At 39.7% G+C, this 61,262-nt stretch overlaps 2 protein-coding genes and 1 long non-coding RNA gene across 4 annotated transcripts; 1 reads left to right on the top strand and 2 right to left on the bottom strand.

Moving 5' to 3' along the window:
• Positions 1–6,052: 6,052 nt before the first annotated feature.
• LOC145459398 (uncharacterized) lies at positions 6,053–7,243 on the bottom strand. 2 transcript variants are annotated; one of them, XR_013921389.1, is made up of 4 exons: positions 6,759–7,240; positions 6,627–6,696; positions 6,164–6,335; positions 6,053–6,071 (listed from the first exon to the last, which is right to left on the bottom strand). It is a non-coding gene; the product is annotated as an uncharacterized LOC145459398 (long non-coding RNA). The 2 variants fall into 2 exon arrangements; XR_013921388.1 differs by lacking the exon at positions 6,053–6,071 and having other exon boundaries at positions 6,078–6,335; positions 6,759–7,243.
• Positions 7,244–7,653: 410 nt separating this feature from the next.
• On the top strand, positions 7,654–10,594 carry LOC145459387 (UPF0728 protein-like). Its single transcript, XM_080338046.1, has 2 exons — positions 7,654–7,822; positions 10,237–10,594. Exons 1-2 carry the CDS (start codon positions 7,729–7,731, stop codon positions 10,419–10,421), a joined length of 279 nt encoding a protein of 92 aa, XP_080194172.1. The 5' UTR covers positions 7,654–7,728; the 3' UTR covers positions 10,422–10,594.
• A 471-nt stretch (positions 10,595–11,065) lies between these two features.
• Positions 11,066–42,389, bottom strand: LOC145459353 (vinculin-like). The gene is made up of 26 exons (XM_080338004.1): positions 42,231–42,389; positions 42,058–42,165; positions 40,063–40,133; positions 36,315–36,492; positions 35,442–35,550; positions 35,263–35,385; positions 34,550–34,664; positions 33,835–33,971; positions 33,273–33,420; positions 32,879–33,032; positions 31,531–31,709; positions 30,334–30,469; positions 28,056–28,141; positions 26,421–26,544; positions 25,431–25,591; positions 24,147–24,306; positions 22,822–22,897; positions 20,163–20,324; positions 19,411–19,496; positions 18,808–18,916; positions 18,113–18,207; positions 17,626–17,778; positions 15,548–15,648; positions 15,070–15,172; positions 14,311–14,475; positions 11,066–12,744 (listed from the first exon to the last, which is right to left on the bottom strand). The coding sequence occupies exons 1-26, from the start codon at positions 42,285–42,287 to the stop codon at positions 12,667–12,669; spliced, it is 3,174 nt and encodes a 1,057-aa protein (XP_080194130.1). The 5' UTR covers positions 42,288–42,389; the 3' UTR covers positions 11,066–12,666.
• Positions 42,390–61,262: the final 18,873 nt, after the last annotated feature.

Genomic DNA, 61,262 nt, shown 5'->3' with positions numbered 1-61,262 from the left:
ACAATCACAGTGGCACCTATATTCGTACACTACATTACTTGGTTGAAGTGCAGGAAGCACGTCTTTGCGTGTTGAAGGGAGAAGTTGTGTTGTTGTAAAAATCACATTGGTTTTGACTGTGTCGTAACACTTACGGACAGCAGAAATCAATTGTTTTTCAAAGCGGGTGGAAATGGGGCTAATCAGTGGCGGCTCGTCCTATAGGGCAACTGGGGCATTGCCCCACCTAAAATTCTGTTCAATAACAATTCTTTACCATTTATAGACGCACCGAAATCACAGCGAAAATCGTATTCTTCTTGTCCTTTCGCTTGTAAATGCCCATATATAGCGAAGTCTCTGCGAAAATCGAATTCTCTTCCGTGTTTTCTATTTGCGAATGCCTAGCCGGGGCATGCCCCGGTAGCTCTAATAACAAGCTTTCACTGTCTATTCTCTCAAAGCCGCGCACAATAAAGAAACGGTGATTTACTCTCTCCTATTCATAAAATTACCGAGCAACCGGGGCAACATAGCCTAGTTGCCCTTAAGGTGTGATGTAACAATCGTATCTATATCTGAACCCGGTTACCGTCATATGCTTTGTGTCGATCTTTGCTGGTATAGGTCGATTTTGATGGTGTTTCACCCCATGATAATTCTTGAAACTTGGTATGTCATGTCGTGATGGTCATCATCATCATTGGTTTATTAGCAATTTTATCAGTTCAATACACCACAAAAATGCGATACAATGAAAAGACAGGAAGATGTCGAAGCGACAAGGAGTAGTCTATGGAATCTGACACCCACCTTGGCCTAGGCGATGTAAAGAGGAGGCATGCACACTGAATGAAAGTAAAGAAGATAGTATAGAAAAAGAATGCGACAAGAAATAGGGCGGCATGTCATGGGAAGCGAGATCGATAGGTCAGTCGTGGTATTTAACACTGTCCTAAGTTTCAGGGTTTCTACTCAAAGTTTAGGGTAGTGATAGGCCTTTTGCAGGACTTCGATCACGTGACTAGATACGCATAGCAACAACAAATTGGTTAGCAAGCTACTTTCTCGCGCACCTGCTTCAGTGCTAAATATCGCATAGTGTACTGTTGATTTCTGGTTGTAAACGTTTCGGAAATTTGTTGTAGAAGTCATCAGAGAATCACCTATGCTAGATGTCAATCATGTACAAAGCATTTCGACTGATATCGTCAGAATTACGCAGAAATCCATCGGTAACGTAGTCGTATTACGGTACTCAACTCTGATCATATGTACTTAAATTTATGCATTTGAAGTAAAGCGATTGGCTTATATTCTGGTAAGAGTATTTGTTAGTTCAAGCAGTACTACTTGTCTGTTGTGGAGCCTGATTTTGGATGGAAGATATGGCTGAAGCAGCCGGGACCCGCAAGGATCAGGATATACTGTCTGCTGGTTTGGGTGCTGGGGTGCTGCTATAAAACAAATGTTGCTGAACACATCGGAAGTATCTTTTGGGAGAACCTGCCGTCAAGACTAAGCAAATCAGTGCACTTTATTGTTGCCTTATACAATGCCAATTTTATTACCACTACTTCGCAACTGCGATTGAAGTGGATTTGGCAAATCACACTCGATTTTGAATAATAGTTGATGTCACATATGTGCGATATTTAGCGAACTAAGGGAAGTAACTATCATATAACTCTTAGAGCAGCTCAAACGCAGTGACAAGATCGGTCATCCTATAGCCTACCCAGACGTGGTCAACGTGGTCATTGTTGGGAACCGAGTAGAAGCAATGCCTTAATTTATACTCCAGTACAAGTAGCACTAATTACTTCCAGGACAGTACTTCAAGTGGAAGTAGAAATGAATTTCTGAAAAGCGGTCAAGAAATTCGTTACATGAAGTAGATTTGGTTGAGGGTCACATAGTTTTAGAAATTGATGCCTTGTGACAACTGTAAACATTGCATGTTGCATCTTCTTGATCAACGCAAAAGGGTGATGACACCACAAATAAGTGCAATTTTCAAAAATTAATTTAGTTACTGTGGTACTGGGGCTATTTTACCCAGTTGTTATGACAACCTCACGCTTGAAGGGGATGCAATCATGCGCCAAAGCTACTTTCTAGTTGACAAAATCCCAAACCTGACAAAAAGTACTACCTAAAAAGTGTCAAGTAGAAGTGGAAGTAGCCTAAACTCATAATGACGCTAGTACTCAGGTAAAATAGTACTTCGTTGCTGACCCCCTCTGTGTATTGGCTTATCCAACTAAGAAACATCCTCTAAAGACGACTAACATTGTTTCTTTCGCATTGACTCCGTAATATTCTGAACTTATGATATTCTTTGATTCATTGAATTGACAAATAAACTTGCAAAGAAGATGGATTTATCAATTTTTGTGCATTCGATACTCAGAGCATAAGAAATAGTTGAAGAAAAATGGATGTTAACCTTATCAAGTTAAATAACTGCCGAGACTGTTATGCCTATGTATTTTCCTCTACCTCCATAGCCACTTGTCTAGACATATTCATAGCATCCACGGAAGAGCGCTTGTCTTGCTGTACACAAATGAAATATCATTTTCAAAGCAGACATCAACATCGGGAAAGAAGTTCAGGACAGTTAGTCAGTGGTCAGATCATCTGCTGACATTTTCTGTTGGCATGAAACCACGCTGCCTTCCACCGCATAACCAAATTTTATGTGGTGATAATAATTGGCTCCAGGTTGAATTCTTGACGAGGGCATCATCAATTTCTTAGTTGCCTATGTTCGGCTCTCTTGGCATAATCCATCAGATCATTATTCCGTATGCATGTGGTATAGCCATATGTCTTGAAACTCAAGATATTTGCACTGTGCCATAGAGTGAAGTAATCCAATCCAGGCAATCAATCAAGTAATCCAGGCCCCGGGACAGTTTGTTTCACCCTCAATTGGAGCTGATGATCATTTTCCTTCGGGTAGTGGCACTTGGCAGCATGACAGAATGATCAATAACTTGTAATATAGGTGTAGAGGTCTAAACATTTTGAATTGTTCAACCGAGAAGTCATACAATAGCTTAGGATATTTAATATATATATGGTATGTAGCACATTGCATGAATTCATAACACATCAACGTACTGGCACTGGCAGTCATTGTCTCTTAGGCTTAAAAATAGCAGTATCCTATATTGCAATCGATATCAATCATCAAAATGCTGCAATGATTACCAACTACCGCTACAATACAACTATAGTATACTATCCACACCTAACTTAATGCTGCAATTAATATCACGCAGTCAATGTCCTGCAATGTCGAATTTTGTGTCATAAAATCATAGTTGACTACCAAATAACGGCTACAATGTCGATCATTTTGACGCAAGGAGTTTACATAGTTCATGAATCAAAGACATCCAACATATTTGAATCCTTGCGCATCTCCATGACGCTTGCGAACGTTTACAGCCCGAAAACAATAATATACTGTATCCGAAATACGGCTACGTTAACGACGGATTTCTGCGTAATTCTGACGATATCATTCTATGTGCTTTGTACAGGATTGACATCTAGCATCGGTAAATCTCTGATGACTTCTACAACAAATTTCCGAAACGTTTACAACCAGAAATCAACAGTACACTATGCGATATTTAGCACTGAAGCAGGTGCGCGAGAAAGTAGCTTGCTAACCAATTTGTTGTCGCTATGCGTATCTAGTCACGTGATCGAAGTCCTGCAAAAGGCCTATTCCGTTTCCGAAGTTGAGTGTGTGCTGATCCGTCATGTATCGCAAACAGATTTTACTCAAAAGTCGGTATTGGTGTCCATTGATATTGACGATGTTCCATACCGAGATCGGTCATGACATTTGGTACGGTGAGTCTTAATGTTAGTATCGAACGCTGTACCAAGTTTCAAGTTTGTCACTGAACTATGTTAGTGGTAATTTCGTTTCCTAAGTCGAGTGAGAGCTGACTCGTCATTTATCGCAAACATATTTTACGCAAAGCCGGTATTGGTCTCCATTGATTTTAACGATGCTCCTTAGCTAGATCCGTCATGAGCTTTTGCATGGTATGTCTTGATTTTAGTATCGAACGCTGTGCCAAGTCTCAAGGTTGGTACTCAATGATTCGGGCAGCAATTTCGTTATCAAGGTCGAGTATGGTAGAGATGTGCGCTGATCTGACACTTAGCCTACCTAGCGCATTGCGGATTTCACGCAAAAGCCGGTGTATCTGTGTTAACGCTAACTGTGCTCCATACCGAGATAGTTGATGAGATGATGATATCATGAAACGGTTTACTAACATCCTCGGTTTGCATTCAAATATTTAGGTTTATTTTATATTCTTCAATGTCAATTTCACCGTGTAATTGTGGCCTTCAGGCTTACAATTACAACCCCTGTCAAGCGCGATAGCTGTTTCGTTTTCGATGGCGGCTAACAGCTGATCGCTTGATCAGCCTATTCCTCAGTAAATTTTACGCAAAATTCGGTGTTGGTCTGTTCGTATTAATTTTGACAGTGTACCATACCGAAAACGGTCATGAGGCTACTTCTCGATGATTTCATGTAACAGTGTACCAAGTTTTCGGCTTTCAATCACGTATTTATTCGGTAATATATTTTCCAAAGGCGATTTTGCAGCAGACATATAGACACTACAGACCGTAAGCCGTATGTGTCGTGTGACAGTCTCCAACCTCAAAGCCAAAATCTCCTATGCTGTACCGGGACCGAATTTCCGAGGCTGCTATCCGTAGTTCTTCAGAATGATGTTTTGGATTCAATATGACATGTTCAATCTATGAGATGACAATTGCGTATGTGTCCGAACTCGTTGATCTTTCCAGTTAGGCTTACGCAATCTCTCGAGTTATAGTCATTACCATTTCTGCAGATAATTACTCAGGTGTAGTGCGAACATGAACCGTGTCGAATCTTTGTTCCGCACGCCGTTTACGCAGTTACCACACTTCAAGTCACAGCTCACCAGCAGACCTCTCGCGGCACATACGTTAAAATCATTGTTGTCGTTCGTGTTATCGTACCACCAAGTTACTTGTTTACGTTGGAAAACGCCATTGTGACGTCATATTGATGTCGCTTGCAGCCCTTGCCCCACCACCCGATATTGTCACGAGCCGCCACTGGGGCCAATCCAAGGTAGATGGATATAAACATCCTTTATTGTTCGTGCGGTGGGCTCTGTTCGTTTTTCTGCGTTGAATTGCGTTAATTTCCTCTCCATGCCGCGGCTGATGACGTGTTCAGGGTAACCGTTATCAAGTAAGATTTTTCGGATGTACCCGAACATATCATCAACGCTCTATGCACGAGTGTGCCTATGAGGTTAATTTTTCTGCGTCGAGGACTAAATGAATTCCAGCGAAGGTATTGGCCTGTGAATGTCGGTTTCCTGAAGACAGACGTTTCAAATTTGTTGGTATTGCACTTTTCAACTAATACGTCCAGAAATGATAACCGACATTCACAGGCCAATACCTTCGCTGGAATTCATTTAGTCCTCGACGCAGAAAAATTAACCTCATAGGCACACTCGTGCATAGAGCGTTGATGATATGTTCGGGTAACAAACTGAGTTTAGAACTTGACTACATCCGAAAAATCTTACTTGTAACGGTTACCCTGAACACGTCATCAGCCGCGGCATGGAGACGAAATTAACGCAATTCAACGCAGAAAAACGAACAGAGCCCACCGCACGAACAATAAAAGATGTTTATATCCATCTACCTTGGATTGGCCCCATTTCCACCCGCTTTGAAAAACAATTGATTTCTGCTGTCAGTAAGTGTTACGACACAGTCAAAACCAATGTGATTTTTACAACAACACAACTTCTCCCTTCAACACGCAAAGACGTGCTTCCTGCACTTCAACAAAGTAATGTAGTGTACGAATATAGGTGCCACTGTGATTGTGGCTACGTGGGAAGAATACGTCAAGACGTCTGCAGGACCGCATAAACCAACATGTCCCCAGATTTATCGGAACACGTGCTTCACGTTCAGTGAAAAGCTCACCCTTAACTCATCCACTTAAAATTGCCAGCATTGCCAACTGCATCCTACAAAATATGCATAATTGATGAGGCTATTAATTATGCCAAAATCTGATATAGGTTAGCTTTGAATAGCCAAGACACTGCAAGGTACCTACCAGGCTTTTATGACTGAAATATGGTTGTAGTGATATAACTTTGGGCAGAAATGATTGAGGGCATTGAATGATTCACTTCCAGCAGTGTTTCCATTCGGCGATAGATGGCGGATGTCATTTTCCATTCGCGTGGAGTAGAGAACATAGCAAATCCTTTCATATGCCAATGAATCTGAAAATGGATTGCCATAATGGTAAACAACAGAATCAAAGATGCTATTCATTGTAACTTAAATTTAGGCCTATATCTATCATGTATATATGCTGAATGAAGCAGTTTGTTTCTTTTTGATACAGTCAAGTAGGCTTTAAAGGATGTAACGCCATCTACACTACCCATAAATCAAAATCTGGAGTATGAGCAGTTAGTGCAGTCTTGCTTGATTCTCAGTGTGCTACCTAAATCAGACTCTTGCACGTTCGACTCTGATTGACACATTGGACAATGTTGAAAAATGCTCACCAGATTATTTCTGTCCACAATCACAAACTGGGTCTTGCTATTCTCCAGACATTCCTCTGAATCTGAATGCCTGCAAATCATTATCTTGGTGAAGACTTGGTACAAATATGATTACACTGTTCAAGTACTCACTCTGACTCGCCATCTAACTCTGTGGGGTGGAAGCTATCGTCACTTGATAGGAATTGGATATCACTTTCACAGTCTTCATAATCCTCTCCGGCAATAGGGTTTGGACATCGATGAAAAGACACTTTGGGTACGGAATATTGCGTATTTCAGCAACCATACGCGACACAAGATGTACCTCCGTGCCTCATCTTCTTCATACCTTCCATATTCACAATCAAATTCAGTATCAAAATCAATCCCAACACGAATAACTATCTGTTTACCACACTGAGCTATACCAGGACTTTTGCCGTGTCATTCACATGACGTCATTTCATAGCTGAATGATTTCATATCCGTTTTTCCGCTTTTCGATTTATAATTTAAATTACTTGAAAACTATCATGTAATTTCAATTATTATTATTTTATTCATATTCCTAACCACATAACGTACGAAATAAGGCAAAGTCATTTTTTAGATGCAGTTGACCTTTAAGGTTATTTATAGGGTAAGGTTACCATATTCTGGAATCGGGAAAGGAGGAAACTTTTTCAAAATTTTCAATCTTAGAATACCGGTGGGAAATCCTGAAAAAGGGTAAAGTTTTTCCTCTTCGTAGTCGGTTGACTAAAAAAAAGGTCAACTTTCTCGCTCAGCCCCAAAATACTGTTTTTTCCTTCACTTTATCAGGTGGTTGATAGGGTTTTAAATATCTTCTTTTCAAGAGCCAATCTGGTGAAGCTAATGCGATATTCTTAATCAGCAACCTTGAAAACACCAGTAACGGCTCCTAGATGTTCTGCCAAATTTTTTATTTTGTTGACCAGTTGTCTCCCTCTCCATTGCGGATATTCGGTAGGTGTCGCGCGATTGCTCATGGTTATTGGTTTCCATAGCGACTCAATCTATGTCAAATTTAATCTAAATCTGATCTCATGTCGGATTTGGAAGGAAAGGCCACCAAAAGGACAAGGCTGCCGTCAAAATAATGCCAAAAAATGCTCGCGTAACCATACAGTATGGGCCATACGAGGCCTGTGGTGTCGTGGAATCTCGCAAGGCAAGACTCGCAGGACTAGAAGGTAACATTTGTAATGGAATGATACTGCATCTCACATCTGTCTGTAACTCAAAAGAAAACATTCGAAACTTGGATTTAAATGAGAAATTTACAGCGCGCTGGTCTAATATTATAAGAGATTTAATAAGGAAATGTTCTGTTCATTGTTTAACCTTCATTTAATCAAATGATATTTCAGAGTGAAGCTTAATGCAGCACCTATTGTGAGCGGTTTCGGTAGTTCGTAGTTTTGTAGCTACTTCCAGTGGAAGTAGAGAATGACGGTTCTGCAAACTACTCATGTACGTTGTTCCGGAAAGTAGATTTGGTCAAAAGGTCGCACAATCTCTCTAGTTCATGGTAGGTCTCTACTTTCGAAATGGCAAGATGGGTATCTTCGCAACCATCCCAAATTGCTGCTTACACTACAAATTAACTGCAATCGCTGTCTTTTGTTGTTTTGAATTGGTGCAATCTCTGAACATATATATATTCGGTTAGGGTACCGTGATACGTAGGCTACTTGACACCGTTCTTATGTTTTCACTAAAAGTGGTGCTAATTCAGCATCAAACCTCTTTCCACATATGCTAATTGCAAGTAGTCTCAAAACATAAGACTGTGTAGGGCAGGGGTTCTCAACCTGGGGGGCGCAGGAGGCTCTCAGGGGGGGCGCGATAAATTGACGAAGTCAGTGTAGGGGGGGCGCGAGAAATTGACGAAGTCAGTATAAATTGTACGACTGTACGTGTCTGGACATGTGTTTCACACACATTATGAGAAGACGATTAATGAAGATGAAATTTATTCCATATTCAAGAAAGCTTGCAAAATACAAAGTCTAGCAACAGCGCTCAACTGAGTATAGTCTGATTTCAACTTCATTTGAGCAAATTTTTGAAATTCTTTGGAGATATAGAGAGCAATTCCCACGTGTAAGTCATTCATTGCTTCATAGCTTTGACAGTAGCCTAAAGCTTGTCGCGCTGGGCAGCTCTTGTTAGTAGCTTGCGAACTGCACTGCCTAAGACAGACTTAGATGCAACATATGTTGCCCGGTTTCGCCCTCAATTAGGCTATAAATCAACACAATTAATTCATTTCGAAAACTGATCAAATTTAGCCTGGCAGGACAGAACGACGCCTTGCTCTCTGTACTCACTACCAGCATCAGGATTAGTCTCAGGGTGACCTACATTGAAATTAATTAATGGATGTCTTGTTCAATGTTTTTTTTTTGTTATTTTCAAACAAATTTGAAGAAATTTGTCAGCAATGTAAAACACTCAACAACTGGAATGCAGATTCAAAATTGGCGTAAGATATACTTTATGTATACTATTAGATCAGGGGTGGGGAGCCTGCAGCCGTAGAAGGGAATTTGGGCGGCCGTCGACGCCTAATTGAATTAGTATGTGTTGGCGGCCGTAGACATGCAAATTGCAATTACGAATTCACTTCCGCATTTTCGAGAGATTTTAATTAATCTTGAAATTTTCTTCGCCCTCCGCGCAATTCAACAAGACTTCATTTTTCGATTCTAATGCAGTAGCGCCCTTCTTAATCTGAGCCGGAATGGGAATTGACAAGAAATAGCAATTCGTTCGCGGCCCTGAAAAATTTTCGCGCTCCGCGCGACAATATACACCTCCCGGCAACTATTCATAACATTGCCACTCGCGATTTCGGTGCGTACAATAGGTCATTGTGAAAAGTAGAATAGTCCGGAGTTCACCGGGAATGGAAATGGACAGTTTACCGTAGGAATTTTGCGTCCAGATCGTTCATTGCGGCTATGCCCTGGAATGCGGCCTTACGCTACATAAGCAATCGAAATGCGGTCATGATTATCAAAAACGTTGCCCACCTCTGTATTAGATGATGTGCTCTTTTTGACATGACGATAAATGCAAGGGGGGTCAGGGGGGGGCGCGAGTTTTTTGACCACCTCCAAGGGGGGCGCGTGTCAAAAAAGGTTGAGAACCACTGGTGCAGGGGCAAGTGTACCTGTTTGATGCGGGTTTGATCAGACTAGTTGACATCCAAGGTCATGCTGTGCATGCGTATTTTTCTGTGCCACCACTATTGCTCTGTTTGTTATGTATTTCGGTTGGATGAAGACTATCTCCCATAATAGACGCTTGGAGGTGTAGAACTTTGTAGATATAAAATTGAATAACATATTAATGCTGAAGTATACCGGAATATTTTTGACTGTCATTCGTCAGGATTAATCGTCAGCAACTAGTAGAGAATTGAACAGAAAATTGTTTATCAACAATCGTACATATGAAGTCCTTCTGTTAGCACAAACTAGGTTGGTGGATCAAACCTAATTGTGTACTCTGAAAAAGTATGACTTCTTTGTTACTGACTACCGCTGATTGGTAGTTGCGGTTATTTGATCGAGTGTTGAACAGATATATCATTTTTCAGCTCGTTTGACGGCAGAGGGTCATTCGGTTTCGTTTCAAGAAATCGAAAACTGGAACGCCGTCCAAATCTTGGTGAATGGAGAGACTGTCTATAAATGCGGCATAAAAGATCTCGACTATGGTGGCGACGGAATAATCGATCCACTCTGTTCGGAAGCAGTAAAGGCGGTTGAGGAAGCGTATTAGATATTCTTGAGATTTAAACTTCTGCCCATATTTTTTTACGAATGAATGAAATTATTTTATGCAACATGTCACTTGTAATAATATTCTGCTTGTTACCGAGTTTTGCACTTCTTACCGCTCCCGATAAAGGTCAATGCATTTCTTACTGAAATATATATCATGATGCTGTTTTACGGGCGCTGCTTGTTGTAGGAACATGATGTTACAACAGTTGCATATTCTAGACTTCTATACAGTCTAAGATCCTTGATAATTGACAGTCAGGGAAATATGTATCATAAATGGTAGGCAACCCCAGTAAGCGTATATGATGACTTTACAGAACCAGAGAGTCATGTGTGTATGACTAGTGGTGTTTATTGAAATTCATTATGAAGCCAGAGAGCCACAATTTGCCGATGCCTGGTGTTACCGATAGTGCATTGTTTTACTGCGTTGCGGTTGTCGGATTCTTAAGCCAGATTCATTTGCGCCTCACATAACTCAGTGATTTTGAGACAGTTCTGGTTGTACAAGTACGCATAATAGCTTCAACACAGTTTATGTACTGAAAACGAATCATCAACGGTGTAGCTGACGTATCCTATCAATGTAGTTCACAAAATCCTCGCTGGCCTACTTTTAATCACACAATTAGCCAAGCGCTTGTCATGATTATGTATTTTCAAAGGCGTGACACAAGACACGGTTCAAATATTCTGCGTAAGCGACGAAATACAAGAAATACAAGAAAATGTACAGCGCGGTACTATAACAAAATTTGTCGCCAAGGCTTTTGACAGCATAGCACAAGATCGATCTAAGTGTACATGATAGCGATTTACAAATGATCGAAAAGTCGGTTGCTTGTACCCAAGTCTTAGAGTTCAATAAATCCTTTCACAATGAAAATGTTGACTCAAATGACAACAAAATAACGGGCAATGCTATTCATGTTTTAATACAAAAACAGAACAACAAATTTTAATGTCATTTTATCACATCCATGTCTACACGACAATAGATATTATCTACAGAGATAACTGTTTCTTGATAGTGGAGTTGGACAACTAGAAAATTTCCAGCTTCTCCAAATTATATTAGAATTTAGCATTACAAAAAGCTGAAATTCGAAATAAATTCCGACTTGGGACGACATCCAACAAAAATCAAGTGTAGTTTATATCAAAGAAAGTTTGTTCTTATAAGAACGAGAATGACAAATGTTTGTCCAGCAAGCTTTGCTCGTCTTGCATTATGCAATTCTCATGTAGCACTTTCAGGAAAACCAGAAATTAGATCACCGGCTTTTCACTCTGATTCATCCAATTATACAACAATTATCTAGTTGTCCAAGTCTGCTTAAAAGCTAGTTTCTATTTTGCTACAATAAGAATGGGGGCGCAGGAACACAGACAGGGTTTATGCCCCTGATATACATTGCAACAGCGTGTATGGAACATTTCATGTCATTGCTCGAATAGGGGATAACGCGGAAGCATAAATTACAGACTACATCCAGTTATGTCAACACCACAGTAAATGTAACTAGCGAACCACAATTATACTGACAAAAACCACCGGCGCCATCAAAATTACGGCTGATTTGGCGGCAAATAGACAAGATAAAAATAACAATGGTCTGGGCACAATGATTCGAGTACTCAAATCTGAATCGAGTATTAAGTCTAATCATCCGAGTCTCTTAGTGAGAGCACCAAAATTTTACGCTGCTTGCCACAGATCGTTAATTCATCAAAATTTCCATAGCATTTTGCACTGTGGAAGCTTTAAAACCTTGATTGATCATTTCGCAGCATACGAAATATGCAATAAAAATCCAACCAAATTGGTGGAAATGACATATCTGTGAAGTCGTGATCAAGTCACTGCATTATTACAAAGCGCGTGCAAGCCATAGTACTAAAAATACCAAATTACCTTCAATGCGATGTAGTACTGGCATTCTATTTTTGTGGTTGCAAAAAAGGTACATATTCGAACTTTCCACATCATTCTTATTTCAGTATAGTAGCCTAATAATTTGTGATACTCGGATACTCGATTCAGAATCACTCAGGAACTCGATTTTGTCCTAATCATAATTACCAACACACAACTGATTTGCCGAATGCGTGCCAAATATTTTCTCCTAGACATCGCACGTCACTTTGTGATCTCGATATTCAAAATAGCGGTGTGATCTACTGTGCAAGACACTAGTGGCAGTGTACAAAACATTCCATTACGATACGCGAGGGTTTGATTACTCGTTGCGCACCCAGCGCATTGTAAGTCCAGCGTCTGTTCGTATACGGATGGAAGCTGCTTCTGCGTATCGCACCTGGAATACAAAATGTTATGGAACGTAAAAGTACAGTAAAGGTGCGATCAGTATCCATCAGAGGCAGTCTAACGCAGTGCTATTTAACCTGTTTTGAATTAGTGAGCTTAAAAAGTGGTTGTAAGGAACTCATGCACACCTGGACCATGTTCTCTGACATCATAAATGTACGTGGGATCTTCTTGGAGGTACAGAACTTCATTATCCAATTGAATAATATATTGATATTGAAAAAAACCTGAATATTTTTGACTGACACTCGTCAGGGGTAATCGTCAGCAACTAGCAGACAATTGGAAACAACATTGTATATCAACGTTTGTATCATGTGATGTCATATTTTGTGATACGATTGTTGATATACAAAGTGGGCGAGTGTCAACCGAAAATACTTGGGTATATCGCGAAATGAATATATCATTTAGTCAGTGTTGGTATTCAAGTAGAAGTAGAATATGAAGATATGGGAAGTATTCAAGAATAGTATATTCATATTGAAATGAACCCGAATATTTTCTGCAGACACTTGTCAGGGGTAGTCGTCAGCATCTAGTTGAGAATTGGAAATAACATGGTATATCGACAATCGTGCGGTATCACAAAATATGACGTCACCAGCATGAAATTTCGATATGAATATACTATTGAATTGTATTGGCCTATTGAAGTTCCGTACCTCCAAGAAGCTCTTCAAATACTTTAAGTAGCTCACAAAAGATGGCTGCTTTTGAAATTGCAAGATGCATATTTGCGACTAATGCAAAACGACTAATAACAGCACATATAGTTGCGGTTCGATTACTTTCTACCTTATTAAATATGAAGTAGTGACTAATTGAAATGAAAAATGAGTAATTTTGCCTAAAAAACTGTTAGGTACATACTAACCAGGAATGTAACCAAGTCACAAGACACCGAGTCAAAAGTCGATCTCACTTCTACATTTTGACTCGAGTTAAGTCAAGTCATTTTTAATTCATCACCAAGTCGAGTCCGAGTCCAAGTCAGCCAGCAGAGGGTCGAGTCCGAGTCATGGTATTACGACTACTCGAGTCCAAGCCAATGCGTTAAATGCTCAGTTTCGAGTTAAAGTCTTGTTGAACCCACTTTTTATAATTCTGTTTGGTTCGCATTTAAAATATAGACCTACTCATTTTTTTCACTTTCAACAGTTTCTAGTCGCATTTTCGAGTACCAGTGCCAATAGGCGAAATACCAACAGTGTGGTTACTTTACTGTTTTTCGAAATTACATTGATGTATCTTGATATATCTTGGTCGTCTGAGACTCGAGTCATATGACTTGGTCCGAGTCCAAATCGAGATTGACTCGAGTCAGTACAACCCTGATACTAACAAACAGTGACGTAGAAAATGCAGAGTAGTAACTACTGAAAATAAAAGGTATGAAAAGCAAGTAGCTTTGCCTAAAATACTGTTATGTATAAGTGGAAGTAATTTACGAACATGACCACTCGAGTACGTAGTAAAAATAGGAAAAACTGTCGGTTTCAGTGGTATATTTACTCGAGGATAACCTACGAGAAAGCATGTACAAATATCATACCGTGTCTTTGACACTCTTCATCAAGTTCTGAGCGTTGTGCACCAACATCTCGGTGGCTTGCTCCGCTTCTGCCTCCTTTTCTTGGGAAGCATTGCCGAGGGTTGTGGCTTTCACCGTGGACAAAATACGCAGCTGAGTGCTAATCGTCGGGAGGCGGTCCAAAGTCTTTCCAAAGAAAAAAGGATCAATCACCGCAAAGTGGTAGTTTGCTAGCTGCCTAGATCATTCTGGTCGACAAATTGGAACGAAAATCAACAAGTTTGATTGTGATGTACTTTGTGGAATGTTTCCATGCTCCCAGTTGATTCAAATTTAATTTCTGGTTTTCCTGAAAATTCAACATTCTATTTCTAATCTAACTTGTAAAAGACTGTGTACTTATATTTCTAATTTTAATCAAGTTTGTACATATCCCAAATGTTGTTTTGTGCTGACGAAGAATTCACTTGAAGATACTACTGGATTCATTTCTCAATCAGTGGAATTACCTAGTCAGATAATTAGTACTTCATTGTTAGTATATTATCTGCTGTGGAAGAAAGAAGCCCATGTCCATTTTTGACACTGTGAGACCATTAAGGTTTTAGCACAATATTCATTTACTTTTAGCCCCGTCTTGGTTACGGTTATGTTTGAAACAATGTGAAATAATATAGCTTAAAGAAAATGGAAATTTCACAAAAACTTGATTTACCCACGGGAGACAAATCAAGTTTCGCCAGAAGTTTCCTATGCAAATATCTCAATAAATGACAATACCTTCATCATGTCATTCTTGATTCTCTTGTCCGTGCATTGAGTCGCTACTTCTTTTGCAAACTTTGTCACGTCATTGGAAGCTCTTGCAATATCTTTAGCAACCCTGAATTTCAAAAGATTGGTTATGGTATATCATCAACTTGGACCACCTGGGTAGCATTCAGGTAAAGATAAGGCAATTTGCAATAACGAAAAAGTTGAACGAAAAGTTGATTACGGTATACAATTTCAATATTAATTGTTTTGTGATACGATTGTTGATATACAATCTTCTTTCCAATTCTCTACTAGTTTCTGACGATTACCCCTGCCAAGTCTCAGCCGAAAATATTTGGGTTCATTTCAGTATGAATATACTGTTCAATTGTATATTGAAGTTCTGTACTCCCAAGAAGCTAGTCAAATATTGGGACTGTAAACGGGAATTAGTAGGACTGTGGCAGAAATTGAAAAATCCTTTCTATATATAATTACTCACTGAATCAATTCACTTCGAGAGCCTTCGCCTCCGTCCACAAGACGCGACATCTTGGCCATGAGAACGGCCATCTTTTTAGCAGCCGCAATGATATTGTTACCCTGGACAGAAAGATACCAGCTTAATTGAGAATTGTGGAAGTCATTTACAGTTGTTACTTGCTAGAGCAGCGGTTCTCAACCTGGGGGGCGCGTGAAAGCATCCGAAAGGGGGCGCAAAGAAGCGGTCAACTGAAAACTTTTTTCGCGCTCCGTGCGATTTACCTCCAATTCATGCGTGATTCTCTATATAGAGACCTAATTTATTATTTTTTAATTCTCTCATCAACAGTCATAACCTTCCATGCCATCAAACAATCTGTTGGGGTTGCTAGCATCCCGGTAGGATTTTGTGATATGACGATAAGGGGGGGGGGGGGGGGGGGGGAGCAAAATTTTTCACTATCATTAAGAGGGCATGTCTAAAAAAGGTTGAGAACCACTGTGCTAGAGGATTGGTTATCCAAACAATTCAAGACAAAGTTATATTAAACGAGACGTTGGTGAAATAGCTAAGAATAATAAATGTATTGCGTTATTTCTGTTTCAATGAAGGTCTTTCATGGCAATATGCGGTATAATATAACAAAACTAATGCCTGTTAAAAGCTTGTGTCAACTACAATCGCCACAAGGATTTCAAATGATTTTTGAAAATGATCTACAGTCATTTATTTTGCTTTTCCACAACTAGGTTTTGACTCATTCCATTATAATTTTGCAAATTTTCTGACATTTGTAATGCATACCCTCAGAATTGTAAAAAATTAATTTGAAAAATTTCGAGCAGTTCAAAAGATAATGCGATTTAAAATTCTCATGACACTAGGTGGCGCTGCATGCAAAAATCTTTAAAATCCATATTATTTGCTGTCATGATAGTGGAGAATCAATTAAAATGTCTAATGATACAATTTTGAGGCCCAGGAATTGAAAAAAATCAACTTTTTTGCTCTAAACTCGAAGGAAAAAAAGTTACGGACGAAACAAAATGGGGGGGGGGGGAGCGGACTTGAAAATCCATGTAGGATTCCGTTTACACCAAATCAAATTATTGCAAAATGTACTTTGAAGGAGTATGACTGATAAAAAATTGGATTTTCAAATTAATCTCTATTCCTCGAGGAAATCACAAAAAAATTTGTCTTTGCATTCAGTAATTGGTTATAATAGTAGTTACGGTGAGCAGCACCACAACTACTGCCCACCACATGCGATAAATGATGCGCAAACTGCAATGCGGATGTGGAAGATGACCTTTTTTTAATCAACACAACATGATTTTCCATAAAAATTCTAGAATCAGCAGTTATCTAGTCCGGGAATCAAAATTTTGTACTTGTAAAAAGTGTCCTCCTTTCCGGACCCCAAAATATGGTAACCCTATAAGCCTATCATTCTAAATATGAATTTTACACATAATTCACAATTCACACCATGGGTGGCATTTGCATTATTTCAATTGATTAACTGCACAATACGTATTGATACGGCAAATTTGCGGACCGGCGTACTTACAAAAATAGATATCAACCCAGAATGTAATCACGAAAAAAGTCTGCAACTCAAATGCAATGAGAAATGTTCTGCTTTTTTGATATTAGATCTTTCATGTGTGATTCTGCAAGGCGAAGTCCTGTTGAAACTAATAATTTGGTTTTGATTGCTTGATATCTTTTGAAAGATAGGCCTGTGTAACTTTGTGTTTGCTAACGTATATTATACTGTCAAATGTCACTAAATTGTAGGCTTACTGATGAAATGTAACGAAACTAGTCGTAGGCTACTTGTAAACAGATTGGTACAATGCTTGCAGCAAGCACGGTGACATGGTGACGTTCAGAGTAGACCATGGATTCTATATTACGACAAGACACAAAAAAAGACATTTCAAATTTCTAAATCACTCTGAAATTTGATGTTTCATGTCTCTAATTAATGAACAAGCGTCAAATTTCTTACATTTTGCAATTGACATAGAAAATTTTAATATGTCTGTCACGATTGCAATGTCTAGAAGGAGAATAAATAAGTCATGTACCGTGCTCTCCCATTTTTTGGCCTCTTCGTGAAGCTCTTTGGCAGCAGCGGCAATCGGTTGGTTCGCCTCGATTTCTGGGAATTCCTCCTCGGGTGGTGGGGGCACCGGCGGGGGCATCTCGACCGCGGGCATCGGTGGGACAGGGGGTGGTTCCTGGCAGAAAGGAATTGTTGTAGTATGTGGACTTGGATAGATGGATATTCCTAGTTGGCTAATTCCAATTTAATTCATGTATTCCTGAAAATGCTACAGAACTGTAGGCTATTGTACGAAATGAGACAAGCTGGGATTACAGACATTTGCCATTCTCATGCTTATTATCTAGTTGTCCAAGTCTGCTATAATGCACCATTAGGCCTAAATCAAATTAATTATATACTACAATTAGCGAAGGTTGCTAAAAGTTCTATACCAAAAACAGGACAAAAGAAACACACAAGTTATCCACGGAATTTCGATGCTAATTTTATAAAAACACGTAACTCACCTCAAGTTTCTTTTTCTGCATTTCCTTCTCGATCAAATCTGCTTTCAGGGTCTTGTTCAGATTAGAGACGACGGCTATCAGTTTATCTTCGTTTTCTAAACGCATGGGCCATATATGAAACACTTTGAATTCAATACGCTGTAATGCGGTGTGTCAAACAACTAGTACGCCACACGATATCATCAATGAGTAAATGATAAATTGCTTATACAATTCAGCACATTTCTATAAAAAGTTTAGATGTTTATGAAGAAATAATCACACTGTTGAATAATATATTGATATTGAAGAAAAACCAAACATATTCAGCTGACACACATCAGGGGTGATCATCAGCAATTAGTAGAGAATCCAAATACTCATTGTATATCAACAATCATATTACAAAATATGTCGTCACACAAATCCACCAACCTATTCTGTGCCAGCAGAAAGAGTTTGTGTATTATCTAAAATAGTATATGGAGCTTAATCCATCTGTTTGCCTCCGTTACGGGAATTTTATGCGTGTGACGTCATATTTGATGATAAAGCTGTTGACAGACAAAGTTCCTTTTCATTCTCTAAGAGTTGCTGACGATTATCCCAGACAAATGTAAGCAAAAAATATTAAGGTTCATTTCAATATGGATATATTATTCAATTGTATGACAACTCTTGTTTGGAACAGTCGCAGAAATGAGGCAAATGCTTACCAATGAAATCCTTTTGGTTTTTCGTATTCCCCGGGCCGGTGGCATATGTCCGTGCCGATTTCAGAGTGGGGTCGAGTTGGTTTTGGATTTCAGACAAGTTCTTCCTCAACTAAAGAACAAATGACAACATGTTAGCACTTGCGACTAGGCATGGGCAAAATCGAATACCTGAGGGATTCTAGCATTACTCATGGTGACGTCACAACAGTATGAATAATGTGGAAGGTTCAAATATGTACCTTTTGATGCGACCACAAAGAATATATTGCCAGTTCTACATCACATTTAAGATAATTTTGTATTTTTTCGACCATATCTATTTCATTGCACTTTGTGACAATGTCTTGAGTCGATGACGACTTCTCAGAAATGTCATTTCCGCTAATATGCTTAGCTTTGTAATACATATGTCGCCATAAGAGTAGTCGAATACGACCAATCAAGATTTACAGCCTTCGACAGTGGAAAACAGTATCGTGTCATTTCAGTACTCGGAAAAGTATCTTCCACTACTCAACTCGAATTACGAGAATGAATACTCGAAGAAGATTAGAGTACTCGAATTATTGTGCTCAGCCCTACTCTTGGGCTTATTTTACAAACCTTTTCCACATATTCCGGATCATCCGAGTTCTGCATCTCGCGTTTTCCACACATCAAAATACGATGAGCTCTTCGAGATATGTTTCCTGTGAGTGGTTGCAGATGAAGATCAGGCCGATGATCATAATAATATCATTGGTAAACCCAACCGATTGAGTAAATAGTATAAGTAGGCAAAACCTACTCGAGTACTCTAGAAGCTGATAACTGATGTAGACTTGTCACAAAACGAATTTTCACTTTTGAAATTCATAGGGAAATAAGTAAGTAGTTTTGTAAAATTGCGAGTAGTCTAAAAATAAAACCACTTGAGTGGTACAAGCTAGCACATATTACTTGAGTACTTGAAAAAGTAAAAGTAATTTACTACTGAACACCTCGGCCAGATCGTGATATTTGAATAGCAGCCAGAGTTGGACAGCTAGAAAATACACGGAAATGGAATTTAATTCCTTATTGGAAAGAAATACAACTCAAAGTTCACTACATATCAAGTCAGAATTCATCCTCATAAGCATGAGAATATCAAGTCTCTGTACAGCAAGGTTGGTTCGTTTCGCATGATACACTTCTCATTACTCATGTAGCATTTCCAGGAAAACAAGAAATTAGACCACAATTAAAATGAGAGCGTACAAACATTTCACAAATTAGATTACCAGAATTTTGTCGCTCTGATTAGACGGCAATTAGTATCTAACGGTGAAAGTTTGCAATCAACATGGCATGATGTTCTAGGATGTTGCTATTACCAGCCAAAGGCAACGCTTGCGCCGGTCGATTATTCTGAACGTGAGAGACGCATTCTTCGTGTTCCTTCTTCATTCCTTCCTCAGAAGCGTCCATGAATGTGCGGAAGTCCACGGAATCGTCAACCATGTCTGTGAGTTCGTCCATGTTTCTGGTCCAGTCCTCTGAGATTAGGAACAGGGTGAGAGTGAAAATATCGCTACACTGAATATACAAGCGAATACTATATTGATATTGAAATATGCCTTAGGACAGTGTTTCCCAACCGGGGAGGAATTCCCCCCTTGGGGGGAATTTTGCAATTTTCAGGGAGGAATTCCACTTTAGAATTGTAACGGTTTTTCCAAATTGTTCATGTCCGAACTGTCATGTAGTCAACCAGTTATATCATAACGTATGCTCCTTACACCTGTTTTTTTTGCTGAAAGTATGTTCAAATGCTATTTGAAATCTCTTTCTCACATACAAGTTCCTTGTTTTTTTAAAACTAGTTCAGATGTGCAGCAGTTCGCAAGACAATTTTGTAGGCCAGAGACGGCCTCCCAATCAAATATATTCTAAGCGAGCAAATGTCCTGCCGAATCTATCACAACAAGGCCTCTAACGAAAGTATTTATCTTATATTTTCAAGTCAACATTTTCATAAAGTGACAAAATAGTCCAACGCCATCGATTCAAGTCAAAGAGATCACTAGCCTGCCTTTATTTTTAGTGAACAGCTACTCGATCGAAAAATGCATGTTAAACTTGGTGTAATGTTGCTGAAACAGAATGAGTGTCCTAAATTTCAATGCGGCAGGAATTCTGATCACGGGCATGTTATATATCAGGGCTGTAACCAAGTCACGGGCTACGAGTCACAATTCAATCTCACTTTAATAGTTTTGACTCGAATCAAGTCGAGCCATTTTCAATTCACTATTGAGTCAAGTCCGACGGTCCAATTCACCGAGCATAGGGTCGAGTCAGATTCATGGTATTATGACTCGAGTCCGAGTCCAAGTCATTGTGTTGACTGCTCAATTTCCAGTTGAAGCCTTGTTAGACTCACTTTTTATAACTCTGTTTGGTAATATTGAATGATTTTGATTTATAATATACTAATTTTCTTCACTTTGAGCAGTTTATTGTCGCATTTTCAAGTACCATTACCAACAGACGAAATTCCAATAGGAAGGCCACTTTACTGTTCTTCGAAATTACAATGAAATGTCGGTCGTGGCCGTCTTATAGTCACGAGTCATATGACTTGGTTCGCGTCATGTGCAATGACTCCAAGTCGAGTCAATACACAGATTGTCTCTAGTCGAGTCGAGTCGTTACCCTATTTTAAGAATATGACTCGAGTCAAGTCGAGACATCAGAAAATGCTGACTCGAGTTCGACTCGAGTGTGTTCAATCCTGCTTTATATGAAAGTACCAATATTATTGGCCAAATGGATACGCAAACTTGAGAAAAAAATCGCGAGACCAGTAAATTTATGCATACTGATTTTTCACCGCGGTTATATTAGCGATTAGTGCATGGTAAGCCGAAAACACAAATTGAAATATGGGGTCTGTTGAGTCAATGCCTTCCAGAATTTGTTTGATTGGGACCAAGACCATTGTTTTTGAAGGTCTACAAAGTGTTGTTACAGCACTGCTAGAAACAAACACTATGTACCGCCCGTCTTATTCTTCGGTCAACCGGTGATTGCGCGGTTAAAAGTTACCTTTTTTAATCATCGGGCGGATTTCTCCTAAGGGAGGAATTTTGGCTCAAATTTCGGCCAAGGGAGGCACGAGATGAAAAAGGTTGGGAACCACTGCCTTAGGATATCAACAACTGTGTCATCAAATATGAAAATTAGAAATATCTAGTCAAACGCAAAGTCTTGAAGGGGCACTGCGCTTAAAAAATGATGTGGTCTCAAATTAAACGGCAAAACGAAAAAATTTTTTTGGCCGCAGCTATTTTCTTCAGGACGCCACCGTAATGGAGCTGTAATTTATTGAAATTTCCACAAGACCTTCACGCTTCAGCTGACGCGGCTGCTTAGCCCATTACATGGCACGATGTCTTCACCGTCGCACTTGCTCGACGTGATAAGGCAGTCACGCAGAGAAGGAACTTTAGATAGTTGTCAGCCGATGTTATGAAGGAAACATGTCCAAAGTTCGTTCTCTGCGTGACTGCCTTATTGCGTCAAGCAAGTGCCACGAGTAAGACACCGTGTCATGTAACAGGTTAAGCAGCCGCGGCAGCTGGAGCGTGAAGGTCCTGTGGAACTTTCAATAAATTACAGCTCCATTACGGTGGCGTCCTGAAGAAAATGGTTGCGGCCAAACATTTTTTTTCGTTTTGCCCTTCAATTTTAGACCACATCAGATTTTGAGCGCAGTGCCCCTTTAGGAATATCGGACTTGTTGGAGTGTATTTCAACAATTATGTCATCAAATATGAAAATTCGAAATATCTAGTCAAACGCAAAGTGTTAAGAATATCGGACTTGTTGGAGTGTATTTTTATCACTTTCTCACCAATTCTTTACAATTCCCGTACCATCTTCAGCTTTTATGACATGATTTTATTTAATATAGGCTATAAAGTAGCTATAAATTGGCCTTAGCGAGGTCAACCAATCGAGCACTAACTGAATACCAGAAACTCGTCTTACGTTTCATGGTATCAAAATGTTCCAATGCAGTTTTGTCGCTGGGATTCTCCAGAACAATTCTTCCGGCATTCACAACCTGGATGAAAACTAATGTGCATGTCACAGTTGCATTTTTCAATTTTAATCTTGAAACAAGTGAACTACATACAAGTCTAGACATAAGGGTTGGTTAAAAATAACTCCTAATTTTTAAATTTTAAGGGCTATTTGATAAAATTGTTAGGTTGGCTAAAAAAACGTTGCATACCATATTTAGCTAAATTCTAACCAGTAGATGTGAAGCTATAACAGTTTGAAAATTTCGAATTTTTCATAAGACTAGTTATGTAAATTTTTCTAATTGTACTGGTTACCCCATAAAATTGTTGAGTTGTCTACAAAAACGATACAAAGCAAATATGACGCAATTCGAACCAGTTCAAGCAAAGTTATCTGAGTTTCTCATTCATAATTCTGGGATTACCTTCCGACAATGATATTTTTCATATCTAAAATTTTCAACTGCCATAACGAGGTTTCTACAGGTTGGAATTGAGCCAAATTTGGTGCTCAACGTTTTTTTAGCTAACCAAACATTTTCATCAAATAGCCGTCAAAATTGAATTTTTTTTTTGATAAACCCTACTAGATATATATATACTGTACAAAAATTTCAGCGGTGAAGGTTTAGTTATCGGTATCCGATATAGTCACCACCGAGATTACAAGAGTCTAGAGTGAAATTTTCCCGAGTTATGAATGAATTTATGATGAATTCCTACCAGGGTTGTAATGACTCGAGTCATTTTCTCAACATACGGGAAATGACTCGACTCGAGTCAATCAGTGTATTGACTTGAGTTGTACTCGAGTCATTGCGCATAACTCGGACCAAGAAAAGACTGGGTGGGCCAAGACAGTCATTTCATTGTAATTTCAAAGAATAATCAAGTTACCACACTATGAGTATTTCGTCTATTAGTACTGGTACTTGAAAATGCTACCAGAAACTGTTAAAAGTGAGGAAAATTAGTATAGTTTGAATGGAAAGCGTTCGATATCACCAAGCAGAGTTGTAAAAAGTGGGTTCAACAAGACTTGAAGTAAGTCATAACACTATGAGTCGGACTCGACCCTCAGCTTCACTCGGTGGTGAATTGAAGATGACTCGACTTGACTCAAGTGAAAAATGTAAAAGCGAGATTATCTTGTGATTTGGTCAGAACCCTGATTCCTACATTAAAAATGGTTTGAGATGGAAGTGGTTAAATATCAGATCATCTCTAGTACCGGCTACAGATTTTACATTATCAACTAACGAAATGTAGCGTAGCAATAGGAAATACCTGTGGAGTAAGACCTTCGATACGAACAGCCTTCTTCTTGACTTGATCTACTTTCTCTTGTGAAACAAGATCGCTGGCACCTACAGCTTGACGAGCCAGGTCAGCCAGTCTGGTGGACTGGGTTTGAAACGTCAACGCTTTTGCGTCAAAGTTCTCTTCCCTGTTAACGAGTAAGTAAAATTCACCATTAGATCGAGTACGTCCTAAATGAGAAGTGGCTTGCAGCAAATGATGCAAGAATGAAATACTTGACTCTTGGGTAGTTTATGAGCTTGTGTGACACGGGGTATTACTCATTACTAGGGCTGGGCAAAATGAAGTATTCGAGCATCACTCATGATGACGCCGTAACAGTATGTAAGATGTGGACAGCTCAAATGTCTTACTTTTATGCAACCGCAAAGAACAGAATGTCAGTTCTACATTGCAGTAACCGGCTGTCATCGGTGGGATTTTCCGAAAAATATTGCTGCACTTTTCAAAACTGTCAAACTTGTATTTATGGTGGAACGCTCCACCATGCTTTGATAGTATCGATTGAATTAGTTGAGAAAAAGCGGTCACTCATGGCCTGTTGGAAAGAAGACATCTCTGTCGCAGTGGTACTAAGTATACGTTGTGGACTCTATAACTAAGTAACCAAAACATGTGCATTTTTACAACAAGATTATCTCGTCTTCTTGATAATATACATGCTCGGTTGCCCAGCCCTCGTCTCGCTTCGTGGCGTAGTTGGTTAGGCGCTGACATTCTGAATCCAACGACATATTACTTATCGGTTTCGCATCCCATTAAGGTCGTGTTTTACAGTTTTGAAAAGTGAAGCACAATTATTTGGAAAGACCCGATAGTGCCAGCCTATTAAAGATCATTCGGTATCTTTTCGACCATACTTATTTCAATGCACTTTGTGAGAATGCTGTGTATTCATGACGACTTCACAGATATGTCTATTCCACTAATGTATGTAGTTTTCTACTACATGTTTCGTATGTCACGATACGACCAATTGAAATTTTAAACGAAACATGCGGTACAAGATGCATGTGCATTTGCGAAAATCTGTGAAGACGTGGTCAAACCACATCGTTGTCACAAAGCGCAATGAAATAGGAATGGTTAAAAAAAAAAAAATCTTTAAAGTGATGTAGAAGTGGCATTATATTTTCTTGTGGTCGCATAAAAGGTACATAATTCTACTTTCCATATCATTCGATTCAGAATCGAATTATTCAGAGACTCAATTTTACAAGCCCCGTGCCTGACTTGTAAAGTGTGACATACCTTCCAGGAGTATCCAAAGGAGCTGTAGCGGCATTGGTAAGTTGTTTCAACGCGGTTGAAGTGTCAGAAAACTCATCAGCGACAGATCGAACTAGAGCATCTTTCATCTGTTTTCTGACTTCTTCCAATTTCTCTTGTAACTTTTTAGCAATCAGCTTAGCCTTGAAATACGAAGAAAGAAGATTGATTTCATGCTCAAAAAACGACTGAATCACTGAAGAAAAACCAGGAATTCGTCTAGTAATTTCAATGATCCCATGAGGTAAGGATAAAATCCTGATAATAAGAGGACATATAAACGGGAAATTTGTACCATATAGCTCTGATCACTGGTAAATTGACTAAAAAAGGTCGACTTTTCGCAGCGATCCTGGTATCTGACGGTAGTTGTGGCGAGTTGACCTTTTTTAGTCAACTTTCATGGCAGTTCCAAAATAACCGGTATTTCATGTGTATATTGTGCAGGTGTCTGGGTAACTAAATATATCTGACCGAACATTTTCACCTATCACCCATCCAGTAGTTTGTACAAGTCTGAGCTTGCTGTATAAATTAATCACTTTAGCTCAACAGTGCAGCCTTCTGAACCGTGATCAACTCACAGTGAAAACAGTGATGATATCATGAATGACTCAACTAGATTCCTGTTTGAATAAAAAATGACAATGTTGGAGATTTGACTCAACAGGAACATTCAGCATTGCTATGAAAATGAAGTAGGAGTATCTCTTTACAGATACAATGAAAGTTACCATGATTACTGTGCCTGTACCTGTGCAAACTACTGGATTACAAAATACGTAACTGGAACTAGACCTAGAACTAGTCAGTTTTCAAAACACGTAACCAGAAATAGAACTACTCAATATACCAGCAATTAGTTGATCGTCAACAACCTAGTCTGGTACATTATATAAGTCAGGGAACAGCTGTATATAGAAATAGCATTTATCTCATACTAAGATTGCTACCAATGGCTATTCCACAGACCTCCTTCGAATCTCCTTTTCCACTTCTTATAAGATGCTCAAGCTCTTTTTGCAATCGATCGCACTCCGCAATATTCTTCAACATCGCAAACCTCAAATTCGCGTCCGGTATCCTGGCAGCAACTCTGGAAAATGATAAAAAACGATTGATAAACCAACTCACCGCAGCATACATAAATAAGGACAATCAATTTACAGAATGTTCCAACCCTGAACATGATGTTCCCACATTGCCATTCTATATCTCTACCATATGACTGAGGCAGATAGGTTCGAGGTTGAACAGAAATGTGCCAAAAATGGTATTTTTATAGTTTGAGTAAGTCATGCTGATGTTTAAGGGCATATAGACCATAATACTCCATATAATAAAATGACATTAATGGAGCCCGTAAATTACAGTACTACTGGTGCAGTCATGCGCTTACTTCTGAAACGCCATAGACAGGAAATTTTTTATTGAAGTTTATTCAATATTTGAGGTGTGGGGGTAATGAGACGAAGGCTTGGGGTTAAGTTGAGACACAAGTATAGGTAGAATCTTACATTGAACGACTCGATATGCTTGAAATTTAAACTGTTTACAGCAACAAAAATACAATAGTTATCCGAGTTGACCATATGCGACAGTCTGACAAGTACATAAAAATATTGGCAACTTCCATAGGTAGTAGCTCCCGTGGAGAATCTACTTTTGATGACATTTAAAGTTACAAATGATGTGCAAATTCATTCTGAAAGTTGATTATTTCATGGTTATTAAATTTCATTCATGATGCTACTACTACTCGTTGATAGTTCTATTTTGGGAGAAACTAGTACTGTTACAAACAAAAAATGCTGGGGTGTCTCATCTTTAGGGCTGGGCACAATGATTCGAGTCGAGTAGTAAAATACGATTTTTTCGAGTACTGAAATTATACGCTCCTCGCAACTGAAAGTTGATTTACTAACGAGACGAGAATTATAGTTTTGATACTATTTTACAGGATGCCTTGAAACCTTGACTGGCCGTGTTGCAGCATACCAGACATAGTACCAAGCTACGAATGTTACTGGAAATAACACATTTCCGAAGTCGTGATCATCCCAAAACATTGTCAAGAAGTGCAATGAAACCGGTAAGGTCGAAAAAATACCAAAGTACCTTTAATGCGATAGATAACAGGCATTATGTTCTTCGTGGTGGCATAAAAGGTACATATTTGAACTTTGACATAGTATTTATGTTGTGAAGCCATAATGAGTGATACTCGAACACTCGACTCGTAGCATAACGCGTGATTCAGAATCAATCACTCAGGTACTCGATTTTGCCCAGACCGGTATATCTTGGACACAGCATGTCTCTTGTTACCCTCACTCTGGGGTAAGTTGAGACGTTTCACCAACGATTTTTGAAGATTCAGAAATCCGGGAGTATGTTGTTCAACACTCAAAAACTCAAAACTCAAAACATACATATGAATGGCCAGATCACAGGCTTTCCATCTGTACCAAAACAGATGCTCAGAGAGCACTACTCTTAGTGGGGTTGAAATATCAGAAAAGTGTCTCATCTTTTCCTCCTTTCCTAGGCCTCATCGCAGACTGAAACTCATGACAAAGAGAAAATTGATTGAAAATAGGCACTTACTGCCTGGCGTCATTTAATACAGTTTTCACAGCATTCATTCCCCGTCCACCATCGTCCTTACCAGGATTAGCCAGAAATCGAGCAGCCTATAAAACGGAAGAGAGATTGAAATGACAACAACCATTTACACACAACAGTCACCCGTAAGCGTGACGAAGCCCCGAAGGCTCCGACACAAATTGTGGGTTAAGCTTTGCCCATGCTTTTGCAGAACCAAAGCGAATAAGGCATGTTTGGACCATATGGCATTGCATGATGTGTTGGATTTGTGACCGAAGTAGCACAGCACCGTATACTGCAAATCTTAGTGAATCAATGCTGGGCTACTATCGTGATAGCAGGATCTATATTTGTGACCGGCGAAAAATGACGGATGACATTACGAATATGTGGAATTTTCCAAAATATATACAATTAGCATAATGCAAGAGTCATTTTACCCGATTGGTTTCATAATTTCAGTCACGAAAGTGGTGCAAACCAATATAAAAAGTGCTTTCTACTTCACAGAACGCAAACTGTGGATAGAAAACAATTCAGCATCGAAGCCTGTTGAGCAGAAGTGGAAGTAGTAAGTTTGAAAACATAACCATGTGAGGTATTGAACGATGAACGTAGACAAAACCGACAGGAGTACTTCAAGTCGACGGGGGTTTTCAATTATGTTTTTCACTGGCAATATTGACACAGTTTGATTCAGTGTTTGCAAACTTTTTCGCACCCGTAAACATCAACTTGATCCTGCTGAATAGCTGACTGAATGATCATCACTTTGCACTGGACAAATCATCACACTTCGGATGTGCGATACCTTCTGTCGATTCGGTAAATAGCATTTGATTATATCATACAGTGAGGGATAGCTCTCTTGGAAATGGGATGCGAGCAAATTACACACAAGAAGGTTCAAGACAAACGAAATATCAATATCCGAGTGTCCAATTGTGCAGCCACCAATAAATGGACCTTCTCACCCAACTTAGACTAACTAGAGTGAAATGACGGTTATCTAATTTGTGAAATGTTTTTTATTCTATGCTCTAATTTTAAGACAAATCTGAATTTTGGTTGTCCTGAAATGCTATAAGAGTACTGTGTAGTCAAACTCGGTGTAGAGACATTTGCAGTTCTCATGCATTGAGAATGAACCATGTTTTTATATGAACTGAGCTGGATTTTTGTTGTATGTCTGATTAGTAGGGCGATTTTTTTTGACATGGCAAAATTTTAGCGCCAGGTCAAAATTGTTTACAAATTCAAAATTTTTTTGACCTCTGCATTTCGTTTGTATCGTAGATTTTGCACTGTCGGTCATTTGATATTTTACAGCCTGTAACCTCTACTTTATAGGCCTACCGTTGTAAACGACCAATTGTCGGCTCATTGTGAATCATAAACGGTCAAATGAAACAAATAGGGTGGCATGGTGGTGCTATAGTCAACGCACCGCAATATCCTGACTGAAGCAAGACTGCTTGGGCATTGCATGGTTCTTATATCAAGAAGCGCATGATGAAAAAGTGTGATGTAGACACCATTGTCAGAATGAAGCAACACGGTTTGTCACCAGCAGCGTACGTACAACTTCAGTGTTGTCAGCCAACAACTGCTGCTGTTGAACGTTCATTCACCATTCTTGGCAATCTACTTTGCAAGGACAGACACTTTTTACCCGAGAATGTAGGAAAGGATCTTTCGTTGTACTACAACAAATTTTAATTATTTCTACCATAATACGTAATGTAACAACTGGAATTCTTCATAGGGCCAGATTTCATTGAAATTCTAGCTTTTCATGTAAAAATTTTTCAGTTTTCCAGTCAAAAACGTTTTTTCAGGCCAAACTAATCTGTTAAGACAGCCAGTTCCAACCAGAAATGAAGATAAGTAGTACCATTTTAACATTATGCAGGAAAACACCCAAATTTGCATACGCGAGGTCAAAATTCAGTTTTTTCAAGTCAGAAAAAGACCTATAAAATCAAAATTTTCCATTTAATTCAATTTCCAAGTTCGCACGAATTCAGCAATTCTAATTCTAATATAATTTTGAGAAAAAATGTAGCTATCACTTATTCTAATCTAATTTGAAAAAATGTGTAGCTTTAATTACAATTGTAATCTAATTTGAAAAAAAAAACACTGAAGCCTTGATTCTAATTGTAGTATAATTGTTAAAAGGGGAAAATTTTCTCGTTAAACAACTCAGCTTTTCATCAAGATTTGACTCAATGCAGTATCTGAATTTTAGTGAGACCATCCTTAGTTCCAATTTCACCTCTTCCATCTTTGAATCGAGAGTGGCGGCAGATTTTTTACTGACGAGGGCCTTGGCCACTTTCGCATTGAGCACGGTCAGCTTATCCGCTATGTTCTTGGACAGCTCTTTGGCTTCGGCTGTGTCTCCGAGTCCCCTGTGATTGTGAGCGAAACAATAAATGAAGAAGTATGATACTGTGCAATACCAGATAACAAGGGCGATTATTTTTGACATTGAAAATAAGTTTACAAAGTTTACAAAGTCAAAATCTTTTTGCAACCTGCATTTCGTTTGTATCATAGATGTTTGCAGTGTCAGTGACATTGAACATTTTACATCTTCTAGCCTACTTTATAGGCCTACCATTGTAAAACAAATAGGTGTTATGTAAAGTCACTCAATCAATTGTACAATAACGCGTAATGTAACTACTGGAATTCTTCATAGACCCAGATTTTGTTAAAATGGAAGTTTGTTCAGGTTAAAATTTGTCATTTTTTAGGTCAAAACGTATTTTCAGGCCAAGCTACTTAGCAAGGACAGACAGTGCCAACGGCAAAATCAAGTTTTTTGCCGTCAAAGAATGTCAAAATTTTCATTTTTTAGTGTCAAATCTTATGTTTTATAGGTAAAAAAAAAATCATTGTAGCACCTACATCCTGCCAAAGTAGGATAACAGACAATTCTAGTTGTCTAATTTGAGCGAAAAGCCAGTAATGTAATGTAATTATAATCTAATTTGTGAAATCTTTCCGAGAGAGACCCATCAGGGGCAATCGTCAGCAATTCTCTAACTAGTTGCTGACTGTTCCTTATCAATGATAGAATTACCCACTGCAAATACAATTTTTCAAATTTCCAAAATTTTTTACTCGGACAACTTGGCTTCTACTGGCCGGTATTGAGCCAAATATCTTTTCAAAAATCTAACAGTTTCAGGGTAAAAGTCAGTAAATTTGACGGTTTCATGGAGAAAGTCAGGATATGTAGAATTTATTTTTATAATAAAAATCTAAAATTCTATACTTTTATAGCCAAGCCGAATTAGATGTGAAGCGTATTTTAGTAAACTTAACAATGTTATCTAGTAGCCAGTAAAATTCTAAAAAGTTATTTTTCAACAATCCTGTAGCTGACGAGTGTCGGCTGAAAATATTCGAACTCATTTCAATATGAAATGTAGTCAGCAATTCGAGAAGAATAAAAATAACTCACAAAGTTCGGAATTCTTTCAATTTCTCCATCATCTCATCGATTTCATCACACAGCTGAATGATGTCATCACGTTCTTTCCCAGCCGTGAGACCTTGCGCTATGCGACGTCCTGATTTGGTGACCGTGTCCACATGCTCGGCACCTTCTGACGGTTTTGCAGAAGAGTTGGCAAGCCATTCCTAGAGAGAATAGATAGAACTTTAAAAAAAAAAGCAACACACACAACATTTCAGAAACTCATTACCATTATCACTAGGGCTGGGCATCATGACTTGAGTCGAGTAGGTTAGTGAGAGACAATGTTTTTTCAAGTACTGAATATAAGGCCCATTTACACACGAATGTGGCTACTTCAAAAGTTTAAAGATGAATCTTCATGAGCAATGCAAAATGAGTAATACCAATACAAATATTGGCATTAAAAAAAAATTCAGCTATCTTTTTAGAGGTTATTTGGTATGACTGTCAAGACAACGTCATTGATACATATACTGATATGGAAGTGTTGCAAACTTAATAAAAAAGAACACTTTCTACTTTAAAATTAACGAGTGTAAAAAGTAAGTAGTTGTGCTCCAAAAACTGTACAGCAGTGGTTCTCAACCTTTCTGCCTTCGCAGGCCCCTTTTGGACCATCACAGACTTTTAGTTCAAATTTAGCCCAATTATCATGCAACCGTTATCTATCTAGTGCAAATATCAATTGTAGACTAGTGATAAAGAGTAACAAAATGCCCATTCTGGTAAATAACATCATAGCCTACTATTTATGCAGAAATCGGGATAACTTTTATTATTTATAAGCAAATTCTGTAGCTATTTTTTTGAAACATGCGGTCGTGTCTTGAAAACAGATTTCTCACAGGGGAAACTGTTTTTTTCAAACAGTTTTTTCCAAGACCCCAACTAAACATCTCTACAGCAATTTGGAAATTTAAATGAGTTTGCACAGTAGATTATTTTCATCTCAGACGACCATTCTGTTTATGAGAGTTGACAAGTTTTTGCAGTTATGAAGCGAAACTGTCTCATGATTTCTCTAATTTAAAAACATAAAAATTAGGTTATCAACCATTTTGCAAATTTAGACGTTTCGCGGATCCCCTGAAAATGCTTCGTGGACCCCCGGTGGAGAACCACAGCTCTACAGCATAAATGGACGTAGTCAAAAAACGTAACCACTCTAGACTAAATAGACTGGATAGGTAAAACATACTTGGGGTCTCTGAAACACTACAAGTACCGTACTTTGTTAATGACCCCGTCTGCTAGTCCATATGGATAGTGGAATATTTATTTGTAATGAATCAACCGCTCAAATGCAATCTAGTCCAACAATTGTTCCTACCTTAGCAGCAGGTATTGCTTTCACCATTCCCGAATGCGCCATAGAGAGCTGGTCGACGGCGTCGATAGCCCGGTCTGCGTCTTCAAACAATTTATCCAGCTCGGAATTGATTTCGGTAGCGATTTTTTTGGCTTCGGCACTGTTGCCTTTACCGCTGCACAAATACAAAAGTGGACGTTAAAAAATATGCAAGTCCAATGTACTTTCATATCATATCCAAAACAACATTAACATCACAAAGCAGGGCTCCCCGTGATGGACGAGCAGTAGCCTAATAGTTTTAGTTGCGTTCAATTAGTTAGCTCTAGTTAATTAGTTACTTCTAGTTCTGAATTTTGGCATTTTTAAAATGCAGTAAGTTGCAAAAGTGTGGCATAAGAAGACCAGTATTAACCTGGATCTCATATCCGATAGTTGATTGGTCATGCCGGTCAAACGAGCAGCTGACGTCACGACTTTATCGCCGTAATCACCGCCAGCCTGTGTACCGACTTCCTTTGCGGCATCCAACAGATCTCGAAGGGCCAATTCCCCGGGACCTCCTGAAACGGAAACAAATAATATTTGATGTGACTCTTCGAGTTATCGAACTTCATTATACAATTGCATACCATATACAGTCACGTTGGAATAAACCCGAATATTTTCGGCTAACACCAGTCAGGGGTAATCGTCAGCAACTAGATGGTAATTCAAAAGAACATTGTATATCGACAATCATATCACGTAACCCTAACCCAGGGGTGGCCGTAGGACAATAAAATCTGCGGCCGTCTATATTAGCTTGTGTTGGCCGCCATCAACATGCAATTTGAATATCCAAAACGGTGCCCACACTTTTTGCTTCGCGTGATTTAGGATGACTGGATTTTAATGCGGCAGTGTTGGTTTGGCATACAATGTTCTTTGGAAATATTGTCGAATAACGCCTCCACGAACCTATGAATATAGCTTACCAGCGGGCGCATTTGGGTTCGACAGCCAATTCTTGGCAGGCTGTAATTTCCTGGCCATTTTCTCTTTGGTTTGTTTCAATTGCAGAACGTTGAGCGGGTCTGCGTTAAGGTCGTCCGTGGATACCAGCTGCAGCAGTCTGCGAAATAAAAAACCACGTTTACCAACGGCAAAATAGCCGACCACGCAACAGACTTTGACAACTCAATAATTTCAGTTTTCTAATTAGAATAATTAGAGCGGAATGCCGGTAATCTAATTCTAATATAATTTGTGAAATGTTTCTATGCTCTCGTTTTAATTCCAATCTAATTTCTGGTTTCCCTGAAAATTCTACAGGAGAATTGTATAGTGCGAAACGAGTCAAGCTTGGTGTACAGACATTTGCCGTTATCGTGCTTATTAGAATGAACTCTGAGCCTGATTTTTTGTTGTGTTTGTATCGGATTCGGAATTTAATTCAATTTCTAAGTTTTCGAGAGTTCAGCAATTCTAATTCTAATATAGTTTGAAAAAATGTATTGCTATCATTCTAATCCGAATGTAATTTGGAAAAATACATATACGGTAAGTTTCTAATATAATTTGAAAAAAAAACGTATCCTAATTATGATCCTAATTTAGAAAATAATATCTAGCCATATAGTTCTCATTCTAATGTAATTTGGAAAAGATAAAAAATTCCTAGACGTTGAGCTCTGTAAAATAGCAATTTACCTGATGATCTCTGTTAGGCGATCAGATATTTGCGCAGTGTAATATTCCCTGTTGCCGATGGCAGCGTCCTGTGCCTTGCCAGGTTTGTCAGCGTTTTGAACGAAGGCCTTCAAGCCTGCAAAATAGAACTGGTGTCAGTATGGGTTTTTAAGGGCTGACCACAATGATTTGAGTATTCAAATATGAAGGGACTATCAATTCTAATGTTTCGATTCGAGGAGGGTAATATGTTTTATCGAGTACCGGTAGTGAAATTATGCGCTCCTTGCCATTGACAGTTCATTTATCAATGTAAATTATAGTTTTTTTGATAGTATTTTCCACTGTGGCAGCCTTGAGCCACAATTGGTCGTATCCAGCATACGAAACATGTAATACAAAGTAGTACAACAACACGTTAGTAGAAATGACATTTCTTTGAAATAGTGACCAACCCACAGCATTATCACAACTTTCACTGAAATAGGTATATTAAAAAAAACACAAATATTCTCTTTAATTGATGTAAAACTGGCATTATTTCCTTTGTGGTTGCATAAAAGGTACATATTTCAACTTTTCACATCCATACTGTTAAGGCGTAATATTGAGTAATACCGCACTCACATAATCGCTCGGCTCATAAATCGGGCTCAACTGTATCTTAGTGGTGAACTGTATCTTGGGTTTACAGGGACATCTGCTACATGAACGGAACGAAATGTAGATCTTACTGGAAATGAGTCCTGGAATGTAAGCTTTGATTTGGTCCATCTCCTCCGTCAGAGCTGTGACATGATTCTGATTGGTCAGATCTTTACATCTGTCTCCAACCATTCTGGCGAGACTCGTAGTTCCTGAAGTGAGTTATCATTGAATATCGACAGCACCCTATGGGGCACAAAGTTTGTACCTGGGGTCAGAGATTTCACGAAAACGACCAAGTCTTCCATGCCGGCTACGATAGACGAATTTTTGAGATAGTCCCGAATATTTCTGCATACTTTACAGATTCTCCGTACCTGTATTGAAAACATTCATCACCTATCACGATACTTTTGCAAAACACTGGGTTATCAAAATGCACGACTAAAACTAGCGCTACTCACTTTTATAAAGCTCAACTAACTATAAAACTCGACCTAACTTAATGAACACAACCAACCAGATTCAATTCGGAAGAAAGTAATGGATTTTTATGTTATCGAAATCGGATGGTCTTGACACATGAACATCAGTAAAAGTTCGAAATGGGAGGGGTTTCAACCTCGAAATCCATCCCCTGGCTACGCCACAGATAGCAGCAATGCCTCTAAGCTAGCAATGGCTGCAAGAATCATCACACAACAGAATGCCGGTATCACGATTCACGCCAAATGATGGCACATTTCTTCTAGTTGTTCGGCAAGTAATTGTTTTTAACTGCATAATTAAGACTAGAACTACTCACTTCAAAATACTCAACTAGAACCAAAATATCCCCATTTTAATAATTCACAACTAGAAGTAGAACTAGAACTACTAGAAAACAGTACCGACCCGTCATCCAACTTTAGATTATAGAAGTCTATCCATCACGGTTATTTACATTGCATCAGGATATTGAAAAATCAGAAACAGACATACCATTATTATGCGTTATGCCTACATAGGCTAGATGGCCAGAAACTAAGTAGGCCTACTTTTAGTTTGAAAGTATGAGTACGGTAGCCTATTTTGCTGCATATTTTCATCCTTCAAAGATTTCCTCATGTGCCATTGATTTTTAACGAATGTTTATTCGCACCTCTGCCTCATCAAACACCAAGAGTAAATCGGACGTTCCTTGGAGGATTCCACGAGATCCGGCGATAAGCTTTTTCCTGCCGTCCATGCCTTCGGGAGTCACGTCAGTGGTGGATCTCTGATTGTCTGCAGCAAGCAGTTTGGAGGCTTCCACCAGCATATCGGCTGATGTTTCGACCCTAATGAAAAAAACAGAGGTTGATATGCAATGTGGGGTTAGGATTGTGTGCTACATTATCAATTTAATATATTATATCTACACAATCCACACGCTAGGCTATACCACATCCTCCCAGCGCCGCTGTAATTTACTGGTCTGAAGAGACACAACCTCGCATAGAATACTTCATGCATCATCACAAGATTTTTCAGCATCCACTGTCACTAAGCAGCTCATATTATCAGAGGCTTGTTGGTATTAGTCACACGCGATTCATTAGCGAGTTGACTCGGTGTGATCAACTAAATCTTGATCAATACCTACCATCAAGTTATCAATAGCCTAGTTGCTGGTACCATCTTTGCTTTGCAACAAAACCAACTGCAACATTCTGCAGTTGCTAACTGGCGAGATAGGTCAGGTCAAGGATTACACAATTACATTACATATTTGCGATCAAATTACGAAGTTATTATTATTTTAAAAGGCTCGAAACTCTCTCATAAAGACCAGCATTTAATAGATCAGATAAAAGATGCATAAAGTACAGTCTGAGTCAGACTTGGACAACTAGATAATTCTAGTTGTCTAATTTCACTAAATTAGAGCGAAATGCCAGTAATCTAATTCTAATCTAATTTGTGAAATGCTTCCATGCTCTAATTCTAATTCTAATCTAATTTGTGAAATGTCCGTATTCTCTAATTCTAGTTCTAATCTAATTATTGTTTTCCTGAAAATGCCTCTTTGTCCGAGGCATATTGCACTATTGCAGTGAGTTAAAAAGAATATCCCGCTTGCGCAGGGAAATCCAGTGCCAAGCCGCCATCGCATTACTTACACCGTGCAGTCATAGTAAATATTATGACGAATATAGCCTGCTAGAGTAGCTTGTAGTCTGCGAACAGCATTCTAGTTTCTAAAACTTTACGTTAGTACATTGCCATTCTGACTAACATGGGCGATGCCCATGGATACCATAAAAGAAGTAATATTTTATTAAAGTATAGTAAAAATCGAGCCAAGCTTGGTGTACAGAAGTTAACCATTCTCATGTTTATGGGAATGCACTATTGTTGTTGTTTATTAAACAAAAATATGTGGCGCCTATCGCCTCACGGCCTTTTGCACCACGCACTGTGATTTGATGTGAAATGCATTTTGCTGTATTCATTTCCCATATACAATTTCATTCCATTTCCAAGTTTTTGCGAACTAAGTATAGCTCTAATTCTAATTCTAATTTAATCTGGAAAAGGCTTAGTAGCTCTAATTCTAATTCTAATCTAATTTGAAAAAGCTGTGTAGCTCTAATTCTAATTCTAATCTAATTTGGAAAAACTGTGCAGCTCTAATTCTAATTCTAATCTAGTTTGAAAAAAACTGTGGAGCTCTAATTCTAATTCCAATCTAATTCAGAAAAGCTGAAAATTTTCTAGTTGTCCAAGTCTGGTCTGAGTAACGATCTGTTGCAAAATATTGGTGCAAATCTCAACTCATTTTTAAGAAAGCAATGTTTATCCCCGTACTCAGAACAGACCCATCATTGTGACCCACAGATTAGATCCTATCCGAAAAAACAAATCAAAATGTTCCTAGATTGTTTGGAGAACGAGACATCCGACATTTGTTGATATTTAGGGTGAGGCTCAGGGTGAGGCTGGATTACAGTTGTCTTTAAATACTGCATTGATGTACATTGTACAAGTACATTCACATTCCACTGAACACACGCGGGGTAAAGTCTTGATGTCAAACCAGTCACAGTTGCCAAACACGTGTATATCTTAACCTGGGTTCTGTGAACCGCTTGGGGGTCAGCAGACTACTTTCGATGAGTCCATGAAAATTCAATGAAAAGTTTAGTGTACTTATTTCAAGGTCAACAAAATATTGTCACATTATGGATAATAGCACAATACCACTTAGAAATCGAAACGAATGCTGATGCTTAGTGGTTCATTATTTCCAGATATTATTGCTATATTGTTAAGTATGTCAATGTCTAACACGTTTCATGCGTAAAGGCAAACATCGCAGTGAAATTATGGTCAAGTTGCATATTTAATGGATCGAATCTGCGTAATTGGCACTGATAGCATAAAACGCACAATATGTACACATTCAGGTTGGTTACATTGCACAGTACTCTATTCCGATACCAAACCATACAAGAATTACCACATACAATTGAATATTTTACTCTGTAAAACTTGTTAAAATCATACAGGAATTCTTCAAGGGCTGAAAGACAATTATTATATTCTGACGAAAGTAGTCCACAAAACAGTCGGAAATTACAAGCGAAGAGCCTTTAGCTAGCCAGAAAACTTTTCTGTACGGTTCTGTTCTACAAGACAGACGCCATTGTACCAAGGTAAAAGCGATCAGGTAGAAACGGCCTTATAGGACTTCATTGTTGATTGTTAATGGATGGATGGACTTTGTTCCACCCATAATCACACTTCTTGTTTTAAAATGAAAGAAATAGCCCACTGTTCATTGTGTCATAACCTAATGGTAGGAATTGCGACCCTGCGTCGAAATTAACAGGAGTTTTTTATGTGCAATTTTTAATTTTGTTTCATTCCCCGAAGTATTTGGCCGAATAAAGTGGTTATATGAATTACACAGAGTCGACTGTTTGTCAATGCTGAACTAGACGTTAACTGCCTTTAACTTCCTTGACTCAAGTAAGTGTAATTGATTTCATTTTGCTTTATGATACAATAACATAACAGCACAAGATTGCAAATCCTTTATACAATGCACCATGAGCAGCAACGGAAGCAGAGTGAAGCCACAGAGACATGCTTAGAATAACACTCGCATTTAACAGTAGTTGAAAATAATAATATGGTTGGCTCTGTAAGATTTGCCTTACATAATAATCAAGTTATCATCCTGTATCAAGAAAGTCAATATAAAGAAAATACAGTGAAGTATATGTATTCTTTGAAGAGCTTCATGGAGGCATAAAATTTCCATGTACAATTGTATAGTATTTCGAAATAAAACAATATTTTCGGCTGACACTCGTCAGGGGTAGGTCAAATCATTTCTTGATATATTCTTTTGAAATCTTCATTAGTTGCTGACGATTACCAATGATGAGTGTCAACCGAAAATATTCCAGTTTATATCAATAGGCCTTTGAATATATTATTCAATTTACATCCTATGGTTTTAGTTGTATCATTCAACACGATGGGATACATGAGCAACACCACAGTGTTTCCATGTTTCTATGTGTAGTAAACAACACAGAGCATCATCACATAGTGTAGGCCTATGCCATAGCTATGATTAACAATAAGGAATCATTTATTTTGCAAAGTGCAACTGACATAGATTTCTTTGTGATTGCAAAAAGGTATATATTTGTACTCTCCAATTCACTTTTACTATGTATGACATCATAGTGATTGGCATTCGAGGTACTCAACTCCGTATCAAATCGGTCAGCTACTCGATTTTGCTCAGCCCTACATACACTTTCAAAGTATGCACAATGGCTATAAATTGGGGATAGTAGCATAACTTCAGACTGTACATTGCAAGGATAAAAAATTATTAAAATTTCACTTACTTCTGCAGAGCAGGGGGAGTATCCAGCTTAAGAATTTCATCTTTGGATGTTTGAATTTCTTGTTTCCCAACCTTAAAAAAAGTAATTTGCATTGTAGTCTGCATCAAAATGGTTCGTAACGACGTCAGGCAACAAAATTGGGCACAGATAAGTTTAGAAAAACACAATTCTCATGCGGAATATAATCTATTATAATTGTAATCTAATTACTGGTTTTCCTGAAAACGCTACAGGAGAGTTATACCGTATAAAGCGAGCAATGATCGGTGTATAGATATTTGCCATTCTCGGGCTTACAATCATTAACTCTGATTTAACATGAACGGAGCTTGATTTTTGCTGTATTCCTTTTGTGAAGTCAGTAACTTTAATCGTAATCTAATTGGGAAAATTGCGACTTGGTAGTGACATTAAAATATGGAAGAGGATCGGTATTAGGAAGTAATGAATTCGCCCATGTATGGACCACTGACTGAGCTAGGCCTGACTACTATAAGTTGTGCTTTGAATAGATCTGCTATTGGCAGACTTATTCTATTAATGTTGACGTAATAAGAATTGGTAATTGTATATCTCCAACACTATTTCGAAAACCAAAATAAGAGAAATCAGAACTATCGTTGCAAGTCAGTTAAAAGTTGCTCTGCGTCATTAAAAGGCTGACGCCAATGAAATGCGGTGGCCAGTGATCACACAGCCTTTAAAATTTACCGACTTACTCATAACTATTCAGTATGCCACCACTTATCTTGCTAAGGGAAAGTAATGAATGACTTCAATTTCAAGTTCATATCAAATCAGCTGTGACTCGATTTTGCCCATCCATAGTTATCGCATTATATTCTGACATCAATGCAGTATACGTATAAATGAACGGCACAACGTAATTTCCATTTCACAGTAGCCTAACATTAAAATCCGAACTCCAATGCTCTTTACCCAACAATGGAATTGGCTGTAACATCGAGGCCTTTTTAGGCTCAAATACTTGAATATTTATACAAGGAAGCTTTCTGTTAAGCGCAACATATTACCAAAAACAACCAGTCACCAGTCCGGCCTTTCCTAGTTTTGAATAAAATAAAAAAATATGCTAAAACGAAAACCAAGTCACTAAGATTCAATAATGTATACTACAGTTTCTTTCACATACAAACATATATGCACTGAATTAACCAACTATAGAGTGAAATTAATCTGAAAACACATGCCACGCACCATACCCAGTTCACATTTCCAAGACGAGGTAAATTACACTGCAAATAGCTATACAAAATAGTGTATGTATTTTTGGAAATAGATAAACCATCGAGTGCATTCTATAAATGAGGGTCAAGTGTGTGCGTGTTCCGAATTATCAAGAGATTTACTGATACCTATCATTGATTAACGCTATGCATGAAGTCTACGACGCGCAGGTCACCGTTTACAGCAGTATGTTTTGTTATGAATTGTTCAATATCTTAAATCCGCAGACGCTTTCCAAGCGGCCAAGCTGCGATTCGGATGAATGCAGCGCTGGCTTACGCGAAGAGAGGAACCTTGCACTGTGAAAGCGCTACCATATTTGGCAACCCGAGCGGAACAAATGGAAAAACGCCGTTACCTTAGCGCGACAAGCCAAAATCGGTCATTCCGCGAAGAGAAATGCTAATATCGTAAATCACCGCCATTTCTACCAAGCATCGATTGAATTATACAGTTATACATCGCGACTAATAAAGTTTCTCCGCGATAACTAGTCTGTCTAGCCTGATTTAGAAACGGCACATATTGGCTTATAATCCCGTTCGTGTCCGCGTTGATAACGATGCATTAATGATATACAGAAAGTACGTATTGATTAGTTAGCAGTATCTTAAAAAAGCCGATAAACCAACCTATCCTACATTGGGATCATTCACAGCTGACCTGAACGACGTATTCCGCGATTCGATTACAAAATGATGAAAATAAATGCAAACAAATCAATTTATAAGTGCACGTATATCATACCGCTACGAGATTGGAAACCGCAGTTTTCACAGTCAAAATCGGGGTGATGAGGTCCGGCATACGATTCCCATCTTTTCCTTGCTCGTGTATCAGTACCAAGGTGGAAACCTAACGAAATGATTGCGCTATTACTTCTAGCAGTCGCTGTAGGATTTTGTCAACATCACACTCACTTGCTCAGCTACAGGCTCGAGTATTTGTTGGATAGTTTTAGTATGAAACACCGGCATTATGTCGATATCGTCGCTAACAGTTCAACCGGCGAAATCTCAACACCACGTACTAATATAGACTTGCGCAATATGTATTGAACTTAGACTGCATCGATTCGTGGGTAACACTGTATACAAAAACATTCTGTAGCTAGTGAGCCTTCATCGCACCGGAATTCTCATGTCTGACACTCTGATATCTGTTTTTAGTGAACTGTGGATTGGTTATGAATGTTCAGCGCTCGTTGATGACTTGATGCAATTTCTAAAAACTTATAGGTCCGAATCGTTTCAGTTAACGATAGTAGCACTACACAGACAGGCTATACACTCAACCATGTATTTCAATGAGATATACTTCCGATCCACAAAACTGTGAGACGTATGCACTATGTAGCCATCGCTAAAACGAAATACAAATGATGTTATCCGACGGCTACGCGAGTAACTTGAATTCAGCGTTCAGTCTTCGCTCTCGATTCAAAGCGGCCGGTGACGTATTTTGCATGAGGGTGTGGCAACATCATGTCAGGTGTGACGCGGCTCCGCCCAATTTGAAAATATATATCACTAACTAGCGCCATCTTGCGGATACTACTGAAAGACCGATTTATTCGTTCATAGTATCAATCTGTTTCATCATCATCATTGGTTTATTAGCAATTTTATCAGTTCAATACACCACAAAAATGCGATACAATGAAAAGACAGGAAGATGTCGAAGCGACAAGGAGTAGTCTATGGAATCTGACACCCACCTTGGCCTAAGCGATGTAAAGAGGAGGCATGCACACTGAATGAAAGTAAAGAAGGTAGTATAGAAGAAGAATGCGACAAGAAATAGGGCGGCATGTCATGGGAAGCGAGATCGATAGGTCAGTCGTGGTCCGGTAATTTTGAGGATGGACTGTATTTATTTAGTAGTAATTGCTTGTATTTCGACTTGAATGGGGACATGCTCGTCGACTGTCGGATGGCCGGCGGGATACTGTTCCACAAATCAGGTCCGGCATATTTGATGGAGCGATGATCTTTTCGGTCGATCATATGATATTTGGACGACGTGGACGCGCGTGTGTTGTACTTGTGCGCTTTTGATTCCGAGGTAAAGAAGTCATTGAAATATTCGGGGCAACGACCGTTGCCGTTTCAGTTCATTAATAATTTCATCATTTCAAAACACCACAAGACTGCGAATGAAAAAATAGGAAGGTATCGAAACGATTTGTCGATGAAATAAGACGCCCTATCCGGGCAAGGCGATGTAAATAAGAGGTGTGCGCACTGGAAGGAGAGAAATAAAGGATAATTGCTAATAATACACCAATGATGACATGATAGTAGGGCTGGGCAAAATCGAGTAACTGAGTGATTCGATTCTGAATCACGAAATATACTTCGAGTCGAGTCGAGTAATCGAGTATCTCTGCTTATGACGTCATAAAAGAATGTAATACGTCAAAGTTCAAAAATGTACCGTTTGTGCCACCACAAAGAATATAATTCCAGTTATCAATCTCATAAAAGATATACCTTTTATTTTTTCGACCATACCGATTTCATTCCACTTATAGTGACAATTGTGGGATAATCATGACTTCAGAAATGTGCTACGTCCAATAACCTTCGTAGCTTTGTACCATATGTTTCGTATGCTACGATACTACCAATCAAGGTTTCAATGCTTGGTGGAAAATAGTATCAGCGAGGTATAAATCATTCTCGTTGATAAATTAACTTTCAGTGGTGAAAGGCGTATAATTTCAATATCCGAAAAAAATCTTCTTTTACTACTCGACTCGAATCATCAAAATTAATACTCGAATCATTGTGCCCAGCCCTAGACATGAGTTCAGTTTCAGTTTTTTAAGAATTTTGATAAATTCAAAACACCACAAGACTGCGATACCGTACAATGTACAGACGTGAAGGTATAAGGTGTCGAAACGACTTGAAGTAGTTTTTGAAATCAAGACACCTATCTGGGCCTAGGCGACGTAAATAAGAGTCATGCGCACTGGATGGAAATAAATAAGGGATAACATCAAAACATCACAAGAATGCGATTCAATGAAGTATTTGGAGTATTTGGTTGTATTAAGTTACCCTTATGAAAGTAAATGTAGCTATGATAATTGGCGAAAATCCAGGATTCTAGAAGACAAGAAGTCGATTTATCGAGTTAGATAGACAGAATTTTCACCAACCAAATTGATACACCAACGATACAGCAAGAAATCGGTTGAAGACGCAAAAAGTTTGATGAACTGGATATATCATTTGGAGATAGGATATCAAGACTGAACAGAACTGTGGTTGCTACATCGGGAAATCTGCCATTGGCTGCAATACTTCACCAACCGTCAGACTATCAATACCGATTTGGACCCAGCTTCGCCAACCGTTGGACAAAATACATAGCAATTTTGAACCGAAACTCTACTTGATATTATTCATCCAAAGGTTTGGTGCTAATATATTTCGATATATGCTACTGTAAAATCGCTATTTGTAGCGCTCTTCGCCCTCATAATTGGATTAAGCCAGCGTTGCGTGACGAGAATCGAACTGCGCGAACGCATAAGTATCTCCATTCACTGACAAGCTAACATGGGAATTTGGGTCAACTCGGAATCATGACGAATAAGAATAGTTTCCCACTGATCAGAAAGTGTAACTCAATATCGATCAACGAGACGGCATCAATTCTGCAAGCCCCGAAGGGTAAACAAATTAGTTTGATTCATACAAATATCAGAGGATTGCAATCTAATTCCCACCATGATGAGTTAAAAGACCTTATCGTTGACCTGAAGTCACCTACCTTCGTAGCAATTTCAGAAATAAACTTTTCAACCAAACCCACGCAAAACGCTGATATATCGGGCTACAACTTCGAGTATACTCCGGCACCGAAGTCAAAGAAATCTTACGGAGGTGTTGGTCTTTACATTGAAGAAAAAATTCCTTACGAAATTTGCACGGACTACGATCTGAATGTCAAAGATTGCGAAGAGCTATGGCTGGAAGTTGATCACCCAATTGGAATTCACAAATCTTTTCTTGTGGCCGTATTATACCGACATCCCACGAAAAACATGAACCAATTCGCTAAAGCGTTGGAGCGCTCACTGGACAAAGTCAACAGCGACAAAAAGATGTGTTTTATTGCGGGAGATATTAACATAAACCTTCTAAAACACAAAGGCAACGCATACTCCAACGCCGTCAAATCCGCCGGTCTCTACCAAATGATCACCGAGCCTACACGCATAACCGAAAAGTCAAGGACTTTGATCGACCACATATATACCAACTCGCGCGACATGGAAATCATTCCATTTGTCATTTCGGCAAAAATCAGTGACCACAACCATATTGGTTTTCTATCACAAGAACAACAAAGGACACCTCCCGAAACATATCACCTCTGCAGACGACGAGAGTTAGTGGACGAAGAAGCGCTCGATGATGCCGCATTCAATCAATTTAAAACATCAGCCATCCCCCACATCTCGGTAAACAACTTTGACGAAAAATTTGTTGAGTTTATGTCTGCTATCAAATCACTGCTGGGACAATTTGCACCTCTACAGCGCCTTTCGAGAAGTCAAAGAAAATTGAAGCGAAATCCGTGGATGACCACAAAGCTGATTCAACTTATCCGTAAACGCAACCGGTGGCATAACCGAATAGACACCAAGAACTGCCCAGAACATGAACGAGAAAGATTTCGACGTTTCAGGAATCGCACCGTGCATCTTATTTCCAAGGCAAAAGCAAAATACAATGAGAGATTTTTCAACAGACACATAAAGGACACTCGAAAAACATGGTCAGGACTTAACTCTCTCCTACATCGAAAAAAAGGCCATAAGTCTGTTTCGGAAATTGTGAATTCGGATACCGGAAACAAACTTTCAGACCCGGCGGCGATCGCGAATCACTTCAATGAGTATTTTTGTAACGTAGGCCCAAATATTGCTTCTTCTATTACAAAACCTGTGTCGGCCAGGTCAGAGGTGAGATCGATATCCCAGTCAATTGTGCTTGAACCTACGACCAAATACGAAGTAGAAGTAGCCATCCACAAACTGAAATCGCACAAGGCCGACGGCTATGACCAAATCCCATCATGGTTTTTAAAAATGATAAGCCTGCATATCGGTCAATATATGGCCCATTTTTTCAACTTCATGATAGAAAATGGAGTCTACCCAAGCTATCTAAAAAAAGCCAGAGTAGTCCCTGTACACAAAGCTGGGGATAGAACTAATGTCACCAACTACCGTCCGATATCCGTTCTCCCGTGCATCGGGATTGTATTCGAAAAGTTGCTCCTCTCCCGCCTGTCCTCATTCCTCGCCAAAATGTCTGTCATTTCCCCTCAACAATTTGGCTTCCGAAACAAACACCAAACCGCTCATGCCCTCCTAACAGTGGCCGAACAGTACTATGATATCTCAGAGAAGCGTAATGTGGGATGTAGCATTTTTCTCGACCTAAAAAAAGCGTTTGACTGCGTAGATCATAAAATTCTCATCTCGAAATTGGCGTGTTACGGACTTCGGGGCCCACAACTTGAGCTCATGAAAAGTTACCTCACTGGACGCCAACAAATGGTTGCGATCTCAGACACCTTGTCTTCTCCTCACCCGGTGACCTGTGGTGTGCCCCAGGGCTCAGTACTTGGACCGGTCCTTTTCACCTTATATGTCAACGACATTTTTGAAGCCTCCTCATTGAACACCACACTGTTCGCTGATGATACTCACCTCCTCTCTTCCGCATCTTCGACGGCAGAGCTGGATGCCCTGACTGGTGACCAAATGCCCAAAGTCCATGAGTGGACGGCCCTGAACAACCTTTGCATAAACGCCTCGAAATCGCAATTGCTGACAGTAAATTCAAAAAATAACCTAACCGTTAATATCGCTGGTCAGCCCGTTTCCAACACAGATAATGCCAAATATCTCGGAGTTTTACTGGACTCGAACATGTCCTGGAAGAGTCATATTCAGTCCCTAGAAACTAAATTATCACCGAAGTGCGGCCTGTTCTACAGCCTTAAGCGCTTCATGCCAGCATGGGTTCTTCTGATACTCTTCAAATCCTTAATCCAATCGAAGTTACATTATGGCATCCTCTGTTGGGGGGCTGCCAGTAAAACTGCACTCAAGCCACTGCAGAAACTACAGCACAAAGTACTCCGAATCATAGCTAGGGCCCCAAAGGGACCTGGCTGCCCATCCAATAAGTCGCTGCTGAAGAGATTCGGCGTCCTAAACATAGAAGATATGCGGAAACTAGAAATCGCCAAGTTCATGTATCAGTTTCACTGCGGTCGTTGCCCCGAATATTTCAATGACTTCTTTACCTCTGAATCAAAAGCGCACAAGTACAACACACGCGCGTCCACGTCGTCCAAATATCATATGATCGACCGAAAAGATCATCGCTCCATCAAATATGCCGGACCTGATGTATGGAACAGTATCCCGCCGGCCATCCGACAGTCGACGAGCATGTCCACATTCAAGTCGAAATACAAGCAATTACTACTAAATAAATACAGTCCTTCCTCAAGATTACCGGACCACGACTGACCTATCGATCTCGCTTCCCATGACATGCCGCCCTATTTCTTGTCGCATTCTTTTTCTATACTATCTTCTTTACCTTCATTCAGTGTGCATGCCTCCTCTTTACATCGCCTAGGCCAAGGTGGGTGTCAGATTCCATAGACAACCTAGTCGCTTCGACATCTTCCTTTCTTTCATTGTATCGCATTTTTGTGGTGTATTGAACTGATAAAATTGCTAATAAACCAATGATGATGATGATGATGAAAAGACTGGAAGGTGTCGAAAGGACTTGGAGTAGTCTTTTAAATCCAGAGGTGGTCAGTAACGAAGTACTTCTACTTTTTGAAGTACTTGAAGTAGATTTTTCCTACTCACACTACTTTTTAAGTAGTTACGATTTTAGACTACTTCTACTTCTACTTGACAGTTTTCAGTTTTGTAGGCAAAAATAAGCCTAGAATACCTACTTACTTACTTACTTGTGAACCACCAATCCTACTTCTACTTGAGTAGAAATTCCGGCGTTACTTCTACTTCTACTTGATTAGCGATGGTGACTACTTTGACCACCTCTGTTTAAATCAGACACACACCCGGGCCTTGCCTATATAAAGAAGTGGCATGTCCTGTACAATTGCACTCTGAACTGAGAGTAAAGAAGATATTACAAAAGGACAAGCGATAAAATGAGGTGACATGTGACGGAAGGCGAAATCGATATGTCAGGTCATGGTCCGGTATACTTGAGGGCTGACTAAAAAGTGCCAATTAGTCAATCAAGAGCCGTGGTTATTTCATTACTAGTCTTCTCCCCGTTCTATGGTCGGTGGCACGCCCATTCTTGAGCAGCTACTTTCAAACGATTTGCCCGAAATCTTAACGGCTTTCCTGTAAGCTTCTTTCAGGCTAATTGTTGTTTTTCATCAATAATCTATACTCTATAGCAGGGGTTCTCAGCCCTTTCTTGGCCGTGGCCCATTTTCCGGTTTGAAAATATGCTGTGGCCCACCTCTTATCTTGGAGTAATAATCGCGTGTTCAATGCGTGGTTATCGACGGCGCCGATATGCCTATTTCTCTAAAGTATGCGCATTTTTCTCCTAATTTACTGATGATTTTTAAATGTAGACCATTCGGTCCATGAAATCGCGCGAAGCGCGACGAAAATTTTCAAGTCTATCCTCCAACAAACGACCAACGAAATAATCTTGGCCCTTTCGAGATCCCGCAATTGGGGGTTTGGGTGCAGCAGTTACGGCCCTGGTAGATCATAGGCAAAATCTATGTGTATATTATGGTTGTCCGCTGCTCCATTCACGTCGAGAAACACAATGATCAAATTCGCGCATCCGCTGTGTGATTGGGATTTTCGTTCCACTATTGTGAGGAAAAATATAATCATTTTGGGTAGCTTCAAACAATTCATCGGTGAATAGGGTACTACAGAGAAGTGGAGAAAGCTTTATTTAATATGCATGCTGTACAATGCAGAATATTCAATCCAATGATACAATCAATTCATGTGACTCTTGCATTATGTACAATGATTCCCAGGGCGAACATTTTAAACCGACGACAAATATTAATGCGCTATGCTAAATCCTCCATCCATTACGATTCGTTGTGGTGGTGCAGTATGCCTCCACCAGAAGTTGCTAATAATTTGCAGTTATGGCTATTTTTATCTTACAATAATACGATTACCTGTCGAAGTACAGTAAATCTATACCTCAATTACACTTCATTCAGAGTTTATTGCACACCCCTTTCAACTGCGTACGACATATGACCCTACCGGAATACTTGGTTACTTCAGCATTACCTTCCAGTTATTATATACTCGAAATTATTTTAGTTGCTGTTAGCCGTAGGTTGTCGTAGCCAGTGGGAAAAGTCGCCTTTTCTCCGTCCCGTTTTCGACTTGAACATGCTGACTCCATACGTGCCACTGCGCCTCATCAGAGTCGGATGAAAAGCTTTACGAAGCCTACGTATAATTAGATAATATGAATATATTTTTAGCGATTAACATTACAAATATAACTATACTTACAATAATTCTAAAATTTTCCAAATAGCTTTGTGGCCCACCTCAAACGCTCCTGTGGCCCACCAGTGGGCCATGGTCTCACCCTTTGAGAACCCCTGCTCTATAGAATGAGACACAATCGCGGAGACTTTTTAAGATTTTCCAAATTTTGGACAACCCTATTGCCCACACATACAGTGATCGTGTGTGAATATGTTTCCTATAGCGGTAAGTTCGCCCTATCGGGCCACAATCTGTACTGCAATGCCTTAGCAAGTGAAACATCTGATTTTTTGTAAGTACTTTGTGAAAATATATTTACTTCGTAACAGCTTCTATTTTTGTGGTATTTCGTTAAGTTATGCATGTTAGCATATGTTCCTGTTGATTGGGTGGTGAATATGCATTTTGATTTCAGGATGATGCCACAAGCTCTAGCTGAAGATAGTGACTCAACCTTCGCCGTACAAGAGTGTTTTGCGGAAACCTGGAGGACGCGACTTCCCAATATTACATGGGCAATGCTCTTCGAGCAGTATTTTCAGTTGATTCTTTTCTCCGTCGCTGGGATCTCTGTTTTGGCTATTTCACGAAATATGTTTCCATTTTATATTTTTATGGTTCAATTGATGTCGAATATATGCAATCAAGACTGTTTATCTGCAATAGTGTGCCATTTGGAAGAAGATACAGGATTTCAAGTGGGGTATATATATTGAAATTACATCCTCATCAATTCTAATTGGTAAGGTGAAATATCCTATGTACACTGTAAGGAATGGGGCGATCTGGTCATACACACCCGCAGGGTTAAGAAAGTTCTGTTTTCGTGTACCACCTTTTGGGATGTGTATAACCCAGTGGTTCCCAACCTTTTTCGACCCATCGCCCCCTTTTCAAGCTCAACACCGATCATCGCCCCCCAAATTTTGTGTACCGAAAATTGGGCATACAAACTATAATCACTGGGGGTTGACTAAAAAAAAGGTCAACTTTTCGGCTCGATGCCTAATTTTGACACTTTTTTTTAACTAAATTTCCGTGGGTTGACTAAAAAAAAGGTCAGCTGTTTTGGCACGTCATCGCCCCCCTATCGTCCCCTTCGCTATTTTCACCCCCATCGCCCCCTTTGTCCATTTTCGCCCCCCTATCGCCCCCTTCGTCATTTTCGCCCCCCTAGACCGCCAAATCGCCCCCTGGGGGGCGATATCGCCCACGTTGGGAACCACTGGTATAACCACTCTTTTCGCTAAGAGTGTAGGCTGGCCAGGAAAAGCGCATGACGCACGGGTGTTGAAGAATTCATCACTTCATCAGAGAGCACAAAATAGTCATCTATTTTCCCCCGGTAAATGTTGAATCATACATATTGAGTTCGTCAGCTTTCACTACCTTCTAATTTTGCGCCGTTGCCATTAATTGACCATTATTTCTGTTGTAACACCTTAATTTAGAGCGAACTAGCAATCGGGAACCAAAAGACTCCGTTCTATCTGATTGGTGATACGGCTTATCCTCTGGAGCCTTGGCTTATGAAACCATATTCACAGGAATCAGGCACAGATGAGATCAACTTCCTTCATGTGGGTTTTGTCTTCGTTTGATACCTACAGTAGCTAATGATAAGACTTCTTCCAGAGACTAAGCAAGGCTGGTATGACGTTGAAGCGGGCATTCGGGCGACTGAAAGCCCACTGGAGATCCATATTCAAGCTTTGCCATGCATGTCCTGACAATCCAAGAATGTTAATAGCTTCATGTGTAACTCTACACAACTTCTGCACTGTAAACGAAAATGGTGTGTTTTCGCAATTCACACCCGGGCGTAGGGTGTGTTTTGGGTCATCACATACCTCGGGTACTAAATTTTCCATTTACACCTCAGCTAATGGTGTGAATGAGTCAGTTACACCCCTATACACCTTTACCATAAAATCCACACCTCAAGCATTGGCATTTGGGGCGAATTGTTATAGACTACACCTCTTGTCAGACAGATATGAAGTTTGGGATTCAATCCGCGCTAAGCGCTTACCCACAACTTGACTGTTGAAGTTTTAAGTCTGTGTTCAATAATATTCTCCATCGATGCATTTGAACAATCCGTCAGCTACAAGTGGATTGAAAACTTGATGCTGTTCCGTGGTTAACTCAAGTCATTGGTCGCGTTTGTGTTGATTTCAGGAATGATCATGACGAGTTGGCTGGGTAAATTAGTTAATGTGGTAGTTACTATGACCGTAAAGAGTTGCTGACATTCCAATATCTTTTACGCTATCATATATGGATTCACTTGAGATAATTTAATTCTCAGTCATTGTTCAGACATTCAAATCTCGTGTACTCAAAATATAATATGTTTATGTGAAGTCGCATATGCGCCGATTAGTAAATACTCTGTCTCACAGAATAGTATAACGACCTTTACAGTTGAATAAAAATTATCGGTCATATGAATACAACCAGGATGAATTAATTCAAGTTTGCTAGTTGTACTGATATAATCAAGTAAATGAAAACTAGATTTTTAACACCGGTTAATGTTGTGAATAATTCTTTTGAGTATGGTAAGATGTTAAAATGTCTCTTTGAGAAACGGAAAGCCGGATCGCGAATAGAGTTGTAATGTTTCATTACTTTACTCAAATCAATGTGCGTATAATATCGAAATGGGACTGGGGAAAGATGGTAGTCATGTTTGTCGATCCTATTTCAATTCACACTACACCAAATTCAAAATATTTCATTTTGGGTGATCTCAATTTACCTTTAGTACATCTCGCGAGTGGATTCCGTCACCGTACTATAACACTTTTGATAATAAGGACTCAAGGATTTTCAATCAGCAATACCCGAATTTTTTGGTGATGCTAGAATTGGTAAATGATAAGTTGCGTGTTTTTGTTAAGCGTTTGATTTCAAGTTGATAAATACAATACTGTATAATGTGCATAATTGTGATTCTTGATTCTTGTAGAGTTAGTTGGTATTGATTCTATAGGTGTGAAAACAGCGGCGCGGAATGTGTGAATAATCCAATGCGGCTGAATGTTGGCGTCAGTAATATTCAGGTTACGTTCGATCATGGCCATGGTTCGATTCAACAGATCGCGTTAAAAGAATTTCTCAAAGCATTCGAGTTGTACCGAATTAACACATTCAGATACGAATCAACTTGAGTTGTGTAGTAAGTTTCATTTCAAGTTGACAAAGTGACACATTGCTTGAATATTATCATGATTCTTATCATGCAACTAAAGTCAACCACTGTTCCGAAGTGTCAAAACATATAGCGACCCCCAGAAAGTGTCAAATTGTTGGTTTTCGAATCACCGTCTGCGACGGCTCTGTGACAAACTAATTACCGAAATATTGCCTTGTGAGCGATCGGTATGTCTATAACACCAAATCATGAGGGATCGCTATGTCTGAAGCATCACCCTGTGAGCGGTTGTAGGATTTTAAAATTATGTCACACCTTTTTGAATAAGAGCTAGTTAACTTCGCAAAGGATTAGGGTTGGAGCCAGCACCGTAACTGCCGCACCCCAAACCCCCCAATTGGGGGGGGGGGCCCGAGCTCGAAGGGGGCCCAAAATTATTTCGTGAATTAGCATAAATCTTAAAGTATTTTTTGAAAATTTATGCCAATTTTTCAAAATTTTCTCGCGCTGCCCGCGAATTCAAGAAGCCGTTAATCTTTATTATTGGGTATTAGGCCATTACCGCGCTACGACCCACCAAGACCTACAATCAAGTTTTAGGCCATATAACATGCGACTCCAAGAAGTGTGCCAGAACGATCGGCAGCGACAAAACCTTGGCCGAAAAGGTCTATGCCCTTATGCTGACCGAAGACTGCGTTCTGTATATAAAATACACATAGGTTTAATTGTACATAGGCGCCTAAATGACTGACGCCGAATGTTCCTGTCATTGCAATCTGAACCTCACAAGACAAATACCATCCCGCTGGGAAAAAATTTATGCCAGTGAAGAAATGCCAATTTGAAATCGTGTGCGTCTCGTAGTTTAGAAGCCTACGTTTGGGCGATTCTATATGTTTTGATATAGCAGACTCGAAGTCACGAAATAACATCATGTAACGAAGTCATACCAGCGGGTCTGCCCGCCAGAAGATGTTTAATTATTATTTACGGGCCATCCCGTTTTCAAGACACTTCACTCAGCTCTACCGGTAAATCTAATTACTTGAGTAGAGAGGAAAATAAATTGATAGCATAATATATATGCAATCGCCGATCTGATTGACCGATTTTATCATAAATTATCGAAAATTTTCGCGCATCGCGCTGGCTCACAATACAGTACAGATTATTTCGTGACAAACGCAAACAACGTGATGGGGGGGGGGTCGTTTTATCACCCTATGGGAGCCCAAGACCCACGTTTTTGGGGGCCTGACGAGGTGCTGTTTCGTTCCTGCCAACGGGTATACGCCAGGGTTGTAACCAAGTCACATGGCTCCGAGTCACAAGTCAATCTTACTTTTGTGGTTTTGACTCGAGTCAAGTCGAGTCATTTTCAATTCATCACTGACTCGAGTCCGAGTCCAAGTCACCGTTTAAAGGGCCAAGTCCGAGTCATAGTGTTATGACTCGAGTCGAGTCCAAGTCACAGTATTGAAGTCATGTTCAGCTCATGTTTTCAATCCTGCTTGGGTGATATCGAATTCCTAGCTTGCCAAACATGCTCATTTTGTCCCTATCAGAGTTTTGGCACGTGTTTATTTAGGCAGTTAACGGACAGGTCCTGGCCTCATTTACCGATGCTACAGATAACTTCACTAAGTTAGAACGAAAAATCAAATATCTGTCTTGTCAGTCTGATACATCACCAATTCAAGCATTCAAGTGGAAAGGAGATCCTCAGATATATTAGAGCGGCATCGCCTTAGAACAGGGGCGGGCAACTTCTCGAGTCGGCGGGCCGGATATAGGAAAATTAAGTACTTGGCGGGCCGAATTGCTGAATCGATACAATATTCGCCCATTTATCCACATTCCACATATACAAGGAATAAATCGCATTTAATGAATACATTTTAACGACAGTAATGTCACTTCAAAGCCATTTCTCGCCGATAATGACGAAGACAATGTGGATTTGAGAATAGCATTGTCATACAGGCGCCGCCATGTCTGCTTTTATCTGATCGATCAACACACGGTGCAATCCTCAATTAAGATTTCAAGGAGTTCGATAACCCCGGTACCCCTAATTTACCAACACATATATTCGTTAGGGTTGAGTAAGTGACGAGATAGCACCGTTGTTCAACTGTGTGGCCTGAGAAATCTCGATAATGAATTCATGCGGTCCGCGACCTCTACGAAATTTGAAAAGTGGCCCGCGACCCGTTTTGAGTTGGCGACCCCTGGTATAAGCAATGTTTTCGTCTTACAAAAGCCACGAAGTGTGCCGTGCTACAAGTCGGCGGTTACAGAATGAAAAATAAGAAATATCAGCCTGGTGTAATTGACCATTGTAGTCGACAAACACCATGATTACCACAAACGACATTAGGGTTGAGTACATCGCAAATGCCGATAATGCAAGTCTTCTCGCTTCGACGAAATTACGCGTAAGCTCCACTCTAGCACGCTGCGCATATACGTATATAATAACATGCACATGCAGTCACTAAAATTTGACGTTGTAAGCAAGTAGTGGGAAATCTCGGCAGACTAGGGCCGCGGGCCACATTATCATGTAAAACGGAAAACTGTCCGCGGGCCGGACAAAATCCCTTCGCGGGCCGGATCCTGCCCGCGGGCCGTATGTTGCCCACCCCTGCCTTGGAATAAATCCACCTCTACTGAATACACGTTCCACTGGTGCACTAGATGCAGGAATTGATAAGCATTTTTGAACCTCATTGAAGAGCATAGGATATACTCATTCTTTCGAGTCGTCCAAAAATGCAAAAGAATCATCGCTTTCAAATCTACACATGAGCTTATCAGTCTCTTCCAAGTACTTGACTATCTGAGTCATTGCGTTGGCTCTAATTGAACTTTGCTTCGATTGTTTGCTTGTGTAATTGAGAAGTCTTAATACTTTGATTGCGGAGGATCTAGTACCTCTTCGTCAGATGATTTTGTACCTTGGCTGGTGATCCTGTATGAATGAGTGTCAGCCTCAGTCATCATCAACTCGATTATTTTCTGCCGCAGTGCAATTCGGGATTGTTCTGAGCAATTTAGATCCATAAGCTAATGGAAAGCAAATTTCGGATCGAACACGCATGATGTGAAGAAGATGGTTTCACCAAACGGTTTGGGATTACCGATAGGCCAATCCAAAGACTCATCAGTTGTGATCATGTTCACATTTACGAACACTCCTGCAAAACGCTTTAAAATAGAATTTCTCAATGCTTCCACTAATGCGCGCAAGTAATTGACAGTGATAGTGTGCCTAATTGCATGGTTGCAGAGTGAGAGGGAGGGCGGGGTTGGTATAGTTGGTACTACCCTGATTGGCATTGGGACGCAACAATGCTGTCTGGCGAAACGAGAGAGTAGCTCAAGAGCAAAACAGTCAGACAGCATTATTGCGTCCCAATGCCGATCTCCATAACAATGAAAAATTCCAGGCTGATTGTGGGGGTTCCAGGGCCACGAACGGAATAACATTTATATTTTCGTAATCAGTGCAGAGTCAGCTTTCGATTGATACCCGTTTTACCAAATTTAATGCTCGCCAAGCCGGTCAAAAATGACCTTCAAATTGCCTGTAGCCAATTCGAAATTGTGACGTGAATCAATTTCTGAGGCGTGAGATTTGGTTGTGTCGACACCATATAGGACACTATGGTACCATTGACTGTTGTTTTTGAGGCGGCATATCTGATATCAGACGGGTGCAACGAAAGCAGTGGTGACAAATAGCGATGTCGGCAGAATTCGTCAGATGTGTTGAACTAGCCATTACGATTCGCAAATTTATTCATCTTCAAGTCATATAAAATAAGCCGAGTCATTGACTTGGGTCGAGTCATGCGTAATGACTCGAGTACAAGTCGAGTCAATCCAAATATTGACTCGAGTCGAGTCGAGTCATTTTCCCATTTCAAGAAAATGACTCGAGTCAAGTCGAGTCACAAAAAAAACGTGACTCGAGTCTGACTCGAGTCGAGTCATGACTCGAGTCATTACAACCCTGGTATACGCCTGAAGATGTTTAATTATTAATGGAGTGGTCCTACCTTTTCAAACATACCTCACTCAGCTCTACCGGCAAATCTGATTACGCGAGCAGAGAGAAGATAAAAATTGATAACAATATAGGCAATTCCCGATCATACTGACCGATTCAATCATGAATTCTAGAAATTTTCCGCGCTTCGCGCGCTTAGGCGACAAAATCTGATCCACTGAACAAACTCCCAATGAATATGATAAATGGCGGTAAACAGTGTACGCCAGAGGGGGGTCTGGGGGGCGAAGCCCCCCAGAAGTTAGGTCTATAAACCTATGGGGGGCCCAAGACCAAAGTTTTGGGGGGGGCCTGACGAAGTGCTGTTACGGCCCTGGTTGGAGCAGAAATACGTGAGAATTTGTCGGTATTCGAATTACCGTTTGCGACGGTTCTGTTATTCATTACTTATTAAATCTTACCAGCGAAATCAAGTTCTGTGACAAACTGATTACTAAAATTTTACCGCGTGAGCGATCGACATGCCTGTAAGTGTAACACCAAGTCACGAAAGATGGCTAGGTCCGAGACATTATCATGTCAGTGATCGCGGGGTTTGTAATATATTTCACACCTATTTGAAGTGTTAGTTTGTGAGCGTGGTTATTGTTGATATTCGAATCGCCGTCTATACGCCAGCTATGTGGCAAACTAATTACCAAAATATTACCAAGCGACTGATTCCTAGATTTAGCAAACTATTTCACACCTTTTTGCTGAAAGTACGACACACCGTCGCAGCCTATACCCGAAAGTACGAATCATCGCCGCGCCCATAAGAATACCGATAGATTTTGTCACACTCACCGTAAACGTTAGGATTAACTCGAATCGATTATATATAATAACTTTTGATATATATATACTAAATAATGGCGTCACTCTTCGTATACTTGATATTCAACATCGGTCCGTGGACGTATGAGCATGCGACATTACAGCATGCGAGACTTCGGCATGCGACAATTTGGCATGCGACACATGAGCATGTGGGTTAAATTACGGATTAGGGGGTAGGTTAGGGTTGGATTTATGGTTGGGTTAGGGTTAGGCTTTAGGTTAGGTTAGGCTAGATTAGGTTAGGTTAGGCTATGTTTCGGGTTGGGGTAAGTTTTTGGGTTATACAGTCACATGCTGAAGTGACTCATGCTGATGTGTTACATGCTGAACTGTCGTTTTCCATTGTGTCGCATGCTCATATGTCGGGCAACCGATCACCTCATGACCGCGACCTATATCCCACAACTAGGTATGGTGTGAACCTCTGAAAGGTTCAGGTTCGTGTGAACACGAACGTGAACCTCATGACGTCACGTGCCGTCATATTGCTAATTTCAACCCCATATTTCAATTAGGTGGTTGCCTATATTAATCTACTGTACACGATACCGAGCGACGACTCGGGGCCACATAATAGCTCAGTACTTAAGTACATATTGACGTTTTAAACGTCGCCAAATGTATTAACTGGGGCAATCAAATGATATATTAATCCCATAAAATCAGTATCTTGCGTCGCTTTGCCAACAATTTCGACCCGATCGGACAATAATGTATTCGGCGTCTGAGTATTGCCACATGGATATTGAGCAGACTGTAAAATGGCTTTCTATACTTGCTACCGATTAACAAGTCATACAGCAGTAGCCAACACCCCAGTCGCACAGATTTGGTTTTTAAGATACAGTATACATATGTAGTCAAGATTGACACCGTACGCCTGATAGATTTTTACATCAGAAGACGATATCAATCTCATTGATTGGTTGAATAAGGATCATTTGCTGACAAAATACAGTGTATTTCGCTCTTGATGTCATGTGATTGCGGGTCAAGCTCACAGCACAGACACAGCACAAACGGAAAGCTGGATATTTCGAGCAAACTTTTGTAACAATACAAGTAAATTTTTGAGATTGTCAAGGGCATGCTCGTTTAGTGTTGAATGTTTATGCTTCCAGCTCCATACACAGAGTGGCCCGCAGTTGAAAGTCAATAAATTTGAACCAAAGATGTTATAATGAAGTGAAAATTGCAATATATGAAAAAGGTTCACAGTGCAGAACCTACCAAGGTTCTGTTGTGAACGCGAACGTCAAATTTTCCGAGGTTCACACACAGAACGCGAACGTATGAACCTCACGTTCACACCATCCCTACCCACAACATTAGTTCACTACGACACATGAATCCGTGGGCACATCATCACCACATGAGGGTTTGAAAGGGTCATCACCACCTCGAGTTTTCACGGCACATTAACATAACATAACATAACATAACATAACATGGTTGGGTTATATTTTTATCTGAACAAGTCACACACAATGTACAATGCGATAAGACACAATGCGATGTCATGAACAGATAGGAGGATGTAGAACGACACGCATCAGTAGCGATCCTTTACTCTAACATCCACCTCGGCCTAGAGTGCCCGATGCCACAGTTCTTTTTCGATGTTGATCTCTTTGAAGCCGCGGCCCTTTCTACATTATCACCATCACCGCAGCCTATACCTGAAAGGGTGCCATCATCACCGCGCCCATAAGAACACATGGCTCACCACCACAAGGGGGGTCTAAAAGGGCACCAATCACCACCCCGTGTTTTCAGGCACATCACCACCACACCCATAAGCCACAACGCCACGTCACCAGCGACCTACTATACTACTGACGCGTAATTTCCCGGTTCACTATGTGCAGCAGCCACCAAAGTTTTGAGTGAACGCTATCGTGTTTCCATTATTGGTGGCGACGCTCTTTGTTGCTACAATCATAACGGACGCCTATTCATGTGCTGAGATAACATAACCCTTCACGTGTAACAATAAGAGGATTCACGATTACATTGTTATATCTTAACAAGGGTTAACTGAATGTATCATCTGAGCTAGGTTTATCTTTGCTTTATGTTCGTTTTCTGTCTCTGTGTCTACGTAGTGTAGAGAGTGATAGCAGGTTGCAGCTCAAGGTACTCTCGTCAAAGATGTTAAGAATATAGTAACATTATGCTGATTCATAGAGTATAAACTTACAAGGCGGCGAAGTGGCCGTATATGTGGCTCCAGAACAATAATTTTATTGCATTTTATTTTGTTTGTCGTATAACTTGTGCTTGTCGTGTCGGAAACAGTGATCGCCTGTTACACAATTGATGCAATTTTATTTATAAAAATTACCTCCTAAAGCTTTCAAGGTTTAAAAATTTGAGGACATGTGACTGCGGAGCGTATAATTCGATACTCGTTGTCTTGATCTGTTACCTTGAAACAAATTTATCACATTGCAATTAATGGAAGTATTATCAGACACGTAGGCCTAGTAGCAATTAGTAGCATTTGATCATTACCATGGCGGAAGGAACTCTATACAAAAAGTCCGGCATCGCTGAAGTCATGCCCACATCGTTATCACCCGGGACAAAAGGTATGAAATAAAGCCTGTGGTATTCGATACTTAATAAGCACATATTGTCTATATACAGTACACTACCATGTAATTTAAATACAAGTTATCTCATTTGTTGCGAAGCCAATTACTGGTAAAAAAGGACTCGTAACGCATCCAAGATCCTAACAGAATTCATGCTGTCACGCATTACACTAATGGTGTGTCTGTCAGGAACCGCTATGTTGGCTCAAGGTGAAAATGCCAATCTGAAGTTCACAAACAGCCCGGTTTACGTGACGGCCGGAGATCACGTCCTTGTCTACAAATACAACTGCAGGGCAGAAAGTGAAGCAAATCCAGCAGACCAAGGTGAATATAATGCTGTTCCATTCAACACAGTATCCAAGTCGGGGGGGGGGGGGGGGGGGGGGGGGGGGTTGGTGACGGCGTCATGGTCTACTTGATTCAAGGTTTCTCAAACTTGTACTGATCAGAAGATGTCTTTCAATTGAGAATAACTGGTGAATGCGTGTAGCCGTGTGTTCTGATGCTTTTATGATCTGCATATGTTAATCATCCGTGCAGCGAGTCCATAGAACAGTACGGGGTTGCGGAGAAATAAGACATTTATTTAGGAGGTCATGTCACATGCCTTGCAGAATATGCTTTTTGAATCTTAGAAAGTAGCATTTAAATATGAATGACTTACTACGTCGCAGTAGCCTCTCCGAGAATGCTCAATTAGCACACAGTTTATAGAATGTA

Source organism: Botryllus schlosseri, chromosome 16 (assembly GCF_051294905.1).
Source record: "Botryllus schlosseri isolate E-star chromosome 16, Bs_hap1, whole genome shotgun sequence".
NCBI classification, from domain to species: Eukaryota; Metazoa; Chordata; class Ascidiacea; order Stolidobranchia; family Styelidae; genus Botryllus; species Botryllus schlosseri.
The sequence above is the reverse complement of the archived record's forward strand: the minus strand, read 5'-3'. Positions and strand labels throughout refer to the sequence as shown.

What these genes read in the sequence shown, in the direction of transcription:
- LOC145459387 (XM_080338046.1), top strand. Translation starts at nt 7,729, where the DNA reads ATGCCAAAAAATGCTCGCGTAACCATACAGTATGGGCCATACGAGGCC. An exon ending in AAGACTCGCAGGACTAGAAG is followed by an intron (nt 7,823 to 10,236) that starts GTAACATTTGTA and finishes ATCATTTTTCAG; the next exon opens with CTCGTTTGACGGCAGAGGGT.
- LOC145459353 (XM_080338004.1), bottom strand. Translation starts at nt 42,287, where the DNA reads ATGCCGGTGTTTCATACTAAAACTATCCAACAAATACTCGAGCCTGTA. An exon ending in AAGCAATACCTGCTGCTAAG is followed by an intron (nt 31,710 to 32,878) that starts GTAGGAACAATT and finishes TATTCTCTCTAG; the next exon opens with GAATGGCTTGCCAACTCTTC. An exon ending in ACATTTTGATACCATGAAAC is followed by an intron (nt 20,325 to 22,821) that starts GTAAGACGAGTT and finishes TCCTAATCTCAG; the next exon opens with AGGACTGGACCAGAAACATG.